Source organism: Hyperolius riggenbachi, chromosome 9, assembly GCF_040937935.1.
Source record: "Hyperolius riggenbachi isolate aHypRig1 chromosome 9, aHypRig1.pri, whole genome shotgun sequence".
In the NCBI taxonomy this organism is placed as follows: Eukaryota; Metazoa; Chordata; class Amphibia; order Anura; family Hyperoliidae; genus Hyperolius; species Hyperolius riggenbachi.
Window position 1 is genome coordinate 235197549 of NC_090654.1, and position 72089 is coordinate 235269637.

Consider the following 72089-nt stretch of genomic DNA (forward strand, 5'->3'; position numbering starts at 1 on the left):
TAAAGTATTGCTGGCAAACAATTTACAGGATATCAGTCAAACATGCATAAAAACAAAATGCCCACAGTGCATGAACAGCATATTCCAAAGTTTAAGTCAAGAAACCACATGCTGATATTACAAAACAATTGCACTTCATACTGCACCGTAGTCAGATGAATAGGCGAGGACCATACACCGCTTCCCGCTGGCAAAACACAGCCCCAGCCCCATCCCAGCACCCTACCGCTCTCCCTTCGGCGGCTCCTGTGTCTCCTCCATTGCCACGAGGAGATTGTGGTGCTGGGACGCTAACAGGCCGCTCCTCTTCAGTCAGCGCGCATGCGGTGACGTCATCTGCCCCGGAAACTGACTCCGGACCCGGAAGTGCTCCACATGCGGCCTCTGCCCGCACAATCCGGCGTCCACCGCCCGGCTGAAAGCCTCCTGCCACACTGCGTCCTCGGAGCGGCCCTCCCGCAAGCTCTCTCTCTTCCCCAGGAAAAAAAGTGAGTCTGCTGCAGGGACCTGGGTAAGCTAAATGGGTACTTTTGATAACCCAGCCTCCCAGAAAAAACGCTGCGTGCACCACTCGCCCCTAGCCCCCCAGGCTCTCCGGGACAGCTGTACACTTAGAGAGGCATGTTTCTGGAACAGGAAACATCCTATACTGCCTGACCTCCGGTTCCATTTTTAATTTATAGGGAGGCTCTGGGATGTTTCCTGTTTCTGGGAGGAGCCAAGTCTCAAAGTGTACCTGTCCTGGAGTGTACTGGAAAAAACATTTTATGCAATACCAGCTTTCTACAAAAAAGAAAGAGGTCCTTAAAGGACTGTAAATTTATCCAAAGGGGCCGTGGGTGAAAAAGTGAGCCCCCGCTCCAAAACTGAACTCTCTGCCTCACTAAAGTTGATAATCAGACAGATTAATGATCCTTAATTTAGTCGATTCAATTTCTTGGTCTGATTGGTTTTGTTTCGTAGATTGTGTGCTACTGAGGCCCCCTGGGCTGTTTGTATCCGTGATTCTGTGCCTGCCTGACCTCCTACCACCCCTTCTGTTTCACTTTCGGCCCCACTTGCTTCGGATAAAAAAAATCACTGTGTGTCTATTTCTGAATGATTCTCATCAAAATATCTAGCACTGTCACCCTGGGGGCCACTACTAGGATTAGAATTAGTGGGCTTATCAGGTTTTGGTCTGGGTCTGTTACCCCCACTTGGATTACCTGATCCTCCACCACGTGGTTTTTTGGGGCGTCCCCGTCCATTACCACGGTGTTTCCATCTATATGCCTGTCCATCATCAAAATCTTTGCGATCTCTACCATATTTATTTTTCTTTCCATTACTTATGCATTTTTCAAAATCCTCCAATTCCCCCTTGAATTTGTTCAAGAAGGGTTGGACTAATTTGGATTCGTCAAAACTTTTCAAATCTGTTTGGACCACTGAAATTTCAGTTTTGGTTTTTTCCAATAGCAATTGGTCATGTTCAATGAGCATATTTAAAATAATAACAGAGCATTTTCCCAAGCCGCATTCCCATTTCTCTTTAAATTGGAAGTCCGCTTCCCACGAGGGGAAGATTTGAACTCGCAAACCGCGAGGATAGATACCTTCTTTTATATACATTTGTAAACTATGGATATTCCACCAAAGACTGGTGTATGTTTTGTATAATTCCTTATATCTATTGCACAAATCACGAAATGGCTTGGGAATAGGCTCAGCCTTGACAGCATCAGTCACCTCACCAAACAGTGCCTCCAGCCTAGTATTCCATGTGGTTTCTAAATTGTGCAGTGAGAAAGCCATGGTAGGAAAAAGAAAAAGAGGAGAAAGAAAAAGAAAATCTCATAAATCCTTGTTGGGTGCAGGACACAAGAGAGAGAACAAGGGATCTCAATTTTTTTTCACATAGTCTATGATATCTGCAGATCATTATACACACCTTTTTTAACAGTCATTCATCTGCAGATCAGGATGGATCTTCAGATCTACAGATTGTCTGATCTGCAGATGAATGTCCGTTAAACAAGGTGTGTATCTGCAGATATCATAGACTATGAATGCATTTTGCAGGAACAGATCTTTTGCAGGAACAGATCTTTTGCAGATACTGATCTGTTGAATGTCTACAGCATCTTTGTGTGCAGCATCTTGCAAAGATTTCTGTCTGATGGGGAGTTCAGCTCCATAGAATAGACTGTGTAGGTATGGCTCTCATACTACATGGAAGGGGGTAAAATTGGTCTGATCTTTCATTTTCCAAAGACTATGGTCTGATGTGTGTATGCACCCTAAGGCTGCTTTCACAGTGGTACGTTACAAGCGCACGTTAGAGCAGCCTGTAACGCAGCCTAACTCACAGCAATGAAATATCAATGGGCTGTTCACAGTGCCCACGTTGCGTTGGAGTATAACGCAGCATGGTAAATGAAAGTGCAGCGTGCTGTACGTTATTCTCGTATGTGGTTGTGTTCGGATGTTTGCACATGCTTAGTACTTTTTTTTTTCTTTATTTTGCCGCATGCGCCGTTTTCGTCCGATAGTATGCATCAAAAAGTACGCATCACGGACGCATGAAGAGAGGCATAACGCGGCTCAATATAACGTCCAACTTCAAAGCTAACATGCGTTGCGTTAGAGACACGTTATGCGACCTTAACGTCGCATCTAACGCAACGTCCAAGTGTGAAAGAGCCCTTAGTGTATTTGCACTTTAAACTGCCAATAGAATGTCAAAACGGACTGCAGGAAAAAAAAAATTTGTTAGCAGGCAGCCATGAAGTCAGACAAGCCATAAAATAACTCATTAGGAGCTGCCTTTCAGCTAGACACGGAGCAAGAGTGACAATGAAATAACAGGAGAAACAGCTATCCGAAGCTGATAACATATCACAGCGCAAGCCTTTCCAAGTCTGATTATTACAAATCACTCTTCACTATGACAGCTTTATTTAAATAATAAAAGGAAGAGAAAAAAAAAAGCTACAGGGAACAATAGAAGATCGTGATTTCCTGTGTCCATGAAAGCAAATGGGGTCAACTAAAGGGCAGGAAGGGCAACCTTTTATATGAAATATCATTTTATGTGAAATAAAACGACCAGATCCAGAAAACATAGGCTGCGCTAATGTGTCACACAGGCGACAAGGTTAAGGCCAATACTTTACACTGTACAATATGTGACGGTTTCCAATCGATGGTGACAAAACCCATAATTCAATAGGATCGCGGGGCAAAAGATTCATGGGAAAGCCGCCAAATGTCAGGTGAAATATCATTTCAATAACGGCCACAAAGCGCTACAGCTGAGTCTGCAAAAAGGGAAAAACCAGCAATGAAATTACAGGCTGGAACAACACAACATTAGAAGAAAGCTGCGGCTGGTTGTAAATTGTACATTTCGATTCGTGTAGCGACCTTGATGAGGCAACATGCTCTCTACCCAGAAATGTCTATTAGAAGCCTGCAGCATTCAGGGGGCTGGAGGAAATGGATGTTGTCTTAGGCAGCGCAGGTAAGAGGTGGTTTGGCTGTAGGAAAATATGTCACATGGAGGGGAACACTGTTTACATCTCTGCCAGTTACAGCCTGAGTGCCCCAATAATACCAATCTGTACACATGTCAGGCTGTCCAACCACCACGATACAGCAACTGGTTCATTTAGGAAAGCAGCGCACAGCGTGAGTAAAAGCACACCGTTGTTTTTTTTTCCTCTCCAGCTGCTTCTATGGAAAGAAGGGACTGGCCACAATTACCTGGCAAAATAATTTACGGTATATTGAAGTACTGCATGTTTTTTATGAGCTGGGTAAATATTTAGCCGAATGCATATTAGCTGTAAGGAAAACCTGTTGTATTTATCATGTTTAGGAATTAGAAAAAAATGTTAGAAAATGTATTTACCGTATATACTCGCATATAAGCCGACCCGCATATAAGCCAACCCCCCAACTTTTCCATGAAAAACCAGGGAAAAATGATTGACCCCCATATAAGCCGGGGGTAGGAAATGCTGGCCGCGTGATCCCCCCAGTGTGTCCCAGTATAGCTAGTATAGTGCCCAGTAAGGGTAGGTAGTGCCCCAGTATAGCTAGTATAGTGCCCAGTTTAGCCAGTATAGTGCCCAGTATAGGTAGGTAGTGCCCCAGTATAGCTAGTATAGTGCCCAGTATAGCTAGTATAGTGCCCCAGTATAGCGCCCAGTTTAGCTAGTAAAGTGCCCAGTTTAGCTAGTATAGTTCCCAGTATAGCTAGTATAGTGCCCCAGTATAGGTAGGTAGTGCCCCAGTATAGGTAGGTAGTGCCCCAGTATAGGTAGGTAGTACCCCAGTATAGGTAGGTAGTGCCCCAGTATAGCCAGTATAGTGCCCCAGTATAGCCAGTATAGTGCCCCAGTATAGCTAGTATAGTGCCCAGTTTAGCTAGTAAAGTGCCCAGTTTAGCTAGTATAATTCCCAGTATAGCGCCCCAGTATAGGTAGGTAGTGCCCCAGTATAGGTAGGTAGTGCCCCAGTATAGCTAGTAAAGTGCCCAGTTTAGCTAGTATAGTGCCCAGTTTAGGTAGGTAGTGCCCCGGTATAGCTAGTATAGTACCCAGTGTAGGCAGGTAGTGGCCAGTATAGTGCCCTGCTCACCCCCTTCCCGCCGCTGCTATTACCTGCAGCGGCTTCCTCTTCCCCGGCGCTTCCTCTTCCCCGCTCTCATGCCCGTATGAAGAGATCACAGCAGCGCGCCCGGCGCTGCTGCTGTGACGATGCAGGGGGCAGGAAAGAGCGCGGCTCCCTGTAGCGGCGATCTGTATCGCCGTTACCAGGGGAACCGCTCTTTCCTGCCCCCTGCATCGTCACAGCAGCAGCGCCGGGCGCACTGCTGTGATCTCTTCATACGGGCATGAGAGCGCAGAGCGGGGAAGAGGAAGTGCCGGGGAAGAGGAAGCCGCTGCAGGTAATAGCAGCGGCGGCGGGAGGGGGTAGCGGGGGCCGCGGACCACCAGGGAAGACTCGCATACAAGCCGACCCCCCAACTTTTGACCCCCTTTTTGGGGGTCAAAAATTCGGCTTGTATGCGAGTATATACGGTAAGTGGGATTATACTCGATGTATGCAATTGTATGCAAATTTTCGTGCGAATTCGCATGAATGACGCTGTATGCGAATTTAACCATGGCAGTGCCGGTGTGCATTTTCATTGATTTCCATGCGAATTCGCATGACAATTCGCATACCAAAGCCGCAGGCGATTTCCCTATTAAATACATTAGCAGCGATTTGCATGCATTCCACACGCAGGCAAATTCTGAGGGCTCTGCCGTGCAGAAAAGTCATGCACAGAAAAACGCTCAGGAAAACTGACAAGTGGAAACAGGCCCATCCACTTGTATTGGCTGTGCGAATCTGCATGCAGATTCGCGATAGTGGAAACGGGCCCTATCTTATAATGCTGGTCAGGTCAGGAAAGGCAAACTTATGAATTAGCAGATAAATGAGGGGGGGGGGGGGGCCTTGAGTCTCAACTTTTCCAGTACTTTGAAAATCAGTCAGATGGTTTTATCTGTTAATTTTAAGTTTGTGCTAGGTACACAACATGCAATTTTCTGACAGATTTACTGTCAGATCTATTATTACCAACATGTCAATCTGATTTCTGATTGTTTTTGGAACAATTTTTTATTCATAGAGGTGAATGGGAAATCATTTGAAAAATTGATGGTTAAGGCTTCTTGCACACAGGGACGTTACAGGCGCACGTTAGTGCAGCCTGTAACGCTCCCCCAACGCACAGCAATGTAACACAAGTGGGCTGTTCACACTGCCCACGTTGCGTTACATTGTAACGCAGCAAAGTGCTGCATGCTGTGCGTTCTACGCGGCTAAGCCGCGTTAGACTGTTTGCACACAGGGCCGGATTTAGGGAAAGGCACCCGAGGCTGGTTCCTAGGGCGCCAGAATGTTTGGGGCGGGTGGGGAGCCGCCTCTGCCATTTCCTATCCCCACAGTTTCCACAGACCGTTCACAGTTTCAACCACAGCCGCCCGCTGTGCACACTGCTGCCTGTCCGTGTGTGTTTGCAGCCAGCGGGCGGCTACAGAGAGGAGTCTGGGGAGGAGTGGCAGCGCTGTTACAGTGGCCAGTCAGTCTGCAAGGAGGGACACAGCAGCTGCGCCTGCACGGAGATCTCTCACGCCGCTGGGGCTACACAGATAGCAAGCCAGAAACCCCCCGGGCTCAGTCAGGCAGAGAGATCTCCGTGCACAAATCCGCAGGGCCACAGCAGCTGTTTGTCCTTCTCACCTCCCTTCCGAGTCCCGACACAGCCACACAGGAAATCAGTGGGGAGGAAGTGATCAGCTGCTCGGATGTTGTGTGTGGAGCTCACATGGTGGGAAGAGCCGAGGCAGAGAAGCATGGCTCTGGGTGCAGCTTTCACCATACACAGAGAAGAGAAGAGGCACCTCAGTGCAGGAAGCTGGAGGATCGGATTACTGGCTGGGAATACATCCTGTGACTACTGCAGCAGCTGCCAGCTTGTGAGTTCCTGCTATGCTTGTAGCTTCTGTGACTGCATGCTTGTTGTCCCCCATACCCCTCTAACCTCTGCCCCCAGCACCACTCCATATTATGCTCCCATCATGCCCCCCCCTCCCACTCCACAGAGGCACCACTGTTCCCAGCATGCCCCCCAACTCCTTAGAGGCTACACTGTGGTTCAAGCATGCCCACTCCCACTCCATAGAGGCACCACTGCTCCCATCATGCTCCCCCTCCCACTCCACAGAGGCACCACTGTTCCCAGCATGCCCACCCCCACTACATAGAGGCTCCAGTGCTCCTATCATGCTCCCCCATACTCCATAGAGGCACTACTGTGCCCAGAAAGCCCCCCCCCCCCCACTCCACAAAGGCACCACTGCTCCCAGCATGTCCCCCCACTCCACAGAGGCACCAGTCCTCCCAGCATGCCCACCCCCACTCCACAGAGGCCCCACTGCGTCTAGCATGTCCCCCCGCTCCACAGAGGCACCAGTCCTCCCAGCATGCCCACCCCCACTCCATAGAGGCACCACTGCTCCCAGCATGCCCCCCCCACTCCATAGAGGCACCACTGCTCCCAGCATGCCCCCCTTCCCCACTCCATAGAGACACCAGCGCTCCCAGCATACCCACCCCCACTCCATAGAGGCACCACTGCTCCCAGCATGTCCCCCCACTCCACAGAGGCACCAGTCCTCCCAGCATGCCCACCCCCACTCCACAGAGGCACCACTGCTCCCAGCATGCCCCCCTCCCCACTCCACAGAGGCACCAGTCCTCCCAGCATGCCCACCCCTACTCCATAGAGGCACCATTGCTCCCAGCATGCCCCCCTCTCCACTCCAGAGGCACCAGTGCTCCCAGCATACCCACCCCCACTCCACAGAGGCACCACTGCTCCCAGCATGTCCCCCCACTACACAGAGGCACCACTGCTCCCAGCATGTCCCCCCACTCCACAGAGGCACCATTGCTCCCAGCATGTCCCCCCCACTCCACAGAGGCACCACTGCTCCCAGTATGTCCCCCCACTCCACAGAGGCACCAGTCCTCCCAGCATGCCCACCCCCACTCCATAGAGGCACCACTACTCCCAGCATGCCCCCACTCCATAGAGGCACCAGTGGTTCCAGCATACCCACCCCCACTCCATAGAGGCACCACTGCTCCCAGCATGCCCCCCTCCCCACATCATACAGGCACCAGTGGTTCCAGCATGCCCCCCACTCCATAGCGGCACCACTGCTACCAGCATGTCCACCCGTCCACCCCCCCCTTGTAGAGGTACCCTTGCACCCAGCATGCTCCTCCTCTCCAAAGAGGTACCACTCCTCCCATCATGCTTCACCCTTCACTCCATAGAGGCACCACTGTGCTCCCCCCCCCCCCCCCAATAGAGGTACTGCAGTTCCAAGCATGCTCCTCCTCCATGTAGTATTGGCATGTCCCCTAGAGCTGACTGGCGTAACCCCCTGGTCTCAATTCACATTGTAGGAGGTCTGGCAGCCAGCTCCGGGGCCCTGGGGGACAACACGATACTATAAGGAGACGGAGGGGCATGCTAGGAACTGTGGTGCCTCTGGAAGGGGAGGAGCATGCTGGGAGCTGTAGTGCCTATGTGGACGGGGGGCCTATGATGAGAACGGTAATGCCTTTATGGAGGGGTAGGGGCATGCTGGGAGTTGTGGTACTTCTATAGAGGAGGGGGCATGCTGGAAGCTAAAGTGTCTCTATAGAGGGGGGCATGCTGGGGGCTGTTTGCAGTTTGCCCCTATGGAGACACTGACCCTGGCTAGACCATTTATTCTTACCCTACCCTGGCAGATACCCCTTAGTAGTGGGGAGCCTCTGGACATTCTCTAGAGCCATACCTCCCTATACCCCACTATTCTAGTGCTGTATCCCTCTCTGGACGAATAGGTATCTTCAGTACACAAGCGAGACCGTATCTGTACTGGGCATGTGCAAATAAGGTCCGCACATGCCCAGCAAAATGAAATGCATGGAGGAAAACAGCTACGTGCCTTAGTTCTACTGGGCATGCACCAAACTCACTTACGCATACCCAGTGTGGACATACTTGTCCTCAGCCACGCTTGCACAATAAAGAAACCTATTCGATCAGAGAGGGACCCACTGCTAAATGGTGGGATATAAGAGGGGGGTTATTGTGTTTTGCATTTGTGTATTGATATGGTTGGGGAGGGGGGGGGGGGGGGCTGGTGGCAATGGGCCTAGGGCGGTAAAAAGTACAAATCCGGCCCTGTTTGCACATGCTCAGTCATGTTGGGGAGGAGGGGAGAGCGGCCTGGCACATGGCTAATTAATATTCACTGCACTCAGTGACGTGCAGTGTTTACTTCCTGGAGCGGCCGCTCTGTGCGGCGATTGGCCGGGCGGGACCACGTGATGCCGCATGCGTCCAAGAGTACGCAAAGCGGCATCACGGACGCCAGAGTGAGCTGCACAACGCGGCTAACTCCGACGTCCACACCAGAGAGCACCAGGCGTTGCGTTAGGGGCACGTTATGTGCCCTATAACGCCCCCTAAACGCAATGTCCTGGTGTGTAACTAGCCTAATTGCATAAAATTGATAAAAAATAAATAAAATTGATACTTAAATAATTACATTGATGAATAAATTAAATTTGGGTATAATTACCACTTTAAAGGACACCTGAAGTGAGGGGATATGGAGGCAGACATATGTTTCCTTTTTAACAATACCAGTTGCCTGGCATCCTGCTGATCTTTCATGCATCAGAAGTGTCTGAATCACAGTAAACTGTACAGCGCTTCCGATTAGCGATTAACTTTTTTCAAGAAACTTTATTATACTTACTCGGTATCCTACTTCCCTCTGTAGCTCCACCCCCTAAAGGAAGAGGTCATCGGTGCTTCTCTAGGACCAATCAGAGAGGCGCCTGTGACCTCTTACCTTAGGGGGCGGGGCTGCAGAAGGAAGAAGAAAATACAGGCTGGGCAGGAGTAGTGATGATTGTAATCAACAAATTACGATTTCACGTACATTTTCGCAATTACGCTCTATTCGTAATTACAATTTGCAAATTCAATTGATTTTGTGTAGTTATTCGTAATTTCGCGGAAAATTTCACAAAATTTTGCGTAATTTCTTGACGACTTTAGCAGTGAATAGCACAGCCCCCATACATGCCAAAGCTGCTACATATGTTAAGGAGAATCGTGGGTACAAGTCAAAAAGACCTTATAGTTTTTGAGAAACTCGTTTTAAAAATGCAAGTAAAAAGTTTTTTAAACTTAGAAAAATGACAGTTTAAGGGCTGGTGCACACCAAAACCCGCTAGCAGATCCGCAAAAGGCTAGCAGATTTTTAAACGCTTTTTTTTATTTTTATGAGGCGTTTTGCTAGCGTTTTGCGGATTGCTGCTGCGGTTTTCAGTATAGTAGATTTCATATATTGTTACAGTAAAGCTGTTACTGAACAGCTTCTGTAACAAAAACGCCTGCAAAACCGCTCTGAACAGGCGTTTTTCAGAGCGGTTTGCGTTTTTCCTATACTTAACATTGAGGCAGAAACGCATCCGAAATCCAAAAAATGCCTCACCCAGGCATTTTTCGTTTCTGCAAAACGCCTGCCGCTCTGGTGTGCACCACCCCATTGAGATACATTGACCAAGCAGATACGCAGCCGCAAGCGGATCTGAAAACGCCCAAAAAGCCGCTCGGTGTGCACCAGCCCTAAAAACCATATTTCCTTGCATTTTTAAAATCGAGTTTCTCAAAAACTACAAGGTCTTTTTGAAAAATTATTTTTGTGACTTATACCCACTATGCTTAACATGTGTAGCATTTTTGCTAGTAATAGTATGTATGGGGGCTTTGCTATTAACCTCCAAATTCGGCACAAAATTATGCGAAATTTAGCGAAAATTACACAAAAATGTTGAAATACTACTACTACATACGAAATTAATTACGACTGGCCAGGAGTCGCAAGGGGAGGGAGGGAGTAGGCACACAAAGGCAGGGAATCCTCGACGTGGCGGCGGGTTGGCAGTTCATATCAGCAGGCGTCCATAAATCGGGGATTCCCTGCCTTTGCCATATAAGACGCAGGAACTTTTTCACCCCATTTTTTGGCAGTTAGATTTAACAACTGCCATTCAGAAAATGCTGAGTAGATTCAGGCTTCTTACACACTAAGACGTTGCGTTAGGTGCTACGTTAAGGTCGCATAACGTGCACCTAATGCAACGCATGGTGGTGGTGGCAGAGGACGTTAGCAAAGAGCCGCGTTAAGCGGCTCTTTGATGTGTCAGTGATACGTACTATAGTACGCATGCGCTGGTGGAGACCACGTGAGCAGAACACTCCGCATCACGTGGTCCTGCCAGTGACGTCAGCACAGTGCAGTGAATATTAATTAGCCATGTGGCTAATCACTGTGCCTGTGCAAGCAGGCTAACGCAGCAAAGCCGCACTAACGCCGTAGCATGCTGCACTTTAGATTGACGTGCAGCGATACAATGTAACGCAGTGTGGGCACTGTGAACAGCCCATTGCAGTTACATTGCTGTGCGTTGTAACGTCTCACTGTGAAAGCAGCCTCAGAGAATCCCCATGAGGAGATGGACCAGTCCAAAAATCTGTTCTGTCAGATTTTAACTGCTTGTTTTTTCACAATAGTGGTCTTTTAAATGCAAAGTAGCTTTCTTCAGCAAAACAAAAGGTAAACAAATGGTGCTTTTCTCTAGCAAACAAACAGCAAATGACACCAAAAATCAGAAAACACTAACGCAAATGCATACACAGTTTGCACTTCAAGTTTTGCGTTTTGAGATTTTCTCTATGTTGGCCTCAATCGAAACACAGGAAAAATGCAGCAGAACTTTGATGGCCTTTTTAGAAAACTAGAGATGCATTCCCACGATTCTAATTGCAACTTTACTGTACTTGCGTTTGGAAAATCGCAAGCCTTTTCAAAAACAAAACAGAACGCAGCTGGTGTGAATGGGCCCTAAAGCCATTTGCTGTTTGTCAGCAAACAGTTTGCTTCAGCAGAAATCAACAGTCTTTTTGCTACAAGTTCAGTAAACTTACAATTCAAAGTCCACACACCTTAGTGTAACGTTTGTGCCGCAAGAGGGGTACCTTCCACTGTCTGTGTAGGAAATCCAGCCAGGAGCTTTGATCCACATACACACACAGGGCAGCCTGCACAGCTCTGCAGCAACACACCTGCTCAGGGATTACACCCCTTCTTCCCAGAGCACATTGCAATACATACCTTCCTGCAACCAGGTTAACCCTTGATGCGCCAGGCATCTGTTCAGCTTATGCTTCATACACACTTGAGATAAAAGTCTTTGGAAAAGGCAAGATCACAGACCAATTTTACCCCCTTCCATGTAGTATGAGAGCCATACTCTACACAGTCTATTCTATGGAGCTGAACTCCCCATCAAATAAAATCTTTGCAGGATGCTGCACACAAAGATGCCCGTACACACTCAAAAGATCATTATCTGCAAAAGATCTGTTCCTGCAAAAGATCCATTCCTTCAAAATGCATTCAGTCTATGATATCTGCAGATCCTCATACACACCTTGTTTAACAGACAATCATCTGCAGATCATCTGCAGATCAGATCCACCAGGATGGATTTTCAGATCTGCAGATGATTGTCAGTTATGCAGATGAGGTCTGTTAAACAAGGTGTGTATGAGGATCTGCAGATCTCATAGACTATGAATGCAATTTGCAGGAATGGATATTTTGCAGGAACAGATCTTTTGCAGATACTGATCTTTTGAGTGTGTACAGCATCTTTGTGTGCAGCATCTTGCAAAGATTTTATCTGATGGGGAGTTCAGCTCCATAGAATAGACTGTGTAGGTATGGCTCTCATACTACATGGAATGGGGTAAATTTGGTCTGTGATCTTGCCTTTTCCAAAGACTTTTATCTCAAGTGTGTATGAAGCATTAGGCTATCCCCAGACAAGCCTGGGGCGGAATGGAAAGGCCGCCCAACCATTTCCCCTTCCCTAAACAAATAAAGAACGTGCAACCCTGGGATGCAAATTATCCTGGATTCCTTTCCCAACTGCCCGTCTAGAGGGAGCCAAACGGTGTTGCTTATGAATTCTCACCAAAGTAATTTTCGCATTGAAATGCCATTTTCGATTGCAAGAGAATGTTTGCCAAAATAGCTTGTATTTTCACAAAAATCCAAAAAATTATTATTTTAATGTGAAAATGCGGGAAAACTATATTTTTACCACCAAAACTTGCACCGCAAAAACACGGAAACAATTTTATTTTACCGTGAAAATTTGTGAAAAGCGTAAAAAATAATAAAACTTATTTTCAATGGCATTTTCTCTCTAAAATATTATTTTGTGAAAATGAATGTGAAAAGAATTATTGGCATTTTCACTCATCACAGGAGCCAAAGCCAAAGGTGGGAGAATACTAAGAAACACTGGTAGAGGCGCCATTAATGATATGATACTGTCGATGACTGATGATGATGTTTATTATGCACGGTAGACAACGCGTTTCACAGGCCTTGGCCCGCTTCCTCAGGTACAAATGTCAATAGAACTTTTGGTCATGAATGTGAGTGCCTGAAAATCAGGTTCAGGGTAGGATCAAACTAGGCAGAAACCGTAGCATGGTGGAAAACGCTAGCGTTAACACACATAATGCAAGTCAATGGGACGCAGGAAAAAATGCATATGTTCGCATTCTGTAATGTGCGTTTAAGAAAATGCTGAGCTTGCTGCATATTTTTCCAAAACACATCTAAAACACACCTAATGCATGTCAATGGTGATGCAGAGGTATAGCATTCTATTGCATTTTGTAAGCATTTTTTTTTTTAACAAGTTTGATGATATATTTCCGCTTCCTCTTGACTTCCTGGTGATTTGCAAAAAATACATATAAAAAAAGCATACAAATGCACATGTAATTCATATGTGCACACCACAATTGCATAAAAATGCAAGAAAAGTGCATGTGCAAAACAAAAATGCAAATGCACGCAAAATGCACAAACGCATATGCAGCAAAACGCAACCTTTCATGCAATGGCTAGTGTATTCCCAGCCTTAGAAAATAAGATTTTTAAAAATGGGAGAGATGCATCTTCCATCCAGGAGTCGGACACATCCCTGGAAATATATATATATATATATATATATATATATATATATATATATATATATATATATATATATTGCAGCCATAATTAATAAATAGGATGTGGGGCAGTTTAAAATAATGTGGATAAGGGAAATGGAGAGTGGGAGGACTATACTGTCTGAATAATTTTAATTAGACCTACATGGAAACCCGATTCTCCCTCTAATCTAGTGGAGTATGTCGTCTGCAAACCACGACTGGATTAATTATACTGCATATAAAGTAACAGTGGCGTAGCTAAGGATCTATAGGCCCCAGCACAAGTTTTACATTGCCCCCCCCCCCCCCCCCCTCCTAAGCACTCTGTACATAACAATGGACACGGCACACCAAAATCTCCTAAGGACAACCACAGGGTCAGAGGTAAGAGGAGGCAATAGTGAATAGTGTGGTAATGATCACTACTATGCAAAGCATCTATAGAAGTGTTTATTACCAGCACAGAACCAATAGAGAGCTAATACTGTAGTTGAGGGAGGGCCCCTCTGGCCCAAGGAGCTTGGGTGCGGTCGCCACCTCTGCACCCCCTGTAAAGTAATATGCAGATGCACAGTATCTGTGGACTCTGACTGCCACATCCTTAGTGAAGTAGCGTTTCTTTTCCACTCTACAAATCACAGATACACTGACTGCAGCACATGCTTCACTTATCTCTGAAAACTTTCTCCAAGCAGGTTAAATATTTTACTTTCAATGTGGAAATGCTTTAGGCTGGGATGGCTTCCAGAAGGTAGCAGTTTGTGTATGCAGCATTTAGAGGCAGCATTATTTGGCAAGTCATCATTTCTATAGTGGAGACGTGCTCTGCCAAATCCTGTTTTATAAATAGTGGTTTTGCTATGTTGTGCTGTGCTGGCGTGGGCTCATTGACAAGTCATAACTGGAAGAAGCTCAGTGGGACAAGAGTGGCCTCCAGTGGCCAGTCGTGTACTGCGTTGCTGACGAGGCCCCAGTGGATAACGCTCGCAAATAGATATACTGCAGTCTGGTGCTAAGTGGGTTATAAAATAGCTTTATGTGCTATGTAAAGACTGTATGGTTGAGAATGTATACCCTTTATTTAAAGATGAACTACTTGCACAGATATTTTAGCTTTCAAAGCTTGCCGACTGTTTTAGAAAAAGCACAATTTCACCTCTTGATCACTGCAGGGGCATAAAGAGATGATTTGCATATTCTTGAGCGATGCATCATGCGAAACCACAGATCCTTACTTAAAGCACCCCTGACATTCGTGTGTATCTTCTGATGGAATTCATCACATACGCTACAGACGATCCAGTCTGCTGAGTAAATTCATTTTGCAAGGAGTGGCGCCTTGAATTGTACTTTTCTGATTGGTTGGTCTCAATCACATGATCATGTCTCGCTTCTGCTACTTGTGCCACCTGATTGTGTCCAGCTTTCTTTTTCATGTGTAGCAACTCCTATTTCATGTCCAGGTGTTCCCTTGGTTTTTAGCCGCCCAAGGTCCGAGCCTCTTGCGCCTTTCCAGACGTCTAGCCCTGAATGTGAGATTTAATCACCCGATAGTTACAATTGATATGATTTTTTTTCCGAAGAAGTCTGCTTGCAGAATAATCTTTTATGGGTAGAATTAACCATTTCCAACAGACACAGCTCAGGTTAGTACATTTTTAGAAGATTGGGACAGGTAAAATTAGCCACTTCAGCCCACAGGATTGTTCATTTTTTGCATCTGAGCAACTTTCACCTCCCATTCATTTGCCAATAACTTTATCACTACTCATCACAATTAATTGATCTATATCTTGTTTTTTTCTGCCACCAATTAGGCTTTCTTTAGGTGGTACATTTTGCTAAGAATTATTTTATTCTAAATCCATTTTAACAGGAATTTTAAAAAAGAAATGGAAACAAATCATTATTTTTCAGTGTTTGGCCATTATAGTTTGAAATTAATACATGCTACCGTAGTTAAAACCCATGTATTTTATTTGCCCATTTGCCCTGCTTATTACACCATTTAAATTATGTCCCTATCACAATGTATGGGGCTGAAATTTTATTTGGAAATAAAAGTGCATTTTTTCGATTTGTATCCATCACTATTTACAAGCCCATAATTTAAAAAATTATATCAATATACTCCTTTGACATGCATATTTAAAAAGTTCAGACCCTTAGGTAACTATTTATGTGGAAGCGCGCCAAGTCGGCGGGAGTGGGTGCAGCCTATCTGGATGAGAATGTTCATCCAGATAGGCTTAACCTTCCTGGCGGTAAGCCCGAGCTGAGCTCGGGGTAAGCCGCCGGAAGGCACCGCTCAGGCCCCGCTGGGCCGATTTGCATAATTTTTTTTTGCTGCACGCAGCTAGCACTTTGCTAGCTGCGTGCAGTGCCCGATCACCGCCGCTACCCGCCGATCCGCCGCTATCCGTCGCGCCGCAGCCGCCCCCCCCCCCCAGACCCCGTGCGCTGCCTGGCCAATCAGTGCCAGGCAGCTCTATGGGGTGGATCGGAATCCCCTTTGACGTCACGACGTCGATGACGTCGGTGATGTCATCCCGCCCCGTCGCCATGGCGACGGGGGAAGCCCTCCGGGAGATCCCGTTCTTTGAACGGGATCTCCGGATCTCCGATCGCCGGCGGCGATCGGAGGGGCTGGGGGGATGCCGCTGAGCAGCGGCTATCATGTAGCGAGACTTTGTCTCGCTACATGAAAAAAATTTTTTTCAAAAAAAAAAGATTTGCTGCCCCCTGGCGATTTTTTTGCAAACCGCCAGGAGGGTTAAGTGGTTAAGGAAACATAAAGGGGATCTACATCATTTTTTTTCCATTGTTGTTTTAGTTACTGAATTTAGCACAAAAAAAACAGTTATCATTAGGAAACTACAAAAATGGCTAATTAATATGTGATCATTTGTTTACAACTGGACCCAGACTAAACAGCTTTAAAAAAACTCAAAAAGGTAGAGTCGTGTTTTTTGTCTCCACCTGATTCTTGTGGTTGGTTGCCCCTCTGCAACCCACCTTTGTAATTACTCGTACAATTACCTTACCGTACAATTACCTTACCTGTTAATAGCTCGTATATGAAAAAATATTGCGCTATTCAGCTCCCGGTTTTTTTGTCTCCTGTGCCTTTTTCTCTAGGGTGCTGAGACACTCCTACTACTTTTTTTTGAGAGGTCTTCAGATAAACCTTTTGGGCTAAAGGGAGGCCAGGGCTGCATTTTTTCTTGATAACATTCAGTCAGTGATCAAGTGACTTTAGGTCAGAGGCCCAAACTGGGCATTATGGGATGGAAGTTTGCCACTGGCGGATGTAGGCGCTGGATTTCCCTAATGACGGGCTAGTACGATTAGCCCACACTTCCACTTACCATGCCCCCTCTGCTTATTGGCATTCTTTTATCAAATTCAGAACAAAATAAGGTAAAGATCTCTTGTAATGTATATAATTTAGGGCAGGTCTAGGCAAATTATGGCCTGCGCCATTGTATAGCCAGCCCGCCCGCCATTAGATGAACGGATTCCTCTACCCCCATCCTCTTCCTTCCGCCGTCCTTTCAAAGTTGTGTGCAGCATGTAACAACCAAATAAACTAACCCAATTGCTCGTTCCAGAGGCAATTGCCATCACTACGTACTAGCATGTCACATGATGCCACCATTGCCATGGAGATTGCCCCTAGAATGGCCAACTGGGTGAGTTAAACCCAATCATTTTAACATGCACAAACTATGGAGGAAGGGGTACAAAGTATCAATGGGCCACATTCTAGGGGAATGTGGCCTAATCCTGCACAAGTTTGCCCATCCCTAGTTTAAGGGGAGGATATCGTTTTTTCAGTATAAAGCATGCATTTCAGCACCGTATAGAGGTTTTAATACTTCCATCAGAGGATGCTGTACCATCACAAGCCAGGTGGTGTGTCAGTTCCAAAAGACTGTATAGAGAGATCATTGCTGTACATCTGAAAGCATTGGCAAATATTGGGTACAAGAAGATTTAGAAAGGTGGAGAGGCGCTTAGGTGGTATGGGAGTACAGATGGGGATAGTGTGGTTCTTTTCACCCGCTGCGGTTCACTGGCCAGGGGTTCCCAACCACCTCTGGTTGTGTTATAAATGGAGTCTATATAGGTATGAACAGCGCTGAGAGTAGTAGTTGGATAATATAAGCTTTGAGGCCTAGTGCACACCGGAGCGTTTCCGCTGCGGTTTGCGATCTGCTTGCGGGTGCGGATCCGCTAGGGTAATGTATCTCAATGGGGTGGGTCACACCAGAGCGGGAGGCGTTTTGCAGAAACGCATACTCCCGGGCTGCTGCAGATTTTGGATTGCGGATGCGTTTCTGCCTCAATGTTAAGTATAGGAAAACCGCAAACCGCTCTGAAAAACGGCACTTCAGAGCGGTTTGCCAGGCGTTTTTTGTTACAGTAGCTGTTCAGTAACAGCTTTAGGCTTCTTGCACACCAAGACGTTGTGTTAGGTGGCACGTTAAGGTCGCATAACGTGCACCTAACACAACGTATGGTGCTGCAAAAGCCGACGGTAGAGTGAGCCGCGTTAGGCTGCTCGATGCCCATAATATCTCCCAGAGTGGCGCTGATTGGCCAGCGGGACCACGTGATGCGGAGCGAGACACTCCGCATCACGTGGTCCCGCCGGCCAATCAGCGCCCGCCAGTGCAGTGAATATTAAGTAGCCATGTGCGCGGCTACTGTAGCTGGCTCTCCCCGCCTCCTCCGCCCCCCACTGCGCATGTGCAAACAGTCTAACGCGGCTATAGCCGCTCCAACGCCGTAGCATGCTGCACTTTGCACAGGACGTGCAGCGTTACATGTAACGCAACGTGGGCTGTGTGAACAGCCCACTTGTGTTACATTGCTGTGCGTTGGGGGAGCGTTACAGGCGCACTAACGTGCGCCTGTAACGTCTTGGTGTGCAAGCAGCCTCACTGTAACAATACATGAAACCTACTATACCAAAACCGCTACACAAAACCGCAAAACGCTAGCTGAAACGCTGCAGAAAAATAAGAAAAAGCGTTTCAAAATCTGCTAGCGTTTTGCGGATCTGCTAGCGGGTTTTGGTGTGCACCAGGCCTGATAGATTGTTATGGCCTGTATATATTCAGGATAGATTTCAAAGCACAAGGTCAAATGCTAAAAATACAGAATTTAAAATCTGTAACAGCATATAGCTAGAGTGCATATATTGCATACATGTACCCTGTGTGTGTTTAGGATTAATACTCAATCAAAAAAATCCCTATTCAAAGGTACAACAAATATATAAAATCGCATAGCATGTAATTCCAATCCATATATTGCATACAGTTGTGTTATAAATGGAGTCTATATAGGTATGAACAACTCTGAGAGTAGTAATTGGATAATATAAGCTTTAATAGATTGTTATGGCTTGTATATATTCAGAATAAATTTCAAGGCACAAGGTCAAATGCTAAAAATACAGAATTTAAAATCTATAAAAGGTTGCACCGCATATAGCTAGAGTGCATATAATGCATACACATACCCTGAGTATGTTTAGGATTAATATTCAATCAAAAAAAGATCACTATTCAAAAGTTCAAAATATTTAAAATCGCATAGTACATAATTCAAATGCATATATTGCATACAGCTAACTCGGTTGTTGTAAAAGTTCACACCGCATTGGGAGTATTTACCATAAATTCTGTGACAAAGAATGCAATATTCAGTCCACATTCAACATTCAACCCCCATTCACTCCTGAGTATTGATGGGCGAACAGTGTTCGCCACTGTTCGGGTTCGCCCATCGGCACCCCCCGAACACCTCATGGTGTTCGGGAGGGTGCTCGGCCACGCTGCCCGAACCCGAATGTGCCTTCTTTGTTCGGCCAAACACAGCCGTGTCCGGCCGAACATAGCCCCCTATAGGGTCCCAGCATAAAGGGAGAGCATGCCCCGAGCGCGGGGGGGCGGGGGGGGGGGGGCGGAAATGCCCCCCACCCCTCCCCGCTAAGCTCTCCCTTTTGCCGGTACCCTATAACGTTAAATTTAAGCCCCCCAAAAGTACCTGAGGAGGAGGGCAGGAAGCAGGCAGCCGGAGATGCTAGGCGCTAGTACCATCTGGTACTTCCGCCCTCTCTTGACGCACTTCCTGTTTACATTTGAAGTCGCGTCAAGAGAGCGCAGAAGTACCGCGATGTCACGAACGAGGGTACGCGTCATCTACATGATGACACGTACCCTCGTACGCATCATCGCGGTACTTTTGCGCTCTCTTGACGCGACTTCAAATGTAAACAGGAAGTGCGTCAAGAGAGGGTGGAAGTACCAGATGGTACTAGCGCCTAGCATCTCCAGCTGCCCGCTTCCTGCCCTCCTCCTCAGGTACTTTTGGGGGGCTTAAATTTAACGTTATAGGGTACCGGCAAAAGGGAGAGCTTAGCGGGGAGGGGTGGGGGGCATTTCCGACCCCCCCCCCCCCCGCGCGCTCGGGGCATGCTCTCCCTTTATGCTGGAACCCTATAGGGGCCCCAAAGGGACATGTTCGGGTTGGGTTCGGGGTTCGGCCCGAACATGCCGAACATCGGGGGCATGTTCGGCCGAACCACCCCGAACCCGAACATCTGGATGTTCGCCCATCACTACTCCTGAGCCACCCGATGCTGTTTATGCACAAAAATGTGCTGCAAAAAAAATTGTCAGAGAATTCTAGGACCAAAATGTCCGAAAACAGCGGGGTTGGGGGGGGGTGTCATTTGGGGGACAGATGAATGATGGCTATTCTAGTAGTAGAGACTGAGTTTAGAGTACTCCTCGTGGTTGCACTTCGATTGCGCTTGCGGCAATTCTGCCGGATGTAGATAATGGTGGATCACAAACTTGATGAACGGATCTTTTCCCCGATCAACGGGGGTACTCACGCTCCTGCAGCTATCCAGGTGTACAGCGATTGGTGTCGTCCTGTGCGGGGCTCCAAATGTCCTTGCCCGCAATCCAGGTGCGTATCTTCAGCTGGTTGCAGCGCTCCAGTTCCAGTGTAGGTGCTCCCTGACAGCGTGAGAGCTGTGCAGTGTGACAAGAGTCCTTCCGGGTCTGCCTAGACGCCGGTGGTATGCTTCCGGGTATGGATGGTGACTCCAGCTGGAGGGATATAGCGTGTGAGCAGGGCCATCAGGTACTGCAGACCAGAAGACCCAACGCTTGCGAACACGCTAGAAAGGTGACGTCACCATCCATACCTGGAAGCATACCACCGGCGTCTAGGCAGACCCGGAAGGACTCTTGTCACACTGCACAGCTCTCACGCTGTTAGGAAGCACCTACACTGGAACTGGAGCGCTGCAACCAGCGGAAGATACGCACCTGGATTGCGGGCAAGGACATTTGGAGCCCCGCACAGGACGACACCAATCGCTGTACACCTGGATAGCTGCAGGAGCATGAGTACCCCCATTGATCGGGGAAAAGATCCATTCATCAAGTATGTGATCCACCATTATCTACATCCGGCGGAATTGCCGCAAGCGCAATTGAAGTGCAACCACGAGGAGTACTCTAAGCTCAGTCTCTACTACTAGAATATTCATCATTCATCTGTCCCCCCCCCCGCTGTTTTCGGACATTGTTGGTCCTAGAATTCTCTGACAATTTTTTTTTTTTTGTAGCACATTTTTGTGCATAAACAGCATCGGGTGGCTCAGGAGTGAATGGGGGTTGAATGTGGACTGAATATTGCATTCTTTGTCACAGAATTTATGGTGAATACTCCCAATGCGGTGTGAACTTTTACAACTTTTACAACAACCGAGTTAGCTGTATGCAATATATGCATTTGAATTATGTACTATGCGATTTTAAATATTTTGAACTTTTGAATAGTGATCTTTTTTTGATTGAATATTAATCCTAAACATATGCAGGGTATGTGTATGCATTATATGCACTCTAGCTATATGCGGTGCAACCTTTTATAGATTTTAAATTCTGTATTTTTAGCATTTGACCTTGTGCCTTGAAATTTATTCTGAATATATACAAGCCATAACAATCTATTAAAGCTTATATTATCCAATTACTACTCTCAGAGTTGTTCATACCTATATAGACTCCATTTATAACACAACTGTATGCAATATATGGATTTGAATTACATGCTATGCGATTTTATATATTTGTTGTACCTTTGAATAGCAATTTTTTTGATTGAGTACTAATCCTAAACACATACAGGGTACGTGTATGCAATATATGCACTCTAGCTATATGCTGTAAGACTTTTTACAGATTTTAAATTCTGTATTTTTAGCATTTGACCTTGTGCTTTGAAATCTATCCTGAATATATACAGGCCATAACAATCTATTAAAGCTTATATTATCCAACTACTACTCTCAGCGCTGTTCATACCTATATAGACTCCAAATATTGGGTACAAGAGCATGTTTTCTAAATGCATTAATTTAACGTGACTGGAGTTCCTGCATGGAGTTTCTGCACTACTTCTTCAGGAAGTGACATCAAAAGCGTGGTACCAGATCTGGTTAACAGAGCCCTGGACTGTACATACACACTGGAGTGTTGTACGTTTAAAAAAAAAAATACAAAAATGTAAAAATATATTGTAGATCCCTCAGAGTTTCAACCAGCAAAACACAGTACCTTTTATAGTAAAGTTATATAAAGGTGAATAGGGAAATGTGCTATTACTTTCACAATTTTCATGTATGATGCAGCCATTATGGAGACATTCCGTTTGGTAAAATGAGAGACAGCTATGCAGAGTGTAGAGCTTCTAGAAGATCAGCAGATGCTTCCCCAGCACAGAACCATCTCTAGACTTTGCCCACCTCCTCACTCTGCTCCCTTTTGTGGAGCACAGGAAGGGGGTGGGCAAAGTCAGCTCTGTGCTCAGAAGCAAAGACTAGCTGGTGTTGCCTCCAAGCTCTTCCCTGACTACATCCTGTGTATGTTTAGCTGGATAGGAGGAGGAGTCTGAATGGCTCACAGACTTGATGTTCTCTGAAGCTAACAGATAGTGACACAGGTACAGGAAGGCAGCTTCGCTGACCCAGTCAGCACAATAAAAATCATAATGTAAAACTGCTTTAAGCGCAATGCACAAAACTGTGTCAACTGCAATTTATGGTGTGCTCTACACAATATAGGTTAGAAATAGACCATTAATTATTGCTGTAACATCCAGCGATGATCACTAGACCCACAGTTGAGTTCTCCGCTACCACCAGGCACCAGCACCCATTTATCAGCGATATTCCTCGCAGGAATGAAAAATCAGAGAACATGGGGAAGGACAAATAGACCATAGCATTTCAATGTTTCACACCAACATGATTAATAAATGAAAGGGGAATTGTTATTTACGTTCCACTTATTCATTCCTCCAGGAACCTGTGTTAGCATTTAAAGCCGCTGCTTGCAATTATTTCCACTAAATCATTGCATTGATTTGCCATGATGTTCTCAGCTTCATCAACTATTACATATTGATGTGGGGAGGCTCGGAATGGCTGCTGTAAGCTGAGAGTCAAGAACAATTAGCAAGAGGCAGCATTTCCATTTCACACACTTAATTGAGCCCAGTGTCATAGGTAAGTAACATTTTATCCTCTCAAGGCCGCGTGTCCTTCTGATTTATATACCGCAAGGGCTGATTAGCATACATTAAAGGGGAATGCTGGGCAAGACAAATGTTTTGGAGAGGTTTAACATATGAAAACATAGCTAAAAGTTATATATTTGTATTTGTATAGGACCCGTTGGTAGCGCTTTCCCGATACAAGCTGCGCCTGAATTGACTGCCTGCATAAATGTGCAGATCTCGAAATACACGCTAAATTACACAAATTGCATTAAAATCAGATACAGTAAGGGCTTGTTTACACTACTAGAGCTTTTCAAATCGCTTTGTGATTTTAAAGCTCTTGCAATGTTATCCTATGTGAGTGTTCAGCGATGTGATTTTGTAAAAATCCCCCACAGCATTGCATTAGCAAGAGCTTTTAAAATCTCTAGCACTTAAAAAGCTCTTGTAGTGTGCACCAGCCCTAAGGGCCCTTTTACACTTGCGGCAATTGCGATGCTGAATCGCAAAATCGCTAATCTCTAGCGATTTTTAAATTGTTAGGGTTTGCATAATAACATAGGAATTGCGGTAGGTAATTTCCACTACCACAATTCCTTTTTTACCAAAGGGCGATCGCGCCTCAGAACAATATTTACAGCAATTTTGCTATGCAATTCACTGCATAGCAAAATCGCAATCGCGGGAAAAAAAGGGACTTTGCTAAATCGCAATTGCTAGTGTTTAGCAAAGGGCCCATTCACACTAGAAGTGCTTTTCATCACGGTGGCCGGTGTGACAGTCCTGTGCAGGCGCAATTTCACCACGCATGCGCAGTACTGCAACGCCGGCCGCCGTGATGACACGAAGTGACCGAGATATGGAAGCGGCAGCCCGACACCCGGCCTGGGTGTCGCCGGTGCTGTATGAGGCGGAGGGATCGGGAGAGGAGCCAGGAGGACGTCGGGGGACCTCCCAACCTATGGTGGACTGGAGAAAGCCCCAGGTAAGTAGCAATTCCATTTATCTTTACTGCTCAGGGTCCCTTTAAAATCGCATTAAAAATCGTGTAAAAATTGCCACGATTTTCGTGATCGAATACGCGTAAATCGTGGCAATTTTTCATGCGATTTTTACCGCAATTTTAATGAAAGTGAATGGGAGTGATTATAAAAAAAACTCTAATCAATCACAAAACGCTCAGAAAAGCGATTCTAGTGTGATTGTGCCCTAAGGGCTTGTTCACAGTGTTTGCTGATTTTTTAAGCGCTGGCCATTTTTTAAATCACCCTAAAAGCGCTTGTGCAATGATTTCCTATGAGAGTGTTCACATGTGAGTGTTTTGATTTTAGTAAAATCTCGAACACGCTACATGTACCATTTTCTGAGCGCTTTGGCTCAATGGAAGGTATAGGGAAATCCCAAAGCGCTTGAAAAAGTGCTTTGTATAGTGATTTCCAGAGCACTTTGGGCCTGATTCACAAAGCGGTGCTAACAGTTAGCACGCTGGTGAAAAGCCCTTTATCACGCCTAAACTCTGTTTAGGAATGATAAGTTTAGGTGTGATAAGTTTAGGTGTGATAAGTTTAGGCATGATAACTTTAGGTGTGATAAGTTTTTAGGCGTGATAAGTTTAAGCACCAACTGGGTTAGCACCGCAGTGCACAGCTGATCAAAAGTTTTGCGCTAGCAAAGTCTGGTGCACTTTGCATAGAGTTTAATGGCGCTGCTTTGCGTGCGGGACTTTGCGCGCGATTTAAACTTATCTATACTTATCATGCCTAAACTTATCATGCCTAAACTTATCATGCCTAAACTTATCATGCCTAAACTGAGTTTAGGCATGATAAAATGGTTATCACGCCTAAAGTCTTTAACTGGGTTAGCACCGCTTTGTGAATCAGGCCCATTGTATTAATTCTTTTCCGGGTCAAAGAGTGACTGCCGCCAGGAATTGAAAATCACAATCGCTCAGCGCTTAGAAAAGTGCTTACAAAAAAAGCTCAATAAATCGCTCAGTGCTTGCAATAGTGCTGGCAATTTATAATGTGAACAAGGCCTAAAGGAGGGTGTTAGCTTCAAGTTAGTCAATTCAGGTGCAGCTTGTATCAGGGGAGCGCTGCTTATGGGTCCTATTCAAATCGTATGTATATTTATGGCTAGCTGCATCCATGTGCTTCAGTTTGCATTCAATTTTTTAGAATAGGGATTAGTGCATAATTTGCATATGATTTGTATTCAAGGTATGTAATTTAGCTCCTGGGGGGATCTGCATGCCTCTGTTGGTGTCATTTCACCAGCCTCGCACACTGCTAACCACTCCTCCCTCCACGTTTCCTAACCCTTAACCACCCCCCCCCCCCCCCGCCTAAACCTAACGACCCCGTGCCTAATCTTAACCCCCTAAACTGCCCCACTGCCACCGTAGGTGGCAATACTAAAAGCCGTATTAAGCAGTGAACAGGTATTATGGCACTCGATAAATAGCGGATGCTGGACACTCGGTATTTATCAGGCGCTATAATTACTATTCATTGCTGCTAATTGCAGCTTTTACTATTGCCGCCTATGTTGGCACCATTTTTATTTCATTGCAGTGTGTTGTTCCATGTTGCAATGCCTCCCTAACGTCCCACTGTGAACTTAGCTTTGGGGTTTGAAATCAACACACACTACACTGTCATGGCATTGTTGTTACTGCAGGTTATTGAAATAGGGGCCCAAGGCCAATGTGACTTGTCACATCTCACATTCGTCCTACACATTTATTTACAGTATTTTTTGCATGTTGATCCACTTTAAGGAAAGCAAGTCCATACCCCCCCCCCCCCCCCCACTTTAATTCTATACTCACTAGCGCTTGCCATAGATGAAAGAAATTAAAAGTTAGCAAGCTGAGAAGTGCTACAGTTCTCCTTTATTCTTGTAGCTCAGTAGCATTAAACGTGTCTTCTTAATCTTGCCGAGCAATTTTGTTTATTAAAAATCTTCTCAACAGTTTTGACCTTCTGCTAGAGCAGAAGCGAGAATGTTCTCATGCTCCATATGGTGTTTTATTACACATATTAGATGCTTTGGCTATCACACGGCTGTATTTCTCACTGAAGTTTATTTACACTGCTGAGGGCCATATATAATGTGCCATGTTATGTCTTCATAAAATAATCACAGATAAAGTTATTCAAGGATGAGGAACAACAAATGTTGGTGAATTATTCTCGCTGCTGTCCTCAGGAATTCTCACACCTAAACAGCGGCAGCGCCATTGAAGTTTTTAAAAGGATATGTAAACTTTTGAATCTACATAATAATGTTATTATGGGAATATTGGGGGGGCAGGCTATGGAACCCTGATAGGAAGTCGGGAAAATAATCTGTAAGACAGTTGATAGGCAGTGAAAAGCCTCTCAAACTCTCACAACTGCTTGCTGGTGCCTGGCAACTGTTTGCTGCTGCCTGATAACTGCTCACTGCTGCCTGGTTACTGCTCACTGTTCAACTGCCCATGGAAATGAGCCCTTAAAGGGAACCAGAAGCAAGGAAAATGATTTAAAATAAACACATGACGTACCTGCAAATCAATATTACATATTTACCTCACCGTCAGTTCCTCTCAGAAGCTCACCATTTTCTTCTTGCAATGATCCCTTCCATTTCTAACAATATTTTGTCAGAACTGACATATACCAGTTGCTGTCAGTTATATATCAGCAGCTGTCAGTTACAGGGGGTTTGTGGTTCCTGGAGGGCAAAGTTTAGGGTGCCAGGACATCTGTGCCTATAGGCTCCTGTGATGTAAATCCGGGCTTGGACGCAGGAGAGAAGACAGAGATTGTGGAGTAGACTAAACATTAGGTAAGTATGACCTGTGTATGGATATTTTGACTTTTTATTTTCAGTTCAGGTTCTCTTTAAGGTTGTTTGTTACTGTACATTGAAGGATGAGGTGATATAGGTGAAGAGCAGGACTTTCGATGTCATTGCAGTGGCACATCAGAAACCAACTGGTCTAACAGGATGTCCAGTAATGAGGGGAGCTTTGATAACCATTTCCATTGCTGTTGGATAGAAGCTATTTTTTAATGTATTGTTTATTTATTTATTTTGGGGGAGGGGGGTTTATTACAATTATTATTATTTATTAAAGAAAACCTGAACTGAAAATGAAAAGTCAAAATAAACATACAGAAGTCATACTTACCTTCCCTGTTCGTCTACTCCTCAATCTCTTTCTCCTCTCCCCTGTTTGTCCACTATGATCAATGGAATTCTTTGTCCTCCATTTTGAAAATGGCCATTACCCCATAACAACTTTCTGGTCAGCACACTGTTAAACTGTAACATCGCCCAATTCAGCCATGGGGAAACATGGATATTACCTGGCACATCAGTTGTAACTGACATCAACTGATATATAACTGACAGCAACTGATATATTTCAGTTCTATAATGATCCGTAATGGATCTAATATCAGTACTAGCTCTTACAACACAATAGTCAGTATTTTATTCAGAGTGTGATCACACGTGTATTAGTGTACAGTATTCTTCAGTACTGAAGGAAGTGACAGCCCTAAATGGCAGGGGCTATCACTTAGCAGAGAGAGTGGTCGTTCAGTCAAAGTCGGTAACAGATCAGTCGTATAGCGGTACAAAATCGTTAGGCAAAATCGTGGTGAGTATACATGCAGAAGTCAGCAGCAGATCAGACAGGCAGAGGTACAGAATCGTAAGGCAAACTCGTGGTCGGTATTTCAGGCAGAAGTCGGCAGCAGACCAGATAGGCAAGGTACAGAATCGTAAGGCAGAGAGTAATCAAAAGTACAGGCAAAAGGTCATACACAGTAATAATTAATTTACGATAATTACAATAATAATATTCCTAGTCTAGTGTGAAATCCCCGGGGTCCTGCCTGATCAAAGCACACAAGGATCTGACCAAGGTCTGAGCGCTAGCATGGTGAAGTATTCGCAACAACAGACAATGAGCAAATGACATCTCCAAGCTTAAATACAGAAAGCAAATTCAAGCCGCCCGCCCAGAGGGCTGAACCAATCAGCAGCATGTGATTGGCAGGTTGGTGTCAGCTAACCGCAAGATCAGCTGACCCGTCTCCTCAAGTTATAAAGGTCCTGCCGCCCGCGAGTGTGCTGACCTAATCTGATGTGCAGAGGAGAGACCTGTCCTGCCAGGGACTGCGCAAGATGTCTGAGAGGATGCGGCAGCCGCCGGGGTGACGTCAGGCGCGGAAGCCGCACCGCTCTCCGCTGGTGAGGTAATACTGCTAAACCTGACAAGTTCTGACAAAATGTTGTCAGAACTGGAAAGGATCATTGTCAGAAGAAAATGGTGAGCTTCTGAGAGGAATTTGTGGCAAGGTAATTATGTAATGTTCATTTGAAGTTACCATGGGTATCATTCATAAAGAGGCTGTCGGTAGTGCGGGAAAACACCGTTCTTCTCCGCAACCGGTAATTAAGACTTCTGGGTGGGCATTCATAAAGAAGTTGCCTGTTGCGGTAGAAGTGCGGAGGTTTTCTGGAGGAAGCTGGCGGTAGCGTGGCGGAAGACATGCGGAAACATAAAAGCTGCCCGATTACCTCCGTGCGCTCCTCTGCCTGATGCTGCTTGGGAGGTCCGTCCCATTCATTTACATGTAATCCGCCCGCCTATCGCTACTGTCGAGCAAGCGGTATTTTCCTTCCGGATACCGCTTGCTCTAATCTTTATGAATGCACATGTTTGTAACTTTTTCTAGATTAATCTAGAAAAACTCCGGACAAGGCGGAAATGTATCGCTCTGTCAGCTTTTCATGCGGAAAGAGCCTTTATGAATGGGGATTATGCTGAGTGGTCAGTAAAGTCACCGGTATTAAGCATTTCCGCATGCGGAAATGCTTTATGAATGATACCCCTTGTGTTTATTTGAAATAAATTTTACTCAGTTCCGGTTCCCTTTAAGTAAGAAAATCTGTAAATGTTCAACTAAACAAATCTTTACGTTTTACAACAAAAGGAAGTTTGGCTGTGTAATTTCAGTAGATTCTTAGTCCATGCAGGTCTTAAGTTAGTCCTTAAAGGGAACCAGAGATGAATAATGAAAGATTTTATACATACCTGGGGCCTCCTCTAGCCCCATCCTCCTGGATCGCTCCCACGCTGCCGTCCTCCGCTGCCCGCAGCTATGAGAACCGGGTCCCCGCACTTCGGTCGATCGGATCCAGTCTAGCACTGTTTGCGTATCTCAGCAGCCCCTGGAGAGATACATAGAGGGCGCACTTCTCCTTCTCTCGTAGCTGCGGAGGATGGCAGTGTGGGAGCGATCCAGGTGGATGGGGCTGGAGAAAGCCCTAGGTATGAATAAAATCTATTTCGTTATTCATCTCTGGTTCCCTTTTAGTCATACATGAAAGTCATACATGAAACAAACTCTGTTGGCAGCAACTGAAAAGCTGTCATGAATCATTTGATGAAAATTAACCATCACCAGATGATCCATTATGCCCTATATTATGTATAGTTGTTAATTCATGTACATAATTAGACAAACATGTTGCAGAACTATTCTCAGGAGTACTGGTATATTATGAAACAGGATTCTATGCAAGAAAAATGTTTTAGTGTATGTGACTCCTTTTTTTTCAAATTTTTAATATAGTAGTATTTGTTTGCGAGCATTGTAATAACAGCGCAGGAGATTTGGGCGCAGCTGGCCCCACCATAGACCGTAATATGAATTACGGTATCGGCGCACAGTGAGTAACTTCGACGCCGTCAGAAGACAGAGCTGAAGTTACTTTTAAAACATTGTACTAATTACATCATTCCCCACCATCCATGTGGACCTGGAAGGGGAATAGTAATTAACGCCGCCAGGACTTTTGCAGGAGCAGGATAAGCCATAAATTGGCTGTTTCCTGGTGGCAATTTCATAGGTATGCTTTATTTGGCTTAATTTTACCTCAACAATCACTAACAAGAAAGCGACACGAAAAAAGTCTTGTGTACCACCTGTGTGCATAAGATTAAAATTTGCATGTGAATTGACCTAACTGGAATATAATAAGTGATTCATTTGAACTTATTCCCATTCTCATAAGGCTGGCTTAAAGCAAAGCAGAGGGTGAGCAATTCAGCCACATACAGGAGAGGGTTCAGTCGCATATGGTCCTATACAAACTTCTTTTGCACCTCCTTATGCATGTTAGTTAGGACTGGAGGGGCGAATGAGAGGGAATTTCCTGCACAAGGAGCCCCTGCTAGCCATGTGGTGTATTACCATATGTAACTGAACCCTCGTCTGTGTATGGCTGAATTGCTCAGCCTCTGCTTAATTAAAGGATACCAGAGCCGAAAGGCTCTGGTAAAAATGTAAGATGCAGTGCTTAGGGGGTTAAAAGTTGATATTTAACACACCTCTCGTTCCTAGCAGTCAGCCGCCGGTCTTCTCCAATACATCCCGTTGTCCTGGCGACTTGGCTGACCTGTAACCCGGAGAGTCTTCACTTCTGCCCAGTGCATAATTACAGGCAGAAGTACGCACACTCCCCCGCCTCCTCAGTCCTAACGTCTGCACTCCACTGAAAAGCAACTCCACTTAGCATCTTATGCTTACTTTTCAGTAGAGTGTAGACGCTAGGACAGAGGAGGCGGGGGAGTGTGTGTACTTCTGCCCGTAATAATGCGCCGGCCCTGGACAGCAGCGAAGACTATCCGGGTTAAAGGTCAGCCAAGTCGCCAGGACACCGGGATGTATCGGAAAAGACCGGCGGCTGACTGCGAGGAACAAGGGGCGCAGTAAGTATCGACTTTTAACGCCCTAAGCACTGCATCTCACATTTTTACCAGAGTCTTTCAGCTCTTCTTGTATCCTTTAAAGAGACTCTGAAGCGAGAATAAATCTCGCTTCAGAGCTCAAGGTTAGCAGGGGCAAGTGTGCCCCTGCTAAACCGCCGCTATAGCGCCGCTAAATGGGGGTCCCTTCACCCCCAAACCCCCCACTGTGACACTTGGTCGCAGACTTGGTCGCTCCTGGAGGCAGGGCTAACGGCTGCAGCCCCGCCTCCAGTCGCGTCTATCAGCGGCGCATCGCCGCCTCTCCCCCGCCCCTCTCAGTGAAGGAAGACTGAGAGGGGCGGGGGAGAGGCGGAGATACGCGCTGACAGACGCGCGTGGGGCAGGGCTGCGGCGGTTAGCCCTGCCCCAACCAGGAAGCGCTCCCCGGCTGCACCGAGGGGGATTTGGGGGTGAAGGGACCCCCGGTTAGTGGCGCAATAGTGGCATGTGCCCCTGCTAACTATGAGGTCTGAAGCGAGATTTATTCTCGCTTCAGACTCTCTTTAAGTATTGCAGACTAGGTGTGAGTTATTTGCACGTCTTATTGGCTGACTGCTAGTCTGCAGACTCTATAAGTAGCCGAGTGCTGTCTGGGAGTGAGCATTTGTTCCTCTTGTGTTTGGTATGTTGAGGGGGTAGTGTGGGTGAGTCCCTGGTGGTGGCAGTTCCGGGGCTCTTCTGCGCTCCCCCTGTTTGTATTGCATGCAGGTTTGGGGGGTCCTGAGCTATGGCAGAGCTCGGGGCCCCTGCCTGTCATGTGAACTCCTGTTTGCTTGTTTTTCTCTCCAGGACCTAGGCAACTGCATAGGTTTGCCTTGTGGATGATCCAGCCCTGCTTAGTAGAGGCAAGCCTCTGGATGATCCAGGGTTTCCCCGATCCTCCTCCACCCCACCAATATTCACCAGGACAATATTCTTCTCTGCAGCAGTGCTTCCGTCTGTGTACACATGTGCAGTAGCACAGAACCCCGGGCCGGTGTTCTCATGAGGCTAGGTGAAACATTTTCATCATGCGCAGAGATTACAGGGACAGCATGTTTGTACTGTGCGTTTAAACTTACAGCATGCAGTCAGAGTAGGAGGAGAAGCCAGAGGAGAGCGAGGTGAGGAGGTCATCATTGAGGAAAAGCAGCTTGTTGTGCTGCGTGAGGAGTCTGACAGTGAATGAGGATGAAGGAAGCAGGAGAGCAGCAGTGTTTCATTTAACTTGCACAGCAGAAGGGAGAAAGTGGCACTGCTGTCCTGACTGAGAAGGAATGGAGTGGATGAGGGTGAACAGTTTGTTTATGACAGACTCACAGCCAGACAGTGTGCTATTGTGTTGAGCTGCAGCATGTCATGTGAGGACATTAAATGAAGCAGAGTAAATTTTCGGGTCCTGTGCGATCGGTACAAAGTGTGGGGAAGGGGGGGGGGGCGCATCCTCACAAGTTTGCCTCAGGCAGCAAAAAGTCTAGAACCAGCCCATGGCAGAGCTGCTGGGGCATGGAGGAAAAAGCCACGCACAAGTGTATCCATGCTACTGTGCAGGCCATGCTTGGGAGAGTGCAGTTGTGAGAAAGTATTTGGCAAGTTCTTGTTGAATATGTTTAGAAGGTCCAGACTCTAGAGCACTGGATCGGTGGGGTTGAGGAGGATCTTTCCTCTACCGAGGTAAGTGATCAGTTTTATTTCTTTTTTCTGCTTCAGGTACCGTTTTCATCTGTTATAAGATCTACACACAGGAGGAAGAAGAGGAGTGGCTCCTGAAGGCAAGAGTCTGCCTGCAACCATTCTTCTCCACTAACAAGCTGTCGCCTTTTCTGGATAAGCTGTGCGGGGCTTTGTACAATATACCAGAGCGATTTTCACCTTTCAACGCTTCTTCCATTCATTCGCCAACGACTTTAAAACTACTAATCACAACAAAATGATCTATATCTTGTTATTATCGCCATCAATTAGGCGTTCTTTGGGTGGTACATTATGCTGAGAATTATTTTATTCTTAATGTATTTTAATGGGAATAATAGGAAAGAAATTGAAAAAAATCCATATTTCTCGGTTTTCGACGAAATTACAGTTTTTAAATAATACATGCTACCATAATTAAAACCCACATACATTATTTGCCCATTTGTACCAGTAATTAAAATGTTTAAATTATGTCCCTATCACAATGTCTGTCACCAATATTTTATTTGGAAATAAAGGTGCATTTTTTCAGTTTTGTGTCCATCACTATTTACAAGCCAATAATTTAAAAATAACTGTAATATACTGTCTTGCCATACATATTAGAAAAGTTCAGTCCCTAAGGTAACTACCGTATTTTCCGCCGTATAAGACGCACTTTTTCTCCCCCAAAAATGGGGAGAAAAAGTCCCTGCGTCTTATACGGCAAAGGCAGGGAATCCCCGACCTCCGAACGCCCGCCGATATGAACCGCCGCCATGTCGGGGATTCCCTGCCTGTGTGTGCCCACTCCCCATGTCTCTGATGACTGTGCACAAGTGAATCATGTTCAGGCAGCCGGATCACATACCGCATGGCCGCCGCCGCCGGGAACTGCCTCCTGTGTAATGCTGCTGGCGGCTCTTGTCCCGTGTGCCCGCTCGTTCTATTGCGTCTCCGCTCCACCATTTGCCAATGTAAATATCGGACAGCTGGCTTCCCTATCGCCGCGAGGATTGCAGACCTTGTCCCCCTGTGCGCGGCTGGCTCTATTGAAAGGCTCGTACTGATGACGCAATCAGTACGAGCCTTTCAATAGAGCCAGCCGCGCACAGGGGGACAAGGTCTGCAATCCTCGCGGCGATAGTGAAGCCAGCTGCCCGATATTTACATTGGCAAATGGGGGAGTGACATGCAGTAGAACGAGCGGGCACACGGGACAAGAGCCGTCAGCAGCATTACACAGGAGGCAGTTCCCGGCGGCGGCGGCGGCCATGTGGTATGTGATCCGGCTGCCTGAGCATTACTGATTCACTTGTGCACGGGCATCAGAGACACGGGGAGAGAGCGACCACCCACTTGGCACCAGGGAATGGCCACACATATGGGACACAGGAGGACACACAAAGGGACACAGGTACACACATATGGGACACAGAAAGGGACACAGGTACACACATGGGACACATAAAGGGACACAGGTACACACATATGGGACACATAAAGGGACACAGGTACACACATATGGGACACAGGAGGTTGTATAGACACAGGTGAAAACATCATGGACACAAGAGGGCATGTAAAGAGACACAGGAGAACACATGAAGGTAAACAGGAGAACACATAATGGACACAAGAGGGCACATAATGGACATAGGAGGGCACATAAGGGACACAGGAGGGGACATGGGGAAACAGGCGGACACCATTTGGGGGAGAACATGTATAAGATGCTCCTGGAATATGGACGCACCAGGTTTAGTATATATATCTTTTTTTCCCTGGTTTGTGACCTCTAAACCTGGGTGCGTCTTATATTCCGGAGCGTCTTATACGGCGCGAAATACGGTATGTATTTTTTTTTTTAACTGTCATTTTTTTATTTATTTTTTTCATGCAAATATTTTTATTGGGTAAATATGGGAGAGTGTAGGTCTTTTTATTAACAAAATATATAGTTGCATAGTTACATAGTTATTTGGGTTGAAAAAAGACATATGTCCATCGAGTTCAATCAAATAACAAAGTACAACACCAGCCTGCTCCCTCACATATCCCTGTTGATCCAGAGGAAGGTGAAAAACCCTTACAAGGCATGGTCCAATTAGCCCCAAAAGGGAAAATAATTCCTTCCCGCCTCCAGATGGTAATCAGATAAAATCCCTGGATCAACATCATTAGGTAGGTGTAATTTTAGTATTTGGCCACAAAATGGCTTCATTCATTTTTTATTTATGCATCCTGTAAGCATACCATTATGCTTACAGGAAGTGAATGGTGGATGGGAAACTTTTTTTGTTTCTCAAAATGATTGCAACTTCTAAAAGAAGCCACTGATTATTGCAACAGGGACTTAGATCAATGAATGGGTTCCCATTCATTGTTCTCTGGGCTAATGGGCGGCGGCGGCGAGTACGTGCGCAGGAATGCGCGCACAAGCAGGGCGGGAGCACGCACAGCAGCAGTAGCAGCAGAGTTGCGTATATCTACGCCCCTAGACCAAAGATGAAGTTTGCAGGGGCGTAGATATACTGTACCTAGTTCAATAAGTGAATATACGATAGTAAGATCCTGCAAATCCTAACTAAGACCCCCATAGCTTTATTGGACCCAAACTGCTTGAGAGCTGCAGCCACTAAGGTCGTGCTCAATAGGCCACCCTGCAGTGTTAGGGAGTCTTGCCCATTGACCCCTTACTGACTCCTTACAATACTGACATACATTAAAATCCTTGCACAATCTGGGCCCTGGAAACCTGAAGGAGCTGCTGCAACTGCATCTCACCCCCACAATCTTAGATTTAAAAAAATCTAATACCTTGGTCACCCCCAGAGTCTACCTCAAAACCTTTGGAGACAGAGCCTTCTGTCATGCTGCCCCTACACTTTGGAACTACCTGCCACACCCAATCAGGTCAGCTCCATCTCTGGGAGCATTTAAGTTCAAACTGAAAAGCCCCTTAATTAGTCTGGCATTTTTTGAGGACTTGTCTATTTCCTCTGTAACACAGTCCAGCCTGCTATCTTGTTTTGATCTGAGAAATACCGTACTTTTCGCCGTATAAGACACACTTTTTCTCCCCAAAAAATGGGGAGAAAAAGTCCCTGCGTCTTATACGGCAAAGGCAGGGAATCCCCGACTTCCATACGCCCGCCGATGCGAACCGCTGACCGCCCGCCATCGGGTATTCCCTGCCTGTGTCCCCCCAGCGTCCTCATGTGTCCCCGCTGGCCTGGCCTGCCCCCCGCTTATGTCTCTGCCCCCCCCCCCCCCGCATACTCCGGGTCCCCGTGCAGCTTAGCGGCAGAAGCTTACCTCCTCCATCTTGCCCGCGGCGATTGAAGACATCCGGCTTCAGTGTGCGGCTTCCTCTAGTGCTGGCTTCTAATGACGTGTCATCAATGACGCGTCATTAGAAGCCGGCACTAGAGGAAGCTGCACACTGAAGCCGGATGTCTTCAATCGCCGCAGGCAAGATGGAGGAGGTAAGCTGCTGCCGCTAAACTGCACGGGGACGCGGAGACAGAAGCTGGGGAGGGGGGGGGCGGAGACAGAAGCGGGGGGGCAGGCAAGGCCACTGGGGACACATGAGGACACTGGGGAGGGGACAAGAGGACACAGGAGGGCGACCACATGGGGGACCAGAGGACACAGGGGGACCACAGGGTACAGGGGGGGGACAAGAGGACACAGGAGGGTGACCACATGGGGGACCAGAGGACACCACAGGGTACAGGGGGAGGACTAGAAGACACAGGAGGACGACCACATGGGGGACCAGAGGACACAGGGGGGACCACAGGGTACAGGGGGGGGCAAGAAGACACAGGAGGGCGACCACATGGGGGACCAGAGGACACAGGGGGAACCACAGGGTACAGGGGGGGCAAGAGGACACAGGAGGGGGACCACAGGGTACAGGGGGGACCAGAGGACACAGTGGGGACCACAGGGTACAGGGGGGCAAGAGGACACAGGGGGGCAACCACAGGGCACAGGGGGGACCAGAGGACACAGGAGGGCAACCACAGGGCACAAGGGGAGGGCACAGGGGGGCAACCACAGATCACAGGGGGGGGAGGACCAGAGGGCACAGGGGGGGGGGGGATACCAGAGGTTACAGGGAGGAGACCAGAGGACACAGGGGGAGACCACAGGACACTTTAGGTAGACAAGGTGAGATAAGAGGGCACATGAGGTACACAGGAGAACAGCATTTGAGGGAGGGCATGTACAAGACACTCCTGAAATATGGACGCACCAGGTTTAGTTTATTTTTTTTTTCCTGTTTTTTGCCCTGTTTTTTGCCCTCTAAACCTGGGTGCATCTTGTATTCCGGAGCGTCTTATACGGCGCAAAATACGGTAACTATGCGCTTTGAGTCCAATGGGAGAAAAGCGCTTTACAAATGTTATTGTATTATTGTATTACACTGTAGGAACTGGCCTACTGAATAGAGACAAACAATATTTTTGGGACATTTGCTTGGAGATTAATATTTGAATACCAATTTAAAATACAAACAAGCTTAACTAAAACAGAGATTACCAGTTTTTTCCTGGAAAGTGTTGACAGGTTAAGATTATTATAAAAAATAGACAGGGAAGGTGGGAATTAATCTTAGTTAATCATTTGGGGTGCAGATTGCTGCTAGACACAATTCTAGCACATTCATTTATTAGTTCATTAAGATCATTATGCCTGTGTTTGTTAATGTACAGTTGATGAATATCTTCACAACAGAGGTAATCTATGTTGCTAATATAAGCCATATAGTATGTAATGATCCACTCAGCTGTCTGAACAGACAGACAGCTGTTTGACCATTCCTTAAGTCTGAGGGCTGCAGGTCTCTGGAAAAGAGACCTGTCTTTACTTTGCAAGTTTCAGACTTGCTCTGCTACTGAGAAATTTGCATACACTTGTCATGCAAATTGCCTAGCTGCCTCCTTTGAAGGATGGCAGTATAAATACCATGTTCTCCCAGAATCCTTTGCTGGTCATTTTCATGGTTTGTTACTGATAAACTCTCCAGAGTATCAGCCCTGTTTGTTTGTCAAAGTTTACCTTAGAGTAATTCCTTGGGACTGCACTAGGCAGTTCTTCTAGTGCAGTCAGGTTGCATTATCTGTTTTGCCTGGGTTGTCTCTCTGCTTCAATTGTCTTGTCGCCAGCGGCGGTCGACAGGAAATCGTTCTGTCTGTCTGGGGGTGCTAACCAGAGCAGCGGTTGCTACTGGTAGCACCTTCTGTTCATCTGTCTGGATCGCACTCGCCCTAGTGGTAGTGGCAGTGCCTCCTTCTGTATTCTGCCTCAGGGGTGCTAACCAGAGCAGCGCTGGCTACTGTTCGCCCCATCTGTTCATCTGTCTGGATCGCACTTGCTCTAGCGGTAGCAGCGGTGGTTCCTTCTGAAATCTGTCTGGGAGTGTAGGCCAGAGCTGCGGTAGCTACTGGCTGCGCCATCTGTCTATCTTGTCTTGTACGAACGCTTGCTGTAGGCTCGGTGAGGTAACCGTTTGGCAAGAGTTTGCGTTCTCTATTTCGTGTTTGTGTGTCATTGGTTAGTTAGGGTGGCACGCTTATCACTGGGCGCCTAACGTGCGGTAATCGTGCTTAAATGTGTTCGCTGTTGCGAATGAGTGCAGTGTTTGCGTTTAGCTAGCGTTTGTTATTTTCTTTATCATCTGATTGTTGTTTGCTGTGCGTTTGTTACTCTCGTGCTCTGTCCTGCTCGGTCTTGTGTCTGTTGGCAATTGCCAGTCTTTGCGATTGCGTTCTTTCTTTGTTTCTGCTGATATGTGTTCACCGTCGCTGGGTGGCGACTAGATTGGTCCACACACATTCATCCTGTCTCTGTGCTCTTTCTCTTTAAGGGCTGTTCAGCCCTGCATTGCCAATTCGTACAATTCCCAACTGGCATCTGTGGCCGTGCAGAGGCTGTGCTCATCTGCACTCCACAGCCCCATCTGCCGGTGGGAATTGCCCTCTATTGGTGTATTGCACCCAAGATGGGTTCTATCTTATTATACGCTTGTGGAGGATTTCCGCTGTGTCAGCGCGCATCTTGTGCGCTGACCACGGAAACAATTCCGCAAACGTTTCATAGTATAAATGTATTACTTGAAATATATGATTTTTTTTCAACCCAAGTGAGATAGGTGCCCAACCCCCAAAAAATAAATAATCATACAGTAGGTTGTATATTTATAATTGTTCTATTTATTTCATACATAAAAAGCCTAGAGGTGGCCTGTGTATTGCAGTTTGCAGAGTTTCCTTTACTTGATCTTTCTTGCAAAGCAGTTAAAAAGGGCACCAGAGGGGGCCTGGGAAAAATGGCACCATCATAAGCAGCAATGTTAAAAGCCGCAAACAGTGATGCTCGGATACCCCCAATCACGAATTTGAGTAAATCCCACCACGGCAGAATCGAAATCCGTATACGCCGTGATCGTGATCCGGATTTGAATCGGCGCTCCGAATTCAACTCGGATTTTAGCAGTGATTACATGCAGAATCCGCGATCATGGTGGTGATCACGAATTTGACTTTAACGTTAATAGCAAAGCCCCCATACATGCTACAATCACCAAAATTGCATGGATTATAAAGGATCAGTGGCTACACCTTACAAATTTTTTTTTCAAAAAGACCTTAAAGTTTTTGAGAAAATCGATTTTAAAGTTTTAAATGAAAAAAGTATTTGTGATGAAAAACCTGCCAAAACCCGCCGAGTTTAGCGGTTAATAGCAAAGCCCCCTTACATGATATAAACACCAAATTCGCAGGATATGTTAAAGGGACACTTAAGTCAAACAAAAAAATGAGTTTTACTCACCTAGGGTTTCCAATAGCCCCCTGCAGCTGTCCGGTGCCCTCGCCGTCTCCCTCCGATCCTCCTGGCCCCGCCGGCAGCCACTTCCTGTTTCGGTGACAGGAGCTGACAGGCTGGGGACGCGAGTGATTCTTCGCGTTCCCAGACACATTAGCACCCTCTATGCTGCTATATGGTATATGATATATGCTATAGCAGCATACAGGGACGGATCAAGACCAAGTTGCGCCTGGGGCAAGATCAGGTTCTGGCGCCTAAAGGTCAGGTTTTGGCGCCTAAACTGCCATTCATTTTGCCGCCTTTTTAAGGATTCAACAAACTGCGCCTGGGGCAAGATACCTGCTACCCACAAAGAGACCTATGGTATTGTAAGTTCATTAACAAATACAGTGGAAAGATATGCACTGGTAATACAGTGTGCTGGCATAGTACAGCAAGGGCCAGCTGCGACAGGGCTGTATCTATACAGTGTTAGTGTCACACACACACAAAAAAAATCAGAAGAATATTAGCCCTCAAAAGAGCTTTTTTGGGATGCTTTAAGCAACAAATTTCAGCGAGGAGAAAGCTAAAAAGAGCCAAACTAACGCTTTCCCTATCTCCAGCAATGTCTCTCCCTTCCTCTCATTACAGCAGCAGACAAAGACTGAGAACATGGCAGACGCTGCTGCATTTTTATAGGGGGGGGGGGGGGGGCGGGGGTCCATAGGGGAGTGCAGCCTGATTGGCTGCCATGTGTCTGCTGACTGTGATCAAAGTTATGCCAATGATGAGGTATAGGGGGCAGATTTCAGCTGTTCACGTCCGCAGTGGGTAGCGAACACATAGCACGTTCAGTGCTATGTGTTCGCTACCCACCGCGGATGCGAACAGCTGAAATTCGCTCGAACTACCCGCCGGGCAAACCGTTGGGGCCATCTCTAGTCTGTAATCCCACAATTACCAAGTACAGTGCATAGAACGGTTTTGTATTTTCACACTTTATCATCCTCTTTCTGCTTTTAGACAATTCTGACATTAGCCGTTCTGAAGAGGTATATTTACTTCACACACAGACAGTTTATTCAAACATTCCTCGTCTCAGACTCAGCAGGATTTCTTGTTTCTACGTTAGCTTTACACTTGTCTCTATTTAAGGCATTTTCTGCAGATAGAGAGTTATTTATACCGTAGAGACTGCAGCTGTTTTCTCAGTTGGCAGTAGTGTAGGTAGATTCCAAGACTCCCGAGGCTCATATACTAAGCACAAGTAAAATCAATGTCATTCAGATTGCCTACAATTGGCTTTAAATATATGAATATTATTGTAAAACTGAGAATTTTGTAGCATAGATGCTAGCTCTATTTTAAAGCTAACCTGAGCCAGTGACAAACTTGTGCAAAAAAATATACAAACTGGTCAGGGGGGCTGCTGGATCAGTTTGTTGCGCTTATTGCCGCTCCTGAGCCACACAATCAGCTTATTTTGTGTTCATTGAAAAAAAAGAAATACCTTCGATCCTAGGGTCATAACCCTGCAGCCAACTCTGTGTTTCTCTCACAGACCACAGGGAGGAGGGGAAGTTGCAAGGTAGGGCGGGTGAGAGGCAGTGAATGGGCGGGGAAAGGCAGGGAAGGCAATGCAATTCTGCTGCAGGGAGCGCAAAACAATGGCTGCTGTGAACATAGCCTTAAAGCGGTTATAAACCCTGACATAATATTCAATAAAAACATGTTTTCCTACTTTTTATATTTTATATTTGCATTTGTGCATAAGTATTATTATTCATTTAGATATTATAGGTTCCCAAATGTACAGTTTTTTGCTTTGTGAGCTGAATTTGCATTTTATTAATAACTGGTTTTATTCATTATGTAGTGAAGGCAAGACATGCTTTCAGTGTCTCTCTGTCTGTGTGGAGCTGCTTCTCCACAGTCAGAGAATGTGTCACATTCCTCACTTGATACATTTAAGTAAACACAAGATAACATAATCTAAAGTTCAGATGCGTCCACATTTCACTACACTGAACTTTCAAGCTCTGTGTGTAACCCTTCGAATGCTGGTCTAGTAAAAAAAAATGCTGGTTGCATTTAATATGCTGTAAATTATGTTTTAGAGCAAAGATGAAATGCTGGGTTATATTCCGCTTTAAGAGGCATAGGCAAACACAGGGGGGAATTACAGCCACCCAAAATACTCTCTCAGACCAGGTCAGGGCAGGAGTACTTCCTGGGTCGCGGCTTGGCTTCCTATTGGAGGAAGCTAACAGAGGCGGAGAGCGGTGGGGGGAGCATCTTATCGAGGGGGCGATGCGGAGGAGGCTGATTGACAGACTCACATAAATAAAGCAGGCTAGCGGCAAGCAGATTGTCGCTAGCCTGGCAGTCTTTTAAGGGGGGACAGCAGAGCGCAGAAGGGGCTGGCAGTGGCGATACAATGACTCAGAAGCATGTCATTGTGCACACGACATGCCTCTGGGTCCTATTAGGATTACAATATGACTCCTCGGGTTCTCTTTAAGGTGTTGGGGTGTGTTGGGGGCCTTGGGGCGCCTCTTAGTCTAATAGCAGTCAGTGTTTGATGGCTGGGGTGGGAGGGATGGAGGGGTGCCCTTTGGTGTCTCAGCCTTGGGTGCAGGAGGACCGTGTCCTGGCTCTGGGTATGGTTGAAGTGGGAAGGGCAATAGGCTCTACCACTATCATGTCACAGGCCGCACACTATTAATGAAATCCAGTCCCACAAACATACAGTTCAATAAGATAGTAGCGCCAATCACAGATGATAAGAAAACTTCCCGATTTTTACTTTAAAAACAATAAAAGCGCTGCAAGGCGAGAGTGCTAACCACTACGGCACCACTATACCTACAAAATATTCCACATCTTAACCACTTTTTCTGTTCAGACATTCGGCTGCTTGTGCTACCATTCTACATTTGAAGGGTTCAGATCTTACCAAGTACAGCTTACAGCTGTTTTTCTCTTCATATCTATTACACTTTTAAATAAAGCAAGTCAAATCACGCAATAATTCCAATTCATCCTTGTATAAAATATTTACAAACATCCACATATACATGTATATGCACAATTCACAATAAACATTTAATACCCGCACAGGAAGAAAATAGTCCAAGCATAAATCATGAAACAAACATTAGACTGTGTGAGCACCTGGATGTCATTAACCCCCATACACCTGCGTTTCCTACTGCACAGCCCCAACGAGCGTCACAAATCCTGGAGGGAGCTCTCATCTCCTCCTGCAACACTTCCACCAAGGGGCTGGTGTGCAGCTTAGGTATAGTTTTATATATATATATATATATATATATATATATATATATATATATATATATATATATATATATATACATATATATAACAGTATAGGATGTGATTTATTAAAATAGGTAAAGAAATGCAGTTTGGCGAAAAATAAATTGAAACAATGCCATCTTCATCTTCACAACAACATCCATTTGCCTGATTACTTTCCTCCCTCCCCATCAGTCTGAATCCCCACCTCCTTACTAGAGATAGAGCCATGATAGGCTATAAGTTAACAGGAAGGCATGGCTTCAGCTGATGCAGCTGTATGTGCATAACCATGTGACTCAAGGAGGAGTGTTTCAGACTGACAGGATGTCAGCAGGTAGCTGTAGGCCACTGATTAGGAAACAAGTTGGTGGAGCAGCTATTTTATTTTTCTTTACACATGTTGTTGGACTAGTCCACCTCCTCATGGGGGATTTTCAGGGGGACCATTTATCAAGAGTGTCTGAAACAAAATAGTGGTAGGTTTTTAGAAATCCATGCAGAATTGTCTCAGACATCCTAAGAAATCACTAGATAGTGTATTTTCCTTCTTAAACTGTTAGGAATAGGAGTTAGGAAGGTCTCTCAGACACTGCAGTGTGTGAGGGAAATTGCTGTTGCTGAGGTAACCAATACATCTGCTGTATTGCATCAATGCCCAGCACTGGAAGGGTTAAGCACAGAACAGCTTCACAGGACACCTGGCAGCAGGTGGGAGGAGCACTTCACAAATCATGCCTAGCCTGCACTGCTGCACTATCTGTAGAACTGCTAATAAGCAGATCTTAATCTGCGACAGTTTAGGGATGGATTTTCACTTTTCTTAACTGTAGTGCAGCTCTAGAAATCCATGGCACGCTAAACTGAAGCTATTACCTAGGACTTGAGAAGTTTCTTATTATCATGCAGAACAGTTCCCTTGCTGGTTAGATCTGTTTAAGAAGAAAAAACTGTCGGTAATGCTTTGCTAAATCTGGCCCATAGAGTATTCTTTATTTTCAAAAGCACTTACTGAATGGCAGATGCTCAATCCAACTGTCAGAATAGTGTAATAATAATCTGCCTGTGTCCAACTGTCCATGTGTCCGTGAGTTTAGGAAAGGTGCAGGGGGCGGGCGTGTATGCGCATCGCGGCTGTTGTGTTGTGCGGGCGTGTATGTGTAGCAGCCGCGTAAGTGTAGTGGCCATGTGCATGCACGCTGACCATGCGGGGGGATGTTGCAGTGGCATTGGCGGAGGCAGCAGGGGGGAGATTGTGAGGGGCATAGCAGACAAGGCCTAGCACTCGTTATTGTAACAGGCCTAAGGTCTAGTAGTGTGATAACAAGCAGGGAGGCTGGCTGATATCTTTGTACAGATTCTATCTTGGGAGTGATGGGCTAGTCCAAACCCTGTCAGATCTGTCAGAGTTGTGCTACCGGTACTTACTGTAAGTGACAGGAACTTAAAGAGACACTAAAGCGAAAAAAAAATATGATATAATGAATTGGTTGTGTACTATGAATAATTTCTAGAAGATTAGCAGCAAAGAAAATATTCTCATACTTTTATTTTCAGGTATATAGTGTTTTTTCTAACATTGCATTATTCTATAATATGTGCAGACTACACAACACTCAGCATTCAAAATGAGTCTTTCAGAGCAGTCTGTGAAGTAATGACCTCTCCTCTAGCACAGAAAATGTAAACAGTTCACTTACAGTTGAGATAATAAAAGTCAGATAACAGCCCTCTCCACGACTAACTTAGTCGGAGAGCTTAATGGCTTGTTTGCATAGAGATAACAACTGGAGTTTCTCAACTCTTCCTGTACTGGAAACAATTAGACTGATGTATCTGGTCTTAATGTTTTATTTCTTAGCTGTACTACACATACAAATCATAATATCATAATTGTTTTTCCGTTTCAGTGTCTCTTTAAGGGAAAAGTAACTTATAGTGCATTTTACTCAGGAAGAAATATACATCTTATATGTATGAGTTTTAAATCTTTTTATTTTTGCAATAGTGGTCTTTTAAAATAATGTTCTAATACATTCATTTTTTTAAATACTTTGTGAACATGGGCATTGAATTTTTCATGGGCCAGGGCCGGTTTAAGCAGTATTGGGGACCAGGAGCAAAGGTAACCTGTGGGTCTCCTACCGAAAGGCAAAGTCAGTCACACACCCCTCCCCCCCCCCCCCCCATTTAACTTTCTGGCAGCCAGCCCAGCGGTCCGGTCCCCCCACAGCAACATTTTTAAATCCCAGTAGTCTCTCTTCATAGGTACAGTAGTTCCCCTAGTATAGGTACAGAAGTGTCCACGGTGTAGGTATAGAAGTGCCCCAGTATAAGTACAATAAGTACAATAATGTCCCCAGTATAGTTATAGAAGTGCCCCCAGTATAGGTATAGTAGTGCCCCTAGTATAGGTATAATGTTGCCCCCAGTATAGGTACATTAGTGGCACCAGTATAGGTATAGTGGTGCCCCCAGTATAGGTATAGTAGTGTCCCCAGTATAAGTATTGTGGTGCCCCCAGTATAGGTTGAAAGGTGCTCCCCACCCCCACATAGTCTCACATCTCCAGATCAGTGCGGCGACTGACACACCTGCAGACCAGCGTGGTACCCGAGGCGCACATTACTCCAAATGCAGGAAGTGATGTCACTTCTGCATATGAAGTCTGTGGTACTGTGCGCTGCTCTCTGCCTTGGGCCTCACAATGATTTTCAGGTCTAACAGTTCCCTGCGCTGATCTGGAGGTTTTTCAGTCGCCACAGTGATCTGAAGGTCTTAACTGGGCAAAAGAGGGTGGAAGCAGGGCATTTTTTAAAGAGGCAAAGGAGACTCCTGGGCACTGCTACCAACCCTGTGGCCCCGGGGCTATTGTCCCCTTTGCCTTTATTGTAGTGCCGGCCCTGCCATGGGCTGCTTGCTTGACTGCCTTTCTGATCTTTTGCCTTCTATCTATACATAATGTTGATTGGGCTTTAGAAAGGGTGTGTACCAGCTTCCCGGTGTCCCCCATTAGAGGGCGACAGCCATCAAAGGTGTAAACGCACCTTTATGCTGTGGCTTAATTAAATACGATCTTTTTATTTGATTTGAAAGGTTCCAATGTATAATAATTTGCTAAAATTGCATTGTTTATAGGCACCTTTAGGGGATTGAGAGACAGTGTTTATATGCTAGATTTGGGACAGGAATACAATGTAAAGAGATTACAAGCAATACCAGCTATGCAAATTGCAGCTATAAATAGGGTGCATGAAGTGCCCTCTATTTATAACTGAAATTTGCATAGCGTGTGGCCCTGGCACCCGCTATTTTATCGCCCAAATATTCCTGCATTGCCGCTACTCACGCTTTGTGGTAGGGGTTATTAGAATTAGGAGCGGGGGGGGGGGGGGGGTAGGGCCTTAGGGGTTAAGGTTAGGAGGCACCACCAGGGGGAGGTTAGGGCCTGTACACACTGAAAAACGCAAGCAAAATCGCAAGCGCATGCATTTTTAAAGTGCATGTAGTTTTAAAAATGCATGCGCTTTTGCCTGCGTTTTTTGTGCGTTTTTCTTGTAATTGCTGATTGGCTATAGAATCCTTTGTTTTTTCTCTAGTTTACATTTCAACAGGAATCAGGAGATTTCAGAGTCTTCTGGGATACTGACTTCTGAAAAACACAGGCAAAAACGCAAGCGCATGCGTTTTTAATGTGTTTTTCAAGCGCAGCAGGCACTGCGATTGCGTTTTTCTAAAAACGCATCGCACCAGTGTGTACAAGTCATCACGATTTTCATTCCTTTTCAAAAGACCTTGCGATTTTAAAAACGCATGCGTTTTTAAAAACGTAGCGCAAGCGCAGCAGTGTGTACAGGCCCTTAAGATTAGGTACTATCTTGTCTTGTCTTTGCCAGTGTGGATGTTTGCTATCGCTATGGCAGAGATCAGATTGGCAAGCATTCCGTCTGTCTGTCTGTCTGTTGTCTGTCCTTGTTACTCAGTGTGGTGGACATCAAATGCTCAGTGCTGTGGTCGCTCCCTTGTTCATAGCTGCTGGGGTGATCTGAGTAACCTCCTCCACAAGAGCATTCCGCTCTACTTCCTATTATCACCCAGCTGCATAGTCTTGTTTGCTCTGGTGGTACAACGGTTTTCCTGGCCTCAGCCTCTATGCCTTGCACATTAAGACCCAGGGGCAACCGAAGTCAGGAGACATATTCAGATTCCTGAAGTTACAACAAAATGTCCTTAGGCACTTGTCCCCCCAGTGGCAACAGCATCAAAACATAATCCAAAACAATTATATTTCAAAATATCAAAAATTCTTTATTAGAAAAATGTGAGTGAACAATTAATATTAATTGTTCGCTCTGATTTTTCTAATAAAGAATTTTTTATATTTTGAAATATAATTGTTTTGGATGATGTTTTGATGCTGTTGCCACTGGGGGGACAAGTGCCTAAGGACATTTTGTTGTAACTTCATTAACTACATTTGAGGCATCTCTTCCCATGGAGGCATTTTTTTTTTTGTTTTATTATTTTTTTTGTTTTATTATTTTGGACACACCATGCCCCCAGGTCCATAAATTGATTAGTCATATTCAGTTTCCTGTTCAAGTGGGGGCTTGTCAATAGGTGAAGACCATGGGCTGAGCTCAGAGCTACGGCACTAGATTGGGGTATAGTGGCTGAAGGAAAACAGGAGATCTGCCAGGCATTACATTACCAGTGGGCAATATATGGGAATGTTATCTAGTTTGTGCAAAATGTCAATCCTTCTATAGCATTAAACGAAACCTGAAGGGAAAAAAAATGTATGAGATAATGATTTGTATGTGTAGTTCAGCTAAGAAATAGGACATTAGTAGCAAAGAAAAAAGTTTCATGTTGTTTTCCAGTACAGGAAGAGTTAAAAAAACTTCAACTATTATCTATGCAAAAGAGCTTCTCTGAGCTCCTTCAACCCGCTGGGTCGAATACAGTCCTGTTTTCTGAAACTGAAAATAAAAATAAGAGACTCTTTTCTTGGCTACTAATGTTCTATTCATTATCTGTACTGCACATACAATTCATTATATCATAAGTTTTGTTTTGGTTTATTTTCGCTTCAGATCAGGTTTGCGTTAAAGTGAAAAAATATTAACCACATTACCATTGCTTATATTAACTATGTCATGTGACCATTGCTTATATTAACTATGTCTAGTGAGGCCCAGTGGCGTACCTAGGGCATTTGACACCCGGTGCTGGGTATTAAAAAGACACCCCCCCCCCCATTAAAAAAAAAAAAAACAGCAAATGTGGCATGCTAAACGTGACACGGCGGGTAATGCCAGGTGTAGGCTCGCTCCCCCCCCTAAAGTTGTCCTTAGTATAGTATAGTGGCACCAGTATAGCTAACAAAAAATGGGTGCGGCTATAACATGCGGCGCGCATTGCGCGCCGCGGCGAAAAATGGGCGTGGCCATGACCGGATGAGGGCAGAGCTAACTAATTTAAAGTGAACCCGGGATAAGAGTGATATGGAGGCTGCCATATTCATTTTCTTTTAAACAATAGGCAGCCCTGCTGATCTATTTGGCTGCAGTAGTGAACTGAATTACACCAGAAACAAGCATGCAGCTAATCTTGTCAGTTCTGACAATATTGTCAGAAGCCCCTGACCTGCTGCTTGCTTATTCAGGGTCTATGGTTTAAAGAATTAGATGCAGAGGACCAGCACAGCAGCCAGGCAGCTGGTATTGCTTAAAAGGAGATAAATATTGCAGCCCAATATTATTCTCACCTCGGGTTCCCCTTAAAAGTGCAACACAAAGACAGTGGGCCTTTCCCCAGAAAATTCACATAATTGTTCAGGTTTTCTCAAGAAAATACACGTAATGTGAACAGATTTGACCAGAAAATAGTTCAATCATGTCGGCAGATTTGCCCAAAAAACACGTTCAATCATGTCGGCAGATTTGCCCAAAAAACACGTTCAATCATGTCGGCAGATTTGCCCAGAAAATACATGCAATCATGTCGGCAGATTTGCCCAGAAAATACATGCAATCATGTCGGCAGATTTGCCCAGAAAATACATGCAATCATGTCGGCAGATTTGCCCAGAAAATACATGCAATCATGTCGGCAGATTTGCCCAGAAAATATATGCAATCATGTCGGCAGATTTGCCCAAAAAACACGTTCAATCATGTCGGCAGATTTGCCCAAAAAACACGTTCAATCATGTCGGCAGATTTGCCCAGAAAATACATGTAATCATGTCGGCAGATTTGCCCAGAAAATACATGCAATCATGTCGGCAGATTTGCCCAGAAAATACATGCAATCATGTCGGCAGATTTGCCCAGAAAATACATGCAATCATGTCGGCAGATTTGCCCAGAAAATACATGCAATCATGTCGGCAGATTTGCCCAGAAAATACATGCAATCATGTCGGCAGATTTGCCCAGAAAATACATGCAATCATGTCGGCAGATTTGCCCAGAAAATATATGCAATCATGTGGCAACCTGGCCAGAAAACACTTCAATCATGTAGCAGACCTGGCCAGAACAGTCGATACACCTGCTAATATAAATTAAATAAAAATTTACTCACCTGAAGCAGCAGCAGACCTCCTGTCCCGGCCTCCGTCCGGCGCGCAGCTCTCACGATCCTCTGCAGCCAGCAACTGAAACTCCCGCGGTGAGAGCAGGGCTACGGGAAAATGGCGCCCGAAGCCCTGCATTGCAGACTCAGTCTCCAGAGCAGGGCTTCGGACGCCATTTTACTGTAGCCCTGCTCTGCCGCTGTTGGAGCTGCGGGCTGCTGCTGTCAGTGAACTGACACAGCGTCTATTAGACGCCGAAAATCAGTTCACGCTGGGGGTGCTTGGACAATATTAGGGGGTGCTTCAGCACCCAAACCACCCCCCTGGCACCGCCACTGCCCCAGTATAGCTAGTATAGTTGCCCCAGTATAGCATAGTGGCCCCAGTATAGTTTAGTGTAGCATAGTGGCCCCAGTGTAGCATAGTGGTCCCAGTGTAGCATAGGTGCCCCCAGTGTAGCATAGTGGCCCCCAGTGTAGCATAGTGGCCCCCAGTGTAGCATAGTGGCCCCCAGTGTAGCATAGTGGCCGCCAGTGTAGCATAGTGGCCGCCAGTGTAGCATAGTGGCCCCCAGTGTAGCATAGTGGCCCCCAGTGTAGCATAGTGGCCCCCAGTGTAGCATAGGTGCCCCCAGTGTAGCATAGTGGCCCCCAGTGTAGCATAGTGGCCCCCAGTGTAGCATAGTGGCCCCCAGTGTAGCATGGTGGCCCCCAGTGTAGCATGGTGGCCCCCAGTGTAGCATAGTGGCCCCCAGTGTAGCATAGTGGCCGCCAGTGTAGCATAGTGGCCGCCAGTGTAGCATAGGTGCCCCCAGTGTAGCATAGTGGCCCCAGTGTAGCATAGTGGCCCCCAGTGTAGCATAGGTGCCCCCAGTGTAGCATAGTGGCCCCCGGTATGAGGGAAGCTTGGAAGGTGGGGTGGCGGGGTCCCCTCCTTCCGGCGCTTCCCCCTCCTAATTAGCAGCAGCCAGCAGCTTAGCGAAGCGGGCGGGGAGGACTTACTCACCTGCTCCAGGCGATGGCGCATAACGTCATCCTCACGTGACGCTGGTCTCTCTGTCGCTCACTGTGCTTCCGCAAATCAGGAAGCACAGTGGGCGGTGGAGAAGGTGGAGACCAGCGTCAGGTGACGATGACGCTATTTGCCATCGCCTGGAACGCAGGAAGTAGGTGAGTAAGTCTTCTCCGCCCGCTCCTGCCCGCTCATCAAGCTGCTGCTAATTAGGAGGGTGAAGCGCCAGAAGGAGGGGACCCAGGTGAGGGAGGTGGGGGGTCCGGCCCCCCTCCCCGCCGCTTTCCCCGCCACCCCTCCTTTCCGGGTTGCTTTCCCCCTCCTGTCCGGCCGGCACAGGCCTCTGTGGGGGCCTTGATGACACCCCCTGGGGCGCCCGACACCCGGTGCGGGGCGCCCCATGCCGCCCTATGGTAGGAACGCCACTGGTGAGGCCACATCTGGAATATGGAATTCAGTTCTGGGCACCACATTACAGGAAAGATATTGTAGTTTTCGAGCGTTTTTAGAGACGAGCAACAAAATTGACACGTGGGATGGAAGGTCTCGCTTACCAAGAAAGGTTAGATAAACTGGGTTTATTTAGTCTAGAGAAAAGACGCCTTAGAGGAGATCTAATTAACATGTATAAATACATCAGAGGGCAATATAATAGCTTGGTGGATGAGCTTTTTGTCCCTAGGCCTTCTCAAAGGACTAGAGGACATGATCTGCGCATGGAAGAAAAACGTTTCAGCCATTTATTTAGGAAAGGGTTCTTTACAGTAAGAGTGATTAAGATGTGTAATGCATTGCCACAGGAAGTAGTTATGGCAAATTCTATACCTGCATTTAAAGGGGGCTTAGATGCTTTCCTTGCATTGAAAGACATCCATGGCTACAATTACTAGGTAATGCCCAATGATGTTGATCCAGGGATTTTATCTAATTGCCATCTGGAGTCCGGAAGGAATTTTTTCCCTTTTGGGGTTAATTGGACCATGCCTTGTAAGATTTTTTCGCCTTCCTCTGGATCAATAGGGATATGTGAGGGAGCAGGCTGGTGTTGTACTTTGTTCTCTGGTTGAACTCGATGAACGTATGTCTTTTTTCAACCCAAATAACTATGTAACTATGTACCTATGTATATACTCGAATATAGGTCTAGACATTTAGGTCTGTTTCACTTCATAAAAGTATGGGGGTCAACTTATACATGGGTCACAGGCAACACTGAGCACACTGAGTATTGTACTAATAGTGATATTCCCATTTGCGGCAATGTACCCAGTGGTAAGTGATACTTTGAGGAAAGGAAATGCCCAAAAAACACAGGTCTGAAAGTCCTGGCTGCAGCAATTAACAAGGAAAGGGATGGGGGAGAAATATTGGGCTGCAGGAAGGGGAGTGAATAATTGCAGTACTTTGGGCCTGGAGGAGGTATTGGCTGCACTTAAGGGGCAGGAGTGGTCAATGGCTGCAATACTGTATGGGGTGCAGTCATTAACCCCCTCCTAAGCCCCAAGTGCACCCATTAACTTTGCTGGGTAGACTTATACTTGAGTCAATAAACAATTCCAGCTTAAGATGGTTGAAAACTGGAGTCAACTTATATACGAGGTCGACTTGCATTCAAGTATTACGGTCAACCTGATCCTACTATGAGTTACAAACACATATCTTTAACAGCTTTTAAGTACCCAATTAAAAAAAATATCTACCTGTATATTTAAACAAAATTAAACAGGAGAATCTGCTGCATCTCTCGTTCTCAGCCTGCTTGGGCGAGCAGCCAACTGAGCGCATTTGAATATTGTTCACTCATAGCTAATCCTCATCCTCCTCTCCCTTGTGGATCTGTTACATGTATCTTTACTGACAACAAGCATAACAGGATATTGTTAAGAGTTGGAACACAAAAACGATTATTCTCTAGCAGCATTGCTGTATGGGCTCGAGTAGTATAGTGTTCAAACAAAAGAGATTGCTAGGCAACATCCGTTTGCTAGGCAACTAAATTAATAAAAGGCCTGGGGTCTTTTTCACAATGAAAGTTTATGAAAACTATTTTTTCAGTCCCTAAACAATGTTTTTGGTTTTGCAGTAATTTAAAGTGGATCTCAATCAATTTTAAGAGATGCACAAAAACAAAAACAGATGTATATGAAAAATATATACTGCAAATTATTTCAAACATGACTCTTACTAATAGAGCCCGAAGAACTCAGATTATAGTCATGTGAGCACCAGACTGCACCAGCAAAATAGAGATACTTCTGATTTTAATAATGTATCTGCTTTTTATGTGTTTTTATTGGGGAGGGAGGAGCTGCTTGCTACTTGTTTGACTGCTGTTCCAATCCTTTGCCTTCTGTACTTATGTTGATTGGGTTTTAGAAAGCGTATGTACCAGCTTCCTGGTGTCCCCCATATTCAGCATTGTAGGTAGAATGTCCTTGCATTATTGTTAATATTTATAGTATTTATAAAGCGCCAACATATTATGCAGCGCTACACAATAGATAAATGGATTGACATACAAGGTAGGGCATACAATACAAGGAACTCAGAACAAATCAAGATCATGCAAATGCCTTTTATAACAGTAGTTCAGTGGCTTTGTTTAACATAGAGTCTGTTCTAGTCCGTAAGAGGGGTGTGTCAGGCACTGAGATTGCAAAATCAAGCTGGAAACACAGGGGGGAGGGACCTGCCTGAGGCCTACACTCTAAAGGCTGGGGGTAGAGACAATTGGAGTGTCTGTTTAGAGGCCCAGCAGAACGTATTATGGTACTGATGCAGTGGGGTAGGCAAGCATGAAAAGCTGAGTCTTAAAGGAATACTGTAGGAGGGTCGGGGGAAAATGAGTTGAACTTACCTGTGGCTTTTAATGGTCCCTCACAGACATCCTGTGCCACTGCATGTGCTTTGATATTCAGATGAGGGGAGAGAGAGTGAGGTGGGCCCCAGCCTACTCTTATACAAGGGGGGGGAGGGGGGCGCATCTGTCTGCTCTTCTTATTTGGAGGTCGGACACATATACATATATATATATATATATATATATATATATATATATATATATATATATATATATATATATATATATATATATATATATATATATATATATACAAACAACATTTGTAACCATAAGAAAAGGTACCTTAAAATCGGGACTGGCTGCATTAAAGTGAAACATAAGAAGGCCTCATCTTCTGATTAGAGATGTCGCGAACCTCCGATTTTCGGTTCGCGAGAAGGTTCGGTTCGCGGAAAAATTCGCGAACCGCAATAGACTTCAATGGGGAGGCGAACTTTGAAAAATAGAAAAAATTATAATGGCCACAAAAGTGATGGAAAAGATGTTTCAAGGGGTCTAACACCTGGAGGGGGGCATGACGGAGTGAGATACATGCCAAAAGTCCCGGTGAAAAATCTGGATGTGACGCAAAGCAGCGTTTTAAGGGCAGAAATCACATTGAATGCTAAATTGCAGGCCTAACGTGCTTTCAAACATCTTGCATGTGTATACATCAAACAGGGAGTGTAATTAGAGTACTGCTTCACACTGACACACCAAACTCACTGTGTAACGCACCGCAAACAGCCGTTTGTGTAGTGACGGCCGTGCTGCACTTGTGTGCACCGTGACGAGAGTGCAGGTGATGGTGGCTTTTCAGCCCATATGCTTGCCCGGCTGATGTAGCTGAATGACAGAACAGTGACTTTCCAGCTGATCAAATTTGGTCTGACCACAATGAACCAACGACCTTAATATCTTTTGTGTGCCACCCCCACCCGAGACACTCAAATAGCCGGCGGTCATTGCTTCATTGTGATGCGCAAGCCCCTTCACCGCGGCAAGGTAATGATCACGAAGGGGGATGGGCACATGTACACGCACCAGAAAAATTAGTGTAGCGGCCGCTGCTAGCAGCGGCCTTAAAAATTCAGGAATCCGCCTAGAGTCCTGGACCCTGTTGGTAGTGGCGGAGAAGGCAGTCAAGTGGCCTGCAGGCAGAGATGCTGTGTGTGGGGAGTGGACTGACTTAGTCTTCGGTCGTGCAGTAGCCCTCCGTGATCCATTCCTCATTCATTTTGATAAAGGTCAGGTACTGAACACTGTCGTGACTTAGGCGACTTCTCTTCTCAGTAACTATGCCTCCAGCTGCACTGAAGGTCCTTTCTGACAGGACGCTTGCGGCAGGGCAAGAGAGAAGTTGTATGGCAAATTGGGACAGCTCTGGCCACAGGTCAAGCCTGCGCAACCAGTAGTCCAAGGGTTCATCGTCGCTTTTCGCAGAGTCTACATCCACACTCAAGGCCAGGTAGTCGGCTACCTGCCGGTCCAGGCGTTGGTGGAGGGTGGATCCGGAAGGACTATGGCGAGGAGTTGGACTAAAGAACGTCCGCATGCCCGACATCACCCTGAGATCGCTGGAGCGTCCTGTTCTTGCCTGCGTGGACTTGGGAGGAGGAGGGTTACTGCCAGTGGTACCTTGATTGCGTTGTGCAGCCACATCACCCTTAAACGCATTGTAAAGCATCATCGACAGCTTGTTCTGCAAGTGCTGCATCCTTTCCGCCTTTTGCTGAGTTGGTAAGAGGTCCGCCACTTTGTGCCTGTACCGATGGTCTAGTAGCGTGGCCACCCAGTACAGGTCATTCGTCTTGAGTTTTTTGATACGGGGGTCCCTCAACAGGCTGGACAACATGAAAGAGGACATCTGCACAAAGCTGGATGCAGAGGTACTCTCCATCTCCTCTTGCTCTTCCTCAGTGACGGGACGCAACTCCTCTTCCTCCCCCCAGCCACGAACAATACCACGGGAACGTGGAGCAGCAGAAGCCCCCTGTGATCGCTGCCGCGGTTGTTCTCCTTCCGCCGCCTCTTCCTCCTCCACAGAAACACCTTCCTCATCATCACCATCATCAGAGTCTGACTCCTCTCCTTCCCCACACAACTCCTCTTCTTCCTCCTCCTCCCCCCTCTGTGCTGCCGCCGGTGTTGTGGAAACATTGGGTTCGTGTGTAAATGGCTCCAATGAATCCTGCTGCCCTAACTCTTCTTGTTCACGCTCCTCCACAGCTGTATCCACCACTCTACGCACGGCACGCTCCAGGAAGTAGGCGTAGGGGATCAAGTCGCTGATGGTGCCCTCATCGCGACTCACCAGTTTGGTCACCTCCTCAAAGGGCTCCATGACCCTGCATGCATTTCGCATCAGTGTCCAGTTGTTGGGCCACAACATCCCCATCCTCCCAGATTGTGTCCTTGTACTGTAATGATACAGGTAGTGGGTGACGGCTTTCTCCTGGTCTAGCAGGCGAGAGAACATCAGCAGGGTGGAATTCCAGCGAGTCGGGCTATCGCAAATCAGGCGTCTCACCGGCAAGTTGTTTCTACGCTGAATCTCTGCAAAGCGTGCCATGGCCTTGTAAGAGCGCCTGAAATGCCCACACAACTTCCTGGCCTGCTTCAGGACGTCCCCTAAGCCTGGGTACTTGGACACAAATCTTTGCACGACCAGATTAAGCACATGTGCCATGCAGGGTATGTGTGTCAGCTTTCCCAAATTCAACGCAGCAATGAGATTGCTGCCGTTGTCACACACCACGTTGCCGATCTCAAGCTTGTGTGGGGTCAGCCATTGCTCCACCTGTTTGTTAAGAGCAGCCAGGAGAGCTGCTCCAGTGTGACTCTCCGCTTTCAGGCAAGACATGTCTAACACTGTATGACACCGTCGCACCTGGCATGCAGCATAGGCCCTGGGGTGCTGGGGCTGTGGGGAGGAGATGGCGGCACCAGCCAAGGAGGAGGAGGAGGAGGATGACGACAGCGAAGCGGTGATAGCAGGTGGAGAGGAGGTGGCTGGAGGCCTGCCTGCAAGCCGTGGAGGTGTGACAAGTCGGTCCTCTGCGCAGCCACGTACTCCCTGCTTGCTGCCATCGGTCACCAGGTTGACCCAATGGGCTGTGTATGTAATGTAGTGGCCCTGCCCGTGCTTGGCAGACCAGGCATCCGTGGTCAGGTGGACCCTTGACCCAACGCTGTGTGCCAGAGATGACACCACTTGCCTCTCAACTGCATGGTACAGTTTGGGTATGGCCTTTTGAGAAAAATAATTGCGGCCTGGTATCTTCCACTGCGGTGTACCAATGGCCACAAACTTACGGAAAGCCTCCGACTCCACCAGCTTGTATGGTAATAGCTGGCGAGCTAATAGTTCCGCCACGCCTGCTGTCAGACGCCGGGCAAGAGGGTGACTGGCAGACATTTGCTTCTTCCGCTCAAATACTTCCTTCACGGACAGCTGGGTACTGCTGTGGGCAGAGGAGAAGGAACCGCTCAAGGGAAGAGGCGGTGTGGAGGAGGGTGGCTGTGAAGGTGCAAGGGAGAAAGTGGATGAAGACGATGCACCTGAAGGAGGAAGAGGAGAAGGAGTTTGGCTTGTCTTTTGAGGAGTGCTGCTTTTACTCAGGTGTTCTTGCCATAGCTGTTTGTGCCTTCTCTCCAGGTGCCTTCGTAAGGCACTTGTCCCTACGTGAGAGTTGGCCTTTTCACGGCTCAATTTTTGCTGGCAGAGACAACAGATGGCTTTGCTCCGATCTGAGACACACACGTGAAAAAATTTCCAAACCGATGAGCCCCCCTGGGGTGATGGCGCTACGGTGGCATCAGCAGCAGCTGACGTTGAAGGGCATGTGTGCTCCCTGGCCATAGCTGGCGATACATGGCCCCGGACACTGCCCCCAGCTGTTTCTGAGGACGAGCTCCCTCTGCTTGTATCATGGAGTCATCTCCTCCTACTCCTCTCTGACTCCTCCTCTGAACTGTCCCCCTGGTCATCTCCTCTACCGGGAACATATGTGGTATCCGTATAATCGTCATCATAATCCTCCTGGCCAGCTGCGCTTTCCTCAGACACCTCCTCAAGTGCACCAACTCCAGGTGGTTCACCATCATCCCCATCCACACACGTTATGTCCATACTATCGCCCCCTAACTCAGACGTATGAGGTGGTGTACCTGCGCCTTCTTGTTGTTGTTGCAGTAGTGGCTGGGAATCAGTGATTTCACCACCACCACCAAATAACTCCTGCGAAGTGTCAAATGCAGCGGATGTGGTGCTTGTTGTAGCGCTGGTGGCTGCGGGAGATGAGGTGTTCTGTGTTAAATACTCAATCACCTCCTCACGATTTTGGGAAGTGATGGCACGTGCCTTCTTCTGAGCACTGTATTTTGGGGCAGGTCCGCATTAAATCACAGCAACACCACCTCGCACAGCCACAGACCTGCCGGTGCCTGGTGGCCTTCCTCTGGGTCTGCCTCTACCTCTTCCTCTACCTGGTTTGTCCATTTTGTCCATCTCGGGGGTATGCTAGCTATATGCAGTGAGGTGGGTTCTCACTCAACACAACAGGTAGTTAGATGCAGTGAGGTGGCCAGGTGGGTTCACACTCAACACAACAGGTAGTTAGATGCAGTGAGCTGGGTTCACTCAACAGTAAAGGTACTTAAGATGCAGTGAGGTGGGTTCTCACTCAACACAACAGGTAGTTAGATGCAGTGAGGTGGCCAGGTGAGTTCACACTCAACACAACAGGTAGTTAGATGCAGTGAGCTGGGTTCACTCAACAGTAAAGGTACTTAGGATGCAGTGAGGTGGGTTCTCACTCAACACAACAGGTAGTTAGATACAGTGAGGTGGCCAGGTGGGTTCACACTCAACACAACAGGTAATTAGATGCAGTGAGCTGGGTTCACTCACCAGTAAATGTACTTAAGATGCAGTGCGGTGGGTTCTCACTCAACACAACAGGTAGTTAGATGCAGTGAGGTGGCCAGGTGGGTTCACACTCAACACAACAGGTAGTTAGATGCAGTGAGCTGGGTTCACTCAACACAAGGCTAGGTATATGCAGTGATGAGGTGGGCTAAGTAAGCACAACAGGTACTGGGTAGTTAGATGCAGTGAGCTGGGTTCACTCAACAGTAAAGGTACTTAAGATGCAGTGAGGTGGGTTCTCACTCAACACAACAGGTAGTTAGATGCAGTGAGGTGGCCAGGTGGGTTCACACTCAACACAACAGGTAGTTAGATGCAGTGAGCTGGGTTCACTCAACAGTAAAGGTACTTAAGATGCAGTGAGGTGGGTTCTCACTCAACACAACAGGTAGTTAGATGCAGTGAGGTGGCCAGGTGGGTTCACACTCAACACAACAGGTAGTTAGATGCAGTGAGCTGGGTTCACTCAACAGTAAAGGTACTTAAGATGCAGTGAGGTGGGTTCTCACTCAACACAACAGGTAGTTAGATGCAGTGAGGTGGCCAGGTGGGTTCACACTCAACACAACAGGTAATTAGATGCAGTGAGCTGGGTTTACTCAACACAAGGCTAGGTATATGCAGTGATGAGGTGGGTTAAGTAAACACAACAGGTACTGGGTAGTTAGATGCAGTGAGCTGGGTTCACTCAACAGTAAAGGTACTTAAGATGCAGTGAGGTGGGTTCTCACTCAACACAACAGGTAGTTAGATGCAGTGAGGTGGCCAGGTGGGTTCACACTCAACACAACAGGTAGTTAGATGCAGTGAGCTGGGTTCACTCAACAGTAAAGGTACTTAAGATGCAGTGAGGTGGGTTCTCACTCAACACAACAGGTAGTTAGATGCAGTGAGGTGGCCAGGTGGGTTCACACTCAACACAACAGGTAATTAGATGCAGTGAGCTGGGTTCACTCAACACAAGGCTAGGTATATGCAGTGATGAGGTGGGTTAAGTAAACACAACAGGTACTGGGTAGTTAGATGCAGTGAGCTAGGTTCACTCAACAGTAAAGGTACTTAAGATGCAGTGAGGTGGGTTCTCACTCAACACAACAGGTAGTTAGATGCAGTGAGGTGGCCAGGTGGGTTCACACTCAACACAACAGGTAGTTAGATGCAGTGAGCTGGGTTCACTCAACAGTAAAGGTACTTAAGATGCAGTGAGGTGGGTTCTCACTCAACACAACAGGTAGTTAGATGCAGTGAGGTGGCCAGGTGCGTTCACACTCAACACAACAGGTAGTTAGATGCAGTGAGCTGGGTTCACTCAACACAAGGCTAGGTATATGCAGTGATGAGGTGGGTTAAGTAAACACAACAGGTACTGGGTAGTTAGATGCAGTGAGCTGGGTTCACTCAACAGTAAAGGTACTTAAGATGCAGTGAGGTGGGTTCTCACTCAACACAACAGGTAGTTAGATGCAGTGAGGTGGCCAGGTGGGTTCACACTCAACACAACAGGTAGTTAGATGCAGTGAGCTGGGTTCACTCAACAGTAAAGGTACTTAAGATGCAGTGAGGTGGGTTCTCACTCAACACAACAGGTAGTTAGATGCAGTGAGGTGGCCAGGTGGGTTCACACTCAACACAACAGGTAGTTAGATGCAGTGAGCTGGGTTCACTCAACACAACGCTAGGTATATGCAGTGATGATGTGGGTTAAGTAAACACAACAGGTACTGGGTAGTTAGATGCAGTGAGCTGGGTTCACTGAACAGTATACAGTAAAGGTACTTAAGATGCAGTGAGGTGGCTTCTCACTCAACACAACAGGTAGTTAGACTTAGATGCAGTGAGCTGGGTTCACTCAACACAACGCTAGGTATATGCAGTGATGAGGTGGGTTAAGTAAACACAACAGGTACTGGGTAGTTAGATGCAGTGAGCTGGGTTTACTCAACACAAAGCTAGGTATATGCAGTGATGAGGTGGGTTAAGTAAACACAACAGGTACTGGGGTATATGCAGTACTGGGTAGTACAATGTGCAGCTCTCTGTCACACACACAGGCAGTCAGTCACTGAATGTGCTGGGCTGCTGGCAGTGGCACACACACTATCAATTAGCAAGGCTGTGCATGCAACAAAAGTGTCAGAAAAAAAATGTACAGGTTGAGCTCTGAAAAGAGCTGTTGCTGGGTGCTTTAAAAGCAATATTAATCAGTCAGGAACAAGCAAAGCAGTCTAGAACCTAACTAATCTGTCCCTAAGAGAAAAAGTCTGCAGCAGCTGTCCCTTTCCTCTCTCTAGCAGGCACACGAGTGACTGTAATGGCCGCCGGAGGCTGCCTTATATAAGGGGGGGTGGGGCTCCAGGGCTTACTGTAGCCTGAATGGCTACAATGTGCCTGCTGACTGTGATGCAGAGGGTCAAAGTTGACCCTCATAGTGCATTATGGGGCGAATCGAACTTCCGGAAAAGTTCGCCTGGCGCAGGCGAACGCGAACCCCCAATGTTCGCCTGGAACCGTTCGCCGGCGAACCGTTCGGTACACCTCTACTTCTGATCTGTCTTGTTTGGTAAGCACTTGCACCTTTATCATTTTCTACCTCATATGCTTCATACTGCCCATGAATGCACCTTATTTGCACAGTGTTTGAATATATTTATTGATGGTACATATTGAACCAGCACTAGCACTTTTTGATCGCTGTTTTTGACACTTGTCATGGTAGTTATCACATGTGTATGTTTATTCATTGGTTGTTTTGTGTCAGCCCCAGGAGGACTAAGTTCTTACACAATACTGCACTGTGTGTTTCACTTTTATTCAGCCAGTGGGGGATTTCTGATTATATTCAGATTCAGAAAAGGGATTTTAATTGTTTTTTCATTCTTTGTAGTTGGATAAGCCCTCAATAAAGTTTTGATACTCTTTCCTAATTGTGGATGTTTGGTGTGATAATGATTTACAGTCCCGATGTTAAGGTACCTTTTCTTATGGTTACAATCGTATTGCGGGAGGACAGCAAGGGAACCCACAGACCACATGGGGCTGGAGGACGTTCCAGGTAAGTATACATACAGCACTAGTAACCATCTCAGGTTTCCTTTAAAGGATCACTATCGCAAAAATCATAACATTTTAAATACATGCAAAAGCATACAGATAAGAAGTACATTTCTTCTAAAGTAAAATGAGCCATAAATTACTTATCTCTTATGTTGCTGTCACTTACAGTAGGTAGTAGAAATCTGACAGAACCGACAGGTTTTGGCTAGAGATGGCTCGAACCTCCGGTTTTCGGTTCGCGAACCTCAAACTTTTTGAACCGCAATAGACTTCAATGGGCAGGCAAACTTGAAAAACTACAAACACTGTTTTTGGCCACAAAAGTGATGGAAAAGATCTTTCAAGGGGTCTAACACCTGGAGGGGGGCATGGCAGAGTGGGATACATGCCAAAAGTACCGGGGAAAATAAGGGATTTGACGCACAGCAGGGTTATAATCCCTAAAAGGCAAAAATCACATTGCATTGCTAAATTGGAGGCCTAAAGTGCTTGAAAACATTGTGTGTGTATAAATGGATCAGCAGTTAGTGTAAGTAGTGTACTGCTTCACACTGACAGACCAGACTCACTGTGTAACGCACCGCAAACAGCTGTTTGTGTAGTGATGGCCTTGCTAGATTGGTGCGCACCATGGCGAGAGTGCAGGCGATGGCAGTTTTCAAGCCCATATGGTTGGGCTGAGGTAGCTCAGTGACAGAACAATAGTCCACAATGAAGCAACAACCTTATTATTTTGGGTCAGGTGTGCCCCAACACACTCATATAGCTGGTCATTGCTTCATTGTGATACGCAAGCCCCTTCACCACGGCAAGGTAATGATCACGAAGGGGAATTGACACATGTACATGCCTTTTGTTTTGTTGTTGCAGCCACAGTGCAGCCAGAAAAATTATTATTTTGTTTGGTAGCAGCCACTGCTGGCAGCAGTGGCCCAAAAAATTCAGGAATCCAACTGGAGTCCTGGACCCTCTTGGTGGTGGTGGAGAAGGCAGTCAAGTGGCCTGCAGGCAGAGATGCTGTGTGAGGACTGACTTAGTCTTGGGGAAGGCAGCAGCAGCTGGCAGGCAGAGATGTTGTGTGGGGACTGACTTAGTCTTGGGGCAGGCAGTCACATGGCATGCAGGCAGAGATGCTGTGTGTGGGGACTGACTTGACTTAGTCTTTGGGCAGGCAGTAGCCCTCCAGGATCCATGCCTCATTCATTTTGATAAAGGTGAGGTACTGAACACTTTTTTGAACTGACTGCTGGTGGTATAATACAATGTGTAGTTACACAGGTGCAGTGAAAAGGTATGCACTGACTGCCACTATAATACAATTGTGCAGTTACACAGGTGCATTGAAAAGGTATGCAGTAACTGCTGGTATACAATGTGCAGTCACACAGGTGCAGTGAAAAGGTATGCAGTGACTGCTGCTATAATACAATTGTGCAGTCAACCAGGTGCAGGGAAAAGGTATGCACTGACTGCTGCTATAATACAATTGTGCAGTCACACAGGTGCAGGGAAAAGGTATGCACTGACTGCTGCTATAATACAATTGTGCAGTCACACAGGTGCAAGGGAAAGGTATGCAGTGACTGCTGCTACAATACAATTGTGCAGTCACACAGGTGCAGGGAAAAGGTATGCAGTGACTGCTGCTATAATACTGCTGCTATAATACAATTGTGCAGTCACACAGGTATAGGGAGCAGTGACTGCTGCTATAATACAATTGTGCAGTCACACAGGTGCAGGGAAAAGGTATGCACTAACTGGTGGTGGTATTGTATAATAGTATACATAACATTTTGATGTTAGAAAAAAATACAAAGTGCAGTCACACAGAGGCAGTGAAAGGTATGCACTGAATGTGCTGGGCCTGGCACAGTACAGCAATTAGCAAGGGCCAGCTGTGACAGACAGGGCTATATATGCAGTTACATAGTTACATAGTTACATAGTTATTTTGGTTGAAAAAAGACATACGTCCATCGAGTTCAACCAGTATAAAGTACTCAACCAGTATAAAGTACAGTGTCAGTAGCACACACACAAATAAAAAAAAACACATCAGAAGAACATTAGCTCTCAAAAGAGCTGTTTTGGGGTGCTTTTCATCAACAAATATCAGCAAGGAGCAAGCTAACAGACCTCCTAACTATCGCTTTCCCTATCTCTCCAATGTCTCTCCCTTCTCTCACTAATACAGCAGCACACAGAGTGAGAACATGGCCAACGCTTCTGCCTTTTATAAGGGGGAGGGACTCCAGGAGGTAGTGCAGCCTGATTGGCTGCCATGTGTCTGCTGACTGTGATGTAGAGGGTCAAAGTTTAGCCCAATGATGTAGTATAGGGGGCGGGTCGCACTCGCTAAGTGTTCGCGGTTCACCGCAAACTCATACCAGCTAAATGCACGTGAACAAGTTCTCCAGCGAACCGTTGAATGGCCGTTGCTTTTTCCAACTGTCATAAAAGTGTGCAGTGAGCAGGCAGGCTGGCCACCATCTTTGTATGAATCCTTTTCAGGGAGTTTCTTTATAAAAAATAAAAGCCATGCTGAGAATCTCCCATGAAGAGATGGACTAACCCAAAACCTGTCGGTTCTGTCAGATTTCAACTACCTACTGTCTGGCAAAATGTTGTCATCAAAATTGCCTACTGATATTAGAAAAAAGAATGGATTTGTTGTAGTGCTTAATGCATGTACACAGTGATCATTATCCCAAGTCTCGCTTGATATAAGATGTAATCTCAATTTAGCTCAACAAAATATTGCAGTAAAAAATAACACAATACACAAAACACAATACAATACACACACAATCAAAAAGCTACAAATGCTACATCAATATAAATCTGCCCGTCTCTTCTTTTTTAAGGTCATTGTGTCCATTTAAATTGTGAAGTATCTAATATGCAGGTTCCCTGCGTGGAGCAATTCACACCTCATGATAATCCTTTTCTCTGCACTTTTGATGTAGCTCTGTGTTTCCTTTTTGAATGAATGTCTTTGCTAAGGAAAGAAAAGAAAAGGAATGTCAATCTCTGGTGTATTTCAGTTCCATCGTCCTATTTGTAGAACGGCTCAAAGCAGCAGTATGGGAAAGATTGGATATCGATTATCTTCTTATATTATACATGAGATAATGTACCCCCTGCTGTAAATTATAGTTAGGTCCATACATATTTGGAAATAGACAACTTTTTTTCTAATTCTGGTTCTGTACATTACCATGATGAATTTAAAATGAAACAATACAGATGCAATTGAAGTGCAGACTTTCAGCTTTAATGCAGTGGGGTGAACAAGACGCTTGCATAAAAATGTGAGGCAACTAAAGCATTGTTAACATAATCCCTTCATTTTGGGGGCTCATAAAAAAATTGGACAAATTCAATAACTGGAAATAAAATGTACATTTCTAATACTTGGTTGAAAGCCCTTTGCTGGCAATGAGAGTTGTAAAAATTGTTTGACTTGAATTATACTTTAACTGCGAAAGTAATTTCAACTGTTAAAAGTAAAAATGTAATAAAAGATTTTGGGAAAATAAAAAAATAAAAACAGCATCCTTTTTCGCCTACATGTTTTATGGTTGCCTGTGTTTTTTTGACTTGGGATAGTGCTGAAGTTACTTTTACGGAAATATCTCTGTTCCCTCTCTGTCCTCTTTTCCAGCACTAAGCCAAGTGCGCCCTACATACTCGTAATCTTATCTGAGGTGAGGTCAGAGTTACAGGGAGGCACGGGGGCAGACATGGTGGCACAGCAAAGGAGTGAGCTTGGCACCCATGGTGCTGTGGCGCCCATGGCACAAGCCATGCCTGCAACCCTCTAGATACGCCTCTGGGTCCCCTGACGTCCTCCTGGCTCCTCTCGTCAGCCCGAGTCCCCGTCGCACGCGCTAATTGTCATCACGCTGGCTGATATGCATCATCACGGCGGCCGGCGTGAGAGTCCTCCGCATGCATGGTTCTCTAACTCTGAATCGCACCAATTAATTTCAGGCGGAAGTCTTAAATTACAGCTCCGCCGACCGGGAGCAGAGCCAGGAGGACGCCGGGGGACCTAGCGGCCTACAGTGGGCTGGAGGAAGCACCAGGTAAGTACAAATTGTGTTTTTTTACAGCTGCTCAGCTCAGTATCCCTTTAAAGGGGCACTACGGCGAAAATCTATACAATTTAAAATATGTGCAAACATATACAAATAAGAAGTATATTTTTTCCAGAGTAAAATGAGCCATAAATGACTTTTCCTATGTTGCTGTCACTTACAGTAGGTAGAAGAAATCTGACAAAAGTGACAGGTTTTGGACTAGTCCATCTCTTTATAGGGGATTCTCAGGGATATATTTATTTTCAAAAGCACTTGGGGAATGGCAGTTGCTCTGTCCAACTGCCAAAAATCTGTGTAGGGAGCAGGGAAGCAGGTCTAGCATCATTGTTTAAATCCTTTTTTGGGGAATTTCTTTATGAAAAATAAAAGCCTTGCTGAAAATCCCCTATGAAGAGATGGACTAGTCCAAAACCTGTCACTTCTGTCAGATTTATACTGCCTACTGTAAGTGACAGCAACATAGGAGAAAAGTAATTTATGGAAAAAATGTACTTCTTATTTGTATATGTTTGCATATATTTTAAATTTTTTACAGTTTTTTGCTGTAGTGCCCCTTTAAGTCTTATTCTAATGGTCATAGTGTATAGACACTACACTAAAAAAAATACTAATTTAACCTAGTCGGGTACTGCAGAGACACAGTTGAAAAAAAAAGGTATAGTTACATTTGCAGAGAATAATGTAACTTATTTTCTGCAATTAGCTTTCTGCCGGGCAGCAAAACAAATTCACAGCGTCCTCGCACTGAAAGTCGCCCCAATGACATGTTAAAAAAAACAACAAGATAAAAGTGATTTCAAATGGCTCAGCAAAAAATAAATAAATAAATGAAGGAATCCAAGAGGGAATCATGTGCTAAGCAAAATACTAAACACAGTGGTACAACTAAGCAATTAATAAGAAAGTGCTGTACTTGAACAAGCGAGCATGAGAGCATCAAAGCAGCGCATAAAAAAAAAAAAAAAAAGACAGAAAAGAGAGAAAAGTAAATTACGCATTGGGCAAGCTACAGCGGACATGTCAAAGAATGAACACTGCTGTAAGTCAGAATGAAATAACAGTTGCAACAAGTCACTGAGACAGAAGAAAGAAAACTCACAAAATGTTCCCTGTGTCAGGAATAATAGCAAAGCTTTAAGTAAACAATTATATTAATATTCAAGCAGCATGCGGTGGAAAAAAGTAATTTGTCAGGGCTCCAAAAGACTAAAAAAACCAAGAAGTGTGTAATCAAATATGGTGTTGAGTTTGCTAAGTAGAAGATTTGGTAAGATGTTCAATCAACTTTACTTTACTGAAAGCTGTACCAGTAATCTTGGGGTACCCAGCATGATTTTGTGTAGTAGACCAAAGTACTAGTCTTTCCCTATCTACTTTTTATGTGACGGGTCAAAGCTATAAGACACATCAAAATGTTATGTATACTACAACTCATTATGATTAAAATGAGGACACATATACTTTGATTTGATAACAAACTGGATGCACAGCAATCCATTATTGTCAAGGTGGGCCTATGACTTTTTTGCAGTTCATTCAGATATGAGCTGCTTAGTGTTAGAAGTAGGTGTTGGGTGGTTAGGGTTAGGAGTAGTTGGGTGGTAGTTAGGGTTAGGCATAGTTAGTGGAGTATTCAGGTGAGGGTTAGGGCACAGTGGGTGATAGTAAAATATCGGTTTACTACTTACTGCACCAGGTGCAGAATAATCACGCTCCTGGGAAACATCATTTGAAGTCCCAGGGCGGCGAAAATTAGTCAATGGGTCGTTATGAATGAATGGGAACTCAGTTCCCATTCATAAATCTAAGTCCCTGAATCAATGAACGCTGGCATCTGTTAGATCGTCTTCCGGCTGTTACACTGCCACGCATTATTTCCGATTCACATCCTTACGTACGCAAATCAGAAATAATGACTGAGGACATCTTGTGGACAAAAAGTAAAACTACATCACAACACATTTTATTTAGTAAAAATACCTACAATTACACCTAGAAATAACTATTTCCCTCCCACACTCCCCCATAGTACCCAAACAGTTTTTATATGTATATATATATATATATATATATATATATATATATATATATATATATATATATATATATATATAAAAAATGTACATAAAAAAAGATACATAAATAATTGCCTTAGGGACTGAACTTTTTAAATAGGTATGTCAATTATTACTGCCATTTTTAATGTGCTGGCTTATAAATAGTGATGAATGCAAAACCAGGATCGGACTGGGCCACAGTAGTACAGTTTTTTCCCTCGGTGGGCCCCTCCTCCAGGTCTCTGGTGGGCCCCCCACTCCTTGTCTGACAGAGCTCCAATTGCTGCCTGCAGCACAAAAATTCTCTTCTCAGTGCTCTTCACTCATGCTGAGAGCAGTGGCGTAGCTAAGGAGCTGTGGGCCTCGATGCAAGTTTTACAATGGGGCCCCCCAAGCACTCTATACATGACAATTGATACGACGCACCAAAACCTGCCAATGGCAACTACAGTGTCAGAGGTGCAAGAAGGGGATGGGAAATAGCTTGTCAATGATTACCACTATTTAAAGTATCTTTAGAAGTGATTATTATGAGCATAGGACCAATGCAGAGGTAATACTGTAGTTGAGGGAAGGCCTTTCAGGGCCCTTTGGCCCAAGGGCCCCGATGCGGTCGCAACCTCTGCGGTTGCAACCTCTGCAAAGTAGGACATTACTTTATATTGAAGAAGGGGACTCTATGAAAAGTTTTGCTGGGCAGCAGTGTCTCTGAATTACAATGCGGCTAAGATCATGTACATTTGGCCCTGTCCATAATACATAATGACCACGCCCACCTTCCGGTGCATGGTCACGCCCTTTTTTCACCGCAATCATGGGATGTGTGGGCCCCAGGTTGAATTTTCTTTGGTGGGCCCCCAGTGTCCCAGTCCGACCCTGTGCAAAACTGAAAAAAATGCACCTTTATTTCCAAATAAAATATTGGCGCCATACATTGTACTTGTTAAACGTTGCAATAACCGGGACAAATGGGCAAATAAAATGTGTGGGTTTTATAAACAGTAGAATGTTTTATTTTAACACTATAATGGCCGAACACTGGGAAATAATTAATTAATTGTTTACATTTTTTTCGTATTATTCCAATTAAAATGTGTTTAGAATAAAATAATTCTTAGCATAATGTACATCCCAAAGAAAGCCTAATTGGTGGCAAAAAAAAATTTCTGATATTCTATAGCCATAATTTTTGTGCCCATTTTTCCTTATGGGGCTATTATAGACACACCCAGAGGCGTATCTATAGGGGTGCACATAGGGCACCTGCCATGGGCGCCCCTTGTCACTCACCTGTGGGGGGCGCATCCCCCTGTAGGCAATAAATCACCCCTTTAGGTTAGCCAAGAGAGCGGAGCTGTCTGTGTGTGTGCACCGCGCGTGGCCGCCTATTAACTTCCGCTCCTTCCCGCTGCTCTGCCCCCAGCTTCTGTGGTCGCCATAACAACGTCGGCAACTGTTCTGATTCGCGCCTTCACTTGCTGCCTTCCATCACCGGCGATTCTCCTCTCCTCCTGATCGGCTTACTTCACCGCCGGTCCACGGGTCAAGACATTGCTGCTTCCCACTGCTCTGCCCCTGCGTCTGGTCACCATAACAACGTCGGCGACTCGCCTCCAGGCTCCTCTTGCTGACTCAATCGCATCCTCCGCCGGGCGCCGGTCCAGACTGTCTTCCTCCCCGCTGCCCCGGTCCCAGCGTGACAGCGTCTGTAGTCGCCATAGCAACGGCGGCTCCTGGCCACTTTGTTGCCTCTCATTCCCGGTGAGCCCCCTTCCTGATTGGCTGCCTCCGTGCCGCTAGGGCTGATGGGTGTGGGAGAGGAAACAGTGCGTAGCTACAGGCGGTCAGGTGACAGTGCACATAGAGTGACTGTCTGAAATGGCTGGCGGGAAGCACAGGCAGCAGAGAGAGATCAACTGGGTCTGGCTGCTGGTGAAAATAAGTTACACAGATGGGGACGCAGCGGTTTGTGCCAGGATACAGGTACAGCACGCAGCCTGCACCCAGCGACCATTCACCCTGCCCAGCCATCCTGCTCTGCACCCAGGCAGCCACCCTTTACCTAGACTCAGCCACCCTTCATCTACCCACCCACCCTGCACCCTAACCCAGCCACCCTTCAACCTGCCTCAGCCACCCTGCACTCTGACCCAGCCGCCCTGCACCCTGACCCAGCCACCCTGCACCCAGACCCAGCCACCCTGCACCCAGACCCAGCCACCCTGCACCCAGACCCAGCCACCCTGCACCCAGACCTAGCCACCCTGCCTGCATCCTGACCCAGACACCCTGCACCCAGACCCAGCCACCCTGACCCAGCCACCCTGCCTGCACCCTGACCCAGCCACCCTGCCTGCACCCTGACCCAGCTACCCTGCCTGCACCCTGACCCAGCCACCCTGCCTGCACCCTGACCCAGCCACCCTGCACCCAGACCCAGCCACCCTGCACCCTGACCCAGCCACCCTGCTCCCTAATTCAGCCACCCTGCACCCAGACTCACCCTAACCCAGCCACCCTTCAACCTGCCCGAGCCACCCTGCACCCTGACCCAGCCACCCGGCACCCTGACCCAGCCACCCTGCTTGCACCCTGACCCAGCCACCCTGCCTGCACCCTGACCCAGCCACCCTGCCTGCACCCTGACCCAGCCACCCTGCCTGCACCCTGACCCAGCCACCCTGCCTGCACCCTGACCTAGCCACCCTGCACCCAGACTCACCCTGACCCAGCCACCCTGCACCCAGACCCAGCCACCCTGCACCCACCCTGCAGCCAGTCCCAGTCACCCTGCACCCTGACTCAGCCACCCTTCATCCAGACCCAGCCACCCTGTCCCAGCTACCCTGCACCCACCCTGCAGTCAGACCCAGCCACCCTTCATATAGCCACCCACCCGGCACCCTAACCTAGCCGCCCTTCAAGGGAAAAAAGGTGTGTGTGTGTGTGTGTGTGGGGGGGGGGGGGGGCGCACTTTCAGTGTTTGCCATAGGCGCCATATTACCCAGATACGCCCCTGGACACACCCTATTTATGCCTATCACTAACTATCCGTGATCTATGCCTAACCCTAGCCACCCCACACAGACTCCTAACACTAATCCTCCACCATCTATACCTTACACACAGGCGTCCATGTAAAATGTTGCTAATAGCAGCTATAAGGCCCCGTTCACACTGCACGCGTTTCCAGCCGCGTTTTGGAAACGCGTGCAGGTGGCCGACACGCACGACATCAGACATTGCATAGAGTGCAATGTCTGATGTTCACACTGCATGCGTTCCGGACCTGTGCGGTCCGGAAACGCATGCTGCACGCATTTTTTGTAAAAACGCATGGCTGTCCCATTCACTTTTCAGTGATGGGATCAGCCACGCAACGCATACGAACGCGGATGGCGTGCGTTCGTACGCGTTGCGGTCCGCATGCGTTGCGGTCTGCGTTCTGCAGTCTGAACGGGGCCTTACAGTAAATGTGGGCACTGGAGTAGCACGATAAAATACAGGGACCACCTTACATAAAAAAAACTTTAGCTATAAGTAGCGGCAGGTACCAGGGTACTAGCTATTTTTATATTTATATAGAAGAGAAACTGACAACTAAGTAAGAGCAAGGCAAGAAAAACATTCTGCTCTCTGCACAGTTGTTCTAATGACTGCATGTGCTCTAATAATACATATTTTTGCTGACAAAGATTTTTAGACAGTCCCTATTCAGTGTACAGCAGGCTCTTCTGTACAGCACCCATTCCCCAACCTCTCTACCCCTCTACAAGTTCTCTGTACTGTAGGGATGCTGGAAAATCTGCAGAGCCAGTTCTGCTCCATCAGAGATGGGCAGAGTAAGTGTAATAAGCTAAGGCTGGGAGCATGCTCGTCTGTCGGTTTTCTGTATGTGTAGGTGTGCATGTATTCTGCACACCATGTGTGTCTGTATGAGTGAAAATATGCATGTTTCATCACAGATGCTAATGTAATTGATAGAAAAAATGCTTCACTGCTGTCTGTTTTTGTCTGCATGGGAAAAACACATTCAAGTGTGCACTAGTCAAATAAATAACACTGGTTCTCAGTTTACCTGTACAGAAAGCAGCGGGGGGATTAGTGGGGTTTTGCGGGAGGGGGTTCCATCTGAAGTTTCACAGGGGGGCCTGTCACAGACCGCAAGGGCCGGTATGCGGACGGGTCAATCGATTGGCGTCAGAAATCCTCGCACACTGTCATTTTGCTCAACACGAAGCGTAACCTGACTTCGCAATTTGATGAGCCGACTCGCAGAGGGAGTGTTCAGACGCCAAAGGATTCACCACACACATACAATTCAAAGATCTGCCACCAAGCGGGTTACACAGCCCGCTACTGTAATTATACTAGTACTTCGAGAACGCTCTATTAACCCTTAGCAGTATGCAGGAACCTGGGTCAGATCTTTATATTTGGGCCGGGTTCTCGCATACGGGTTATAAAGGTACACTTCTATTAAACATGGTAGCGGTTTCAGGAGAATAGGTACGTTTGTGTATATTCAGAACATATTGTAACCATAACGATTTTTAAACGTTTTTATAACAAAGTTGCATTACATACATTTACACAGATTAACACATAGACAC

At 46.2% G+C, this 72089-nt stretch overlaps 1 long non-coding RNA gene across 1 annotated transcript; it reads left to right on the plus strand.

The window, feature by feature from the left end:
* Positions 1-6138: 6138 nt before the first annotated feature.
* On the plus strand, positions 6139-33053 carry LOC137531942 (uncharacterized). The gene is made up of 3 exons (XR_011023811.1): positions 6139-6518; positions 12954-13093; positions 32790-33053. It is a non-coding gene; the product is annotated as an uncharacterized lncRNA (long non-coding RNA).
* The last annotated feature ends 39036 nt before the right edge of the window (positions 33054-72089 follow it).